Source organism: Carassius gibelio, chromosome B6 (genome assembly GCF_023724105.1).
Source record: "Carassius gibelio isolate Cgi1373 ecotype wild population from Czech Republic chromosome B6, carGib1.2-hapl.c, whole genome shotgun sequence".
Taxonomy (NCBI): domain Eukaryota; kingdom Metazoa; phylum Chordata; class Actinopteri; order Cypriniformes; family Cyprinidae; genus Carassius; species Carassius gibelio.
In genome coordinates, this window is record NC_068401.1 from 20,180,690 (window position 1) to 20,242,241 (window position 61,552).

Consider the following 61,552-nt stretch of genomic DNA (forward strand, 5'->3'; position numbering starts at 1 on the left):
ATTTGTGTATGTAACTTGAACCTATCTATGGAATGTGTGGCGGATGCTTTGTGCTGGATACTATATATATTTTATTAACCACCAGATGGTACTGTTTTCAACGCACTCGAAAGTTTGAATCTTTTTCGGAAACAGTCAGAGGAAAGCCTCAAAGCTTCACGAAGCTTCATTTGTCCATCACTGAATATATGCCTGTTTCTAATGAACCCAGATTTATTGCAATAAATTACTGAATGCAAAACTAATTTAAACCTTTGGGCAAATGCAAGACCAATACTTTTTTTTTTTTTTACTATAATGTAATATCTTATATTTATTTAATTTTGGACATCTATCAAAATACCTGTATATTTACACTTGATCAAAACTATTCATGACATTAGCCGTCGTGATGCCCCTCATGCAAGACCAATACGCTGTCAGCTGAAATGGCAAACTTGACGTCACCTTTCAGGAAGTATTGATCACATGATCACTTCAGTTTCCTGTTTACTACTGGCCCTGGCTAAAGTTCCTTGGCTATATCTAACACGGATAGATTTCATTGCAACATTACAAACTGCTCTATTGTATTCCTCTACTCATAGCCGACCGTTTTGGCGTTGTAAACAACACTGAATGTTTTGTCTCCAGATCGAAATCAGGTCGACTATAAAACTCAATGATAAAAGGTGTGTGAAAGACTCAAGGATAAAAAGTCGTGCGGATTTCCTGTGATTGATGACCGGGTGTTGAGATTTGTGGGATGCGGTGTTTTGACGTGAGTGTTGGGAAAGAAAAGACACACTTAAACTGGGCTTTCATTATAAATGAATTACAGAACTCTTTCTTTTTGCTGATTGGGGAAATAATAGCGGCGAGAAGTCCTGAAGGCTTCCTCGTGACATCTACTACCGTCGGTAAAGGGGTATTTTGATCACCAGGACTGTGGAGGGTAACCATCCCGCCAGGACCCTGAACTCGGGACGCGCCACCCGCTCCGGCCCCGGTGCCTTAAAGCGGGCGGTGAGGAAGAAGCTTGCCCTGAAGGGATGGCCTGGAGGATCCTCTCGACCCCAGGGAGCTGCGCTATTTAGTGAAGGGCGGGTTCGGATCGAGCAGAAGGCGGGTGACGGCTCGATGATGGCTAGCCGGAGCGAGGATATAACCGATCTGATCTATGTGTTCTCTAAGAGTCAGTACAGAGCGAAGGAGGTCACCCCGTCGGTAAGACTGAAAACATCAAACATCAGTCAGTCTCTTCCCATAATTCAAATCAGATTTTAAGTAATTTATGTGATGAAATGCCATGTCATATAAGTAAAAATTAATAACATTTAATGTAATTACTTCATATTGTTACTTTAGGTTTTCTTCAAAAGCATTTTTCTTAACAGCAACTGGAAGCAAGCTCATATGACCTTAAGGAACTTCCAAAGGGAAATTGATTTAATGAGTCATGAGTCTTTTCTTTCCAAAGTCACGGATTAAGCAGAGAGAGAGAGAAATGAATACATGTTATTTCCTTTTTTTTTATTATACTTTTACATTTTTTTTTATTAACCTTTTATGTTACCTTTTTGTGCCCCTCTTCAAAACTATACGTTGTCTGTATAGACCACAGTAATTGTGAATGGTCCACAGTTGTGATTTGCTGTATTAACTAAAAGACCCTGCACTGGGATTGCAGAATGTACTTGCAGAAAGTAATATAAGAGAATCTATATATAATATAAATGCAGTATGTATATATAATATAAATGCAAACAGCCATGTAGAAGTTATTGTGTAAATCAAATGTTTTAAAACAGGCTGATTTTCATGTTCGAACTTGCATTGTCTGCATGAGCTCCATGGCTCAGTGTTGTGGTTAACATTAGGTGTCATCTCAGACCTACATGTGTTTTGAGATGATGAAAACCCAGGGAAATAATGCAGGTTCTGTCAAAATGGCATTACCATTCTCATATTTCAAAGGCAGTTGTTGTTTAACTGGTTGCACAGTTAAACTGATTTGTACACTCAAACACTCATGCAGAGATAAGAATACGGCCAAAATCATTGTCAATGCATCGTAGTGGTGTTAACAGATGAATGATTGTAAATGGGTCTTGAAATAAGTGATGATATAAGAAAATGCAAATGTACAGTACATACAGAAGTGTTCAGTATCATTTAATTTACCAAAAAATGGCAAATTATTTTTGCTGCTGATCTGATGATGATTAAAGTTCCCTACATCCCAAAAAAATAATTACTTTAGTTAGGAGTAATTTCTCTTTCTTAACGTTGCTTTAATTAGAGGAATGAACTTGTTCTTGTTCTTCTGATAACCTTGTGATAATCTTTGCTTTGTGAAAGGGTCTTTAAAAAGCTTTTAAAATGTTATGTATGTATTATGTATGCATTTTGTATGTATATTTAGGTAGAGAGAATAGAGAAGCGCTATTTGGAGCTGTTTGACCGGGACTACAAGTACAGTATCATCCACAACACCAATGGTGACGTGTGTGGTCACTACCCACGGAAGATTGTGTTTCTGGAATATGAATCTTCAGACAACAATAAAGCAAGGTAAGAACATTGCTGTCTCTTTTAGTCTACCGAAGACACACAGTAGTAGGGAAAAAGTCAATGGGAAAAAGCATTTTCTATTTATGTTTTGCCTCATTTCTCTGAAAAGAGATTATTGGAAGATAACATGATTTTTATAGTAAAAGAAAAATATAATCAGTGTGGCTTAATTCCTATATTGCTGTACTAATGACATATGCCTTAACAAAAGTCGTATACTTGATTTTTTGATGTAGTAATTTACAATTCATGCTCTAGTATATGTGTAAGGGTTGCAAATAGTTAAAACACACCACATATCCAAGCAGGAGTAACTAATGGAAAATATGGCAGACTGATTAAATTATATCAGTGAGCTTAAGTTTTCATTTAAATGGTATGTGCGCCACCCTGTGCCATTACTTATGCATGCCAAGTTTCAATATGCTCACCCAAAATTTTAAATATAAAAATAAAAATGTTAATTACTATGGTTCGTTAAATAAAATAATGGTTTGATATATCAAAATCTTTATTTCTAATATATTTTATGTATGCATTTTTGACAATATTTATTAATATAAGATTTTTCATTTTTTTTTTTTTTTTTAATCACTGTTAACAGTTATGTAAGAAAACAATAATAATCAGATAAAGATGTTGACATGTACAGCCTGTCAACACTACTTATGTTTTTAAATTATTAAAAATTTTAGATTTTAATGATTTAAATAATGCAAATACGGTTTTGAAGAACCAAAACTGCTATTTAATTCTGACAGTTCTTTACACTATCACCCAGATACCGTTATGAAATTTTTGAAACAGCAAATGTGATGAATTTGGGGCTTTCTTGGGAAACTAAAGTTAGGTTAGCAATAAACCAGGAACTTGTATCTGAGATTATACAGTTCCATTATAGTAGGGTTCATCAAATGTAAAAAATAAAAACACAAACATGGAACTTGTAGTTTCTCAAACACAAGTAGCCTACATCACTCACTACATTGTAATTACCTTTTAATTAGTGACAGAAATGGTAATCTATTTTGTTTAATGTAACTGCATTTGCAGTTAAAGGGGTCATTGGAGGCAAAATTAACTTTTACATGTTGTTTAAAAAAAAACTGAAAAAAAAATTGGGTGAACTAACCCTTTAAGACACTAAAGAATCATATGACCTTGTGGAAAATGGGCATATGATGACCCCTTTAAGAACATTGTAAAAAGACTACATGGTTTTGTAACTACAGGCTAATATCTGTGAATGAAATCTGAAGACATACCTTTTTGTTATGTTGACATTGTACCTGTGTTTCTTATGACTGCTTCTGTTAAATGGCCATGTGGGCAAAGTACTTGGCTTATTGTATATTGATATATTGCTCTGTCACCAGTGTATTGTGTATATAAAAAAGAAAATTATTCTCTCTTCATCTTTGTTCAGCTTTGAGAGTACAGTACAGATCAGTAGGTTGCAGGATCTGGTAAACCGCAGTAAGATGGCTCGTTGTAGAGGGAGATTTGTCTGTCCAGTCATCCTCTACAATGGAAAGGTAACTATCTTACCATAATCAAATAGGGAAATTCTCAGTGCAGAATTGGCCTAGTATGGCATAGTATATGATTTATGTTGCTGTTTTATTTATTTACATTTTTACTTTTTGAGTATAAGTTTAAGACATTTACATTTATGCATTTAGCAGAAGCTTTTATCCAAAGCGACTTAAAATGCATTCAGGCTATTGAACCCACAACCATTTGCGTTTATAACGCAATGCTCTACCACTGAGCCACTGGAACATTTATTTATTTATTGTAATAGACTGCTATGTTATAGTTGTAGGACATGGCCGTGTTAGACATTTGGATATACTGACAATAGACAAATCATAGTGTCAATAACAGATTTTATTTTTTCTTGTGAAATCTGGCTGTCGGGATCTTTAGTACTGAAGTGTTTAGTTCTGGACTATCAGCCTTTAACTTTGAAGGTTGGTATAATTTACTAGGAGCTACTAAGAAGATTCCAGACTCATCTGTAGTTAACTTTACCAGGGGCCTGTGTTTCTGGTTTTGTTCTAGTGACCTTGATATTTTTTTTTCTCTCTCTCTATCTTTTATTGTAGCATGTGTGTCGATCATCCACACTAGCAGGTTGGGGCGAACTTTATGGACGTACTGGATACAACTACATTTTTTCAGGTACACACTCACAGTTGGCTACTACAAGCTATATCATTATCAAAATTATGTGTCAAAAGTTGACAAGTATTAATTAAAAGTTTTGTGCAACTGGCAAAGACATTTCCCCAACAGTGGAAAAAAATAGAGCAGACAGAATGTGTTCTGTTTTAGTGACTCCTTATAAGTTTGAATTTCCAGAAGGGCAAAAAGCAAAGAAACACATGATAACTTTATAAAGCAGTGGTTTTCAACCTGTGGTCCACCTGTGGTATTGCAGGTAGGCTGCCAATAACTATTAAAATAAATAACAGTGTTGTTAATATATGTAAAAATGTCTAAGTCATAACATAACATCATTTCATATATATAATTAAATAACAAAAAATAAATATTAAACTGTAACAAAGGAATAAACCACCAGTTTAGATTTTTGATGCATATGCTACAGAACAACAAATTCAAACATGCATAAATGGCTGTCAACATGTTCCCTCCTGACGCTTGCTCCACTGTCTGTCTATCCGCTGCCAAGCTCTGCCTGGATCTGGTTTTCCTGTTTTGCAGAGTGGTGCCACCCCAAAATATTTTCTGTTCATTGCCAGTTCATTCTAGGGCTGTGTGATTAATCGGAATCTTCATAAAATTTCTAAATCGCTTTATAGCACGATTTTCCACGCAGTATGTTATCCGATCCAATCAGAATGCAACGCGCCTAGCGCGAGAACAGAACAGAATGGGCATATGCCTAACTCCAGATTCACACACTGTCTGTGATGTGCCTTTTTTCCGAGCCCATATTAATGGATTAGAGCGTTCACACTGCACGCGGTAAAAGGCTAGAAATAAAAACGTGCGGAAATAATTAATATCTAGCACATGAGCATAGAGAGAATTGTGAATGCACAGGACGCAGTTTAAGTGAAAGGAGAGGTGTTTTAAGTACGCACACTCTGGGCGAGATCAGCGTGTATCTGAGCAAGCACGTCTGGTTTTGTGACAGAGCAAAATAAATCTGCATGCGAACAGAGAGATTTGCGCTCATGCATTATTTGAATGTGCTTTTGCTTTACATTAATGTGCTCTCACTGCTGCTTCTGCACCGCGTACACATATACGCACTGCAAACGGAGTAACCTACGTGTGAACTTGTATAATGTATAACAAATCTATTTCAACCCCTGAGGCATCGCTACAATTAATGAGCTCTATGAACAATACATGGCAAAAAAGAAAAAAAAGTCCCTGGACACTGGATTTATTTATATATATATATTTATATATATAACCCCATATTATTTTTTTTTTCTTTTTTTTTTTTTTGCCATAAGTCTATACATTTTGTTACACCTTTACTATAGTGATTATTTTGACTTATGTCTGTTCTAGAGACGTCACAACTTTTTGATAAAACTCTAATTGGTTTTCTTTTGGAAATATGTTTCAAAATCGTCCTGAATCCATTTATGACTATAAAGCATATCCGTGTGTGTCAAAATCGTGATTAAAATTTAAATCTCAAAATGTATAAAATAAATCACTATAGGTTTTTTTTTTGTCCATATCGCACAGCCCTAGTTCATTCAATAAATACAGTTAACATTCTAACGTCTGAGTGCTAAGTTATTAACCCAACAATACCGGGGTCAGTTAATTTTTTTTAGCAGTGGGCCGCGCAAACATATGTGTTTGGTTGTGTGGGCTGTGAGTTGAAAAAGGTTGGGAACCACTGGTATAAAGTATTCAATACTGTTCATACTCTTCATGTCACCAATGAGATTTGTACATGACACTTAACTCAAGTGACTTTGTATTGTGAATATGGAAGCTGTCTTGAACATTGCTAAGGTTGATCAAATAAAAACTGCTTATGATTCTTAGGAGATTAGATATGGTTTTATTTACAGAATGTTGGTGTGTTTGTTTGTTTTGCTTATTGGAAATGTTCCCTAACATGCACCCATATGCCAAAATATAAATGTGGACAATTGCCTATAATGGAGTATAACATTTCCCCCTAAACTCCTGTCATAGAACCCATTTGATTACTCATAGACCTCCTGTCAACATTTACACCCATTTGTAAATAAGTTAACAAATATGTTCGTAATTCATATGTCAGTGGGCTATTTGTGATGGTCCTGGTGTCATTAAAACTCATTTGGGCAGTCAGTTAAAGCCATTGATCCACCACAGCCTTGGGTCCAAAAGACATCCATGGTCATTTACAATAAATCTGTTTTCTCAGATAAATACACCCAATACTAGTATTCTCACAAGACCATCCTCCTCCTTTATTATCTCGATTGCCCGGATGATTGGCTGTAGAAATCACATTTCAGGATTATGAGATGATAATATCAAACATTGTCACAGACCCCAAATATCTGTCCCTCACAGCAAAACCCAAATAAAAATCATGCAGTATTAACACAATTTCAGTCACTTAAACTGAACTGTAAAAATATTACAAAGATAAAGACTCTAGTGTATACACATTAGAAAAAGGGTATCCAGTTTTGCTTGTGAAGGGCCAGAATCTTGCAAAGTTTAGCTCCAACTTCCCATAACACACCTGTCTGATAGTTTTTATTAAGCCTAAAGACTTTAAATAGATGGTTCAAGTGTATTAAATTAGGGTTTGAGATAAACTCTGCTGGATGGTGGCCATCCAGGAGCCCGATTGGACACCCCTGCATTACGAAATAGATTGTATTGCCAATTGACCTATCGGTAAGCCCCCTTAGTTACCATTGCTCCCTCAGACAAACAAACGGAGTTGCTCACTGTCTCACAATGACAGCTGTCAATGTAAAAACCTTGTCCCACAATGTTTTTGCATAACTTTGGACACAGAAGGGCCACCATTCAAGTGGGAATTAAATATTCCATGGAGGGATATATAAAAGATTTAAAAATAAATATGTTGGTTAACTCGAAGCAAGGGTTTAAAGATCACAATGCATGTGGGAGAAGTCTCATATTACGTTAGTCATGATTGCGGATGACTACATGCAGGATCAACACATTAAGCTTTTGTCTTCATAGGGATTGAATGCTTGGGGACATTTTGCTCTGTTTTGTTTGGGTTTAGGAAATGTAATAAAATAAATTATATTGCCCATCCTATTAGGATACCTGGAATCAGTGTTGCAAGTACCACAGGAACATTGTTTTTCCATTTTCGTAGCATAGACACCTTCAAACCGATGAAATGCTTGGATCTTCCAATATTTCTCTACAACGCTGAAACCTAAAGGTGTCAGAGTTCCGCTCCTCATGCAACTGATACTCGACTGCCGTTGGCTCATCTACCTTCGAAGGGATGGGCTTACCAATAAATCACTTGGTACAACTACAGCCATTGATTAATACCTTGAAGAGATTATTGTAACATTTCTAACATAATCTGATCTTCCAAAGCTGCAGTCATACACTCAAGAGAGTCATTCAAGAGAGCTTAAATTGTGGGGCAATGTAGACGTAGCTGTGGACATTACTTTTTTGGATTGTTTTAGATTTAATCTCAAACTATTGCAGGGGGTTCAGATGACACCTTTGGTGATGCTGAAGAGGTTCTGGAGGATGACTGTGCAGTTCGGTAAGATAAGTTGTCGAGGAATACAGTCTTACAAGGAGCCAAATGTTTCAATTAAATAGACAGTTATAGACATAGATCAGTAGTTTAACAATGGTTCTGACTTGTTCCTGTGAATTGTGTGTGTGTTTTGTAAGAAAATACTTGTCTTCTAATCATCTTATTCTGGTCTTTCTTTGTCACTCTACAGGAATAATGATTCACAGTTGTTTGATAAGGTTAGGGGCTCTGATATAAAGCTGTTGAAGTATTTGTCTGTACGCTACATCTGTGACCTCATGGTAGAGAATAAGAAGGTGAAGTTTGGCCTCAAGTGAGTGAACTTTGTTACATTCATGTTAGAATGTTTATATATATATATATATATATATATATATATATATATATATATATATATATATATATATATAGTATTTATCTCATAAATAATGTAGGTCTTTCACACCCAAATCCAAAGCCATTATCAGGATCCAGTTTCAAGACTGTTTTTTTTTTTTTTTTTACATTTTAAATTTATACTACGTTTTGTGCCAAAATTATGAAAAATAAACATATAAATTAAGCACCCCCCCATACCGCATAAGGATAAGTATTAGAGAAGAGACATTATAGATAATACACAAAACAAAAAGCTTGTAAATTGAAAAATGTTCTACAGGAATGCACATTCATGCCTCTGTCATTTATTTTCTTGTAAATGTATGCAAAACTTCTTATAAAATATAATTTCTACCATAGATTTCATGTGCACCTTTGTCCTTTTGGCTCCATTTTTTGATGTACATACATGTGCGCTCACTCCTTGAAGTCTTTAAATTTAACAACAATGGCTGGTTCACAGATTTTGGTCAACTTGTTAGTTTATCATACTGCAGTTTATTATGTGCCCTTTGCCATTTATGAAATCCGTCTTCATAATCAGCCAACTACATTGCAGGAGTTAATTTTGGACCATGGCCACAGTATTCATTATGACTTGGCTGTGTTAGATTTTATTCATATGTCTGAGAAAATGATTTCACTTCCTTACTCAATGATCTCTTACTCTCGTAATAATTTTGTGTTTGTCTCCAGTGTGACTTCCTCAGAAAAGGTGGACAAGGCCCAACGCTATGCTGACTTCACCCTACTCTCTGTGCCTTATCCAGGTCTAGATCTTTATGCTGATATCATTTTAAAAAACAATTTCTCTTCTGTTCTACTTATTCAGGGGCAATAAATCATTATAATGTAGCTGTAATATTAGTTGTTTCATGCACTTTTTTTCAGGATGTGAATTCTTCAGGGAATATAAAGACAGAGATTACACAGCAGAAGGGCTTGTCTTCAACTGGAATCAGGTCTATACATAAAACACTGAAAAAAAATTGTTTTATTAGAAGTTCTACAGAAACTGTTTCTGTAAGTACAGTTGTTTTTTCGCTGACCATCACTTTTGGTTGTGTGTTTAGGACTTTGTGGATGCTCCTCTGACAATCCCTGCTTGCTTTACAAAAAACCTTAACATCAACTGGAGTGAATATCAGGTACTCAGTCTCCCATACATTTTCTTTTAGATAGACAGGAATTGATTGGGTTTAAGGAAATGGGACAAGCTGGGTCTGAACTCTGATTGCCTTCGCATTTAAAAAATGTTGAAGCAGAATACTCTACATTCAAAATGTCTCCATCTTTTTTAGATAAGTTGATATTAAATTTGTAACATTTTTCTCAAACATTTAAGTAATTAATTTCAAGGCACAAACCTTACTGATGTATTCTTGGAATGAGAGTAGTATATTGACCAATAGCTTTTCAGCGTGTTTAATTGAAAAAATAAAATGAAAACTAATCATCACTGTTCATTTGTAGAGACTGTAGCTTGATGGTTCAGACAAAGGGTAATAAAGAATGCTGGATGCACTGATCCACAGACTTAAATTATGTGTAGCCTATTTACATTTATGATTTAGAATTTGGTAATTGTTGTCTTCATCTTTTTTTTAGTCATGGGACCTGGTGCAACAGACTCAGAACTATCTGAAACTGCTTCTACACATCATCAACTCTGATGGTAAATTACTGCACTTTCACACACGTCTGCACCAAACTGAAGAAATTGTTTCACAAGTCTGTTTAGTTTTGGATAACTTTTTGGAGTGTTGTGGTCTGCAGATGAGAACGGTTTACTGGTGCACTGTATATCAGGCTGGGACAGGACACCTCTCTTTGTATCTTTGCTCAGACTTTCTTTGTGGGCGGCAAGTATTAATTCCTCTGTCTCTCATTACATATGTCCTCATTTTATATCTTTATTTACTCCACATTGCTAAATATTCAAATCTTTCCTTTCTGTACCTTTCTTTGTGTTTAATTAATTTCTAATTTTTAAAGGACGGTGCTATTCATGCCAGTCTGGAACCGTCTGAGATCCTTTACCTGACTATCGCATATGACTGGTTTCTTTTTGGGTTAGTCTCATTCCTGTTTCATTTATACATTAATGTCTAGGAATGTGCCAATATTAAAAATTTGGCACATAGCAATAAGATGATAAACATTTTTATGATATTGCAGATATTAAAAATTATTTTCTCTAAAAAAAATAAACATAAAAATCACACATGGTAAAACTTCAGTTACAATACTAAGTTACTGAACTTAGCTCATTTTATTCATGTACACATTGGATCTACCATTATGAATGCACACAATAAACTGCAATGAGTTCTGATGTACCTAAAGCATTCATGAACATTCTCATTCATCTCTTGGCACGTACTTGACTGGCACATGAAGCCCAAAAAGTATGTGACCTGCAGTGTACCATGGGTCTTTGTAAACAACATTTTACAATAATTTTTTGATTATTTGATTAATTAATTACATTGATTAATTTCTAAGATTTTTTAAGCAGATTTTAAGTTATAAGCGATAAGCACAACACATATCTGTTGTTAACATTACTTGAGTCTTTTAAATTTTGTTCTACAACATAAATATACATGTATTTGCTAAAGGTAGTCTGAAGGGTGAAAAAAGAAAGTATGTCTGCAGAAAGTGATGTTTGATCTGCCATCATTAGATATGCAACAACAACAACAAAAAAGAATATTCTAATTCTCAATTTTTAAGTTTGTCCTTTTCTATAGTCACATGCTGCCTGATCGGCTCTCTAAGGGGGAGGAGGTGAGACTTCACATATTTAATACCTATGCAAAGCATATGTTAGCTTTGAATGAAGTACAGTACTGTGATATAGATTGTTTAATTATTGTTTAGTGTGCACCTCCCAGACAGATTGTTCATGTGTCAGTGCATGTGTCTGTCATATAAAATCTATTTGATTTTTGATATTTTCTCTTCTAGATTTTCTTTTTCTGCTTCAATTTTCTGAAGCATATTGTTTGTGACACATTTTCAGTCATAAAAAAACAAAGGTAAGTTATCTGACTTCAGATTTTAAAGACAAGAATAATCTCTGTGTCTCATGAGTATGTGAAGAATAATTTGATAGCTTTTAAGCCTCTTTCTGTTCTGTTCTTTTTTCTGCTTTATTCTGTGTGGTGTTCTTTTTTCTGTTTTATTCTGTGTGGTTAAATTGCTGGTAGACATTGGCCTGTCCTGTTATGGTGCAGCCATATGTGGTTGTGATTTTTTTTTTTTTTTATATATGGAGCAATAACCAATGATTTATATAAAATACTTTTGCCAACTTTTTCTTGTTGTTTTTCTTCTTTTACATTCTTTTAAGTCTGTAGATCAGTAATTGAAAATGTAGCAATAAAGCATTTTGTCCTGTAACTTTTTGTCACAGACTCAAGAGCTTTATATTTTTGGAATTACTGGCTTTTGTTAAATATACGTCTCAATTATAAGCCTTCTCACCCCAAACAACTTTGCTCTGACAGAAATGTTTCCTGAGGCAATCAGTTCATTTTTACAAACTAGTCCTTGGATTTTTGCCAAAGTTGAAAAGAAAGAAAAAAATGCACAAGAAGATTATTTAGGGTCCATAGGTCAATAATTATCAAATACATTTTGAACTTTGAATTCGTTGTGACTTCTACTGGAAGTTATAAGCATGGCCTAATAACCCCAATCACCTAAAACATGTCAACCAAATGTCCAGTTTTTACAAAATGTCAAAAGTGTGATATTTGCACCAGCTTGATGTTGACGAAGGGCTTCTTGTTCCTCTCTATCTGTCTGTACCTCCAAATCAAATGGCTGTGATTTTTTTTTTTTTTTTTTTCATTTTAGATTAGATAAATTAAAATAAAATTCCTCACAGATCAGTTAGATAATTATGTGAAATTTTGTATGCATTATCTAGAGTCAAACACAACATAGTTTTGATTCATCAATTTGTTTAACATAATTTTATTTTTTAAATTTCATTATATTCCACAAATAAGGCAGGCTGTAAGTTCAACATCTTCATAGGTTCTGTCATGGTTTCACAGAGGAAAATCTGATTTGCTAAATTCTGTGATGTATTCTGTTTTGCAAAATTTCTGACCCAGATATTTGCAGTCTGTGACTGTATTGATCTCTGTCTGTTTTATATTTTTCTTTTGTGTTTTACTCTAACAGAAGAAAAAATTCTCAATTCAAAGATGCTGACTTCACAGTCGATGACCTCTGCCAGTTAAGTAAGTTTTTTTCAGAATTGACTTTCATCGAAATTAGCGATTCGAGTCAGTGATTATTCTGAGTACAGTAGTCAAGCAGCAGATTCACACATCTTTATGCTAATGATTATAAGATCTTACAAGTTATATAAAACCAATTGGATGTGATCCATCTGTTTGTTGTTGCCCTGCGGGAAGTTAGAGCTTTAAAATAGACTGCAGATTTTACTTTCCTTACTGTTTTATGGTTTCTTTCTGCAATTTTTTCTCTCTCTCTCTCTCTCTCTCTCTCTCTCTCTTTCTCTCAGAGCCCAGAGATCGGGGTAGTGTGACAAGTTTGAGCAGTGATTTCTCTCTCATCACAGAAGATACATCTGCTCCCTCCAGTCTACTTGCAGAAGCTACAGACCCTATTACCACTGGACCACAGGCTTCTAATGGGTAAGGCTTACAAAATAAAAATTAAACAAGCACCTTTAATTGCACCTTATTAAAATGAATGCACTTGCCTGCCTGTTACTGGCAACATCAGTCAGGTAGCCAGACGGAGATTGCGGTTACATGTGGATCTCAATCACACTGGCCAATCATAACGCCTATTTCACACATACTCCATCCGCAGTACGTATGCAGTCTGTGTGCATTATGTATGTGGTGCAGAAGCAGCAGGGACTCATGGACTTTCAAACAGGACGCGTTTGCAGTACGCTACTGATCCGCGGCTGTTAGTCCACAAACACAACATTTGTTCATTATTTTGGTTTCAAATCATGTAAAAAATAAATAAATAAATAATTAAATAACTTTTTCAGCACTGTGATACTCTTTTTATCACAGTACAGTAACAATCTTTCATAGACATTAGTTTAAATATATATAAACAACGTATTATTCGTGCATTTGACTTCTAGGTTTGTATAAGTTACTCAAGCAAACTGCAACATATTTAAACATAACATTTAGCCTCTCTCTCAACTCTCATGCCTTTTGCATTTAAATCTTTATTACAAGCAATCCCACGGCTCTTAATGAACTTTTTTAGCTTCATATATTATGCCATGTTGCCTTGTTTATCTAAAGGTGCTCTTTTTCTTGTTTGAAACAAAGTAGGCTTTAATTGTATAAATCTTTTGCGAAATTACTGCATTTCCATGTAAATCTATTTTAATTTTTACTGCAAACAATGCGCTGTCACTTTAATTCAGCACATGCAGCACAGCAAAAATAGACTCGGTACATAAGCGATCGATACACTGCTGCAGACGCACCACTTACGGAACGCACTGACGAAACACAACCATGTGCAGTGTGAATGCTGGAATCCGTTAACATGGGTGCATAAAAAAAATACGCAACGCACACACAATGCAGAGTATGTGTGAAACAGGTGTAAGATATATGCACACTGCTATAGAAAGTGGCCATGTCATTATTTTCAGTTTCTTGTTCACACTTTTTTGACTTCATAGCTGCTGTTTTAAATGATGTTAACATATTTAGTGTTTATCACAGGAGGAAAGGCATGCCATTTTCTTCACATTCTGGGCATTGGAACCGACCGATCACTTCAGAGGAGCGAACACCTAATGTAATGACTGAGGCCAGTCCTCTGGGGTCATTTAAGTCCTCCAGCTCTTCCTCATCCAACCACTCAGATCAAAATGTTGCACGGACAGGAAGCACCCCTTTAGCTGTACCAGGAAGGAGGTGAGTACTTTCAGAGTGTGCATAATAATGTATACTTGGGTTGACATTTGTTTACTAATACACACTTCACTAATAATTTTCAAATTTTCAATTTTCTCTATTCATATTTTTTCTTGCTCTATTCATCTTTTTAATTTTTTGGGTCTCGTTCTGAATCTCAGGCCAGTGTTGGAATATGCTCGGTCAGGCTCCTCGCTGTCCACAGATTATGGCAGTTGGCAGATTGTGTCAGGGTGTGGGAGCATCCATGATCTTCCCCCAGTGCCCTCAGAGTCTCCTCTTCCATTCAGCTTCCAGGATGAGGCTCCCAGCGGACGAATGTGAGTCTCATACACACTCCAACCCCACCTGTACTCATTCACTGTATTCTTCTTGTATTCTTGTAATTTGACTATAAAACTGAAATTGAATGAGTAATAGTTTACATGATGAGTCAAGGTTATCACAATAAGAATAGGCTGCATTCCCAGGAATACACAGCAGCCTCATCACTGCAACATGTGAAGAATTTTGTTAAATCCAAAAACTTAAGAGACCAAACATTCTTGTTCTTTTGGCACATCAGCACCATGCTATTATTAGGATTCACACATCAGTCATTTTGTACAAAACTGAATTCATTCTGGAGAAAGTACCAGACTTTCCAAAAATGGCCTCACCAATTAATTAGAGTTTTATTTTCTACTTTAACTTTTTTTTTAATAATATTATGAACTGATTTTTGAAATATTACTTTTTTAAACTTAATATGATATTGTTAGGTCTAAAGATATGTGAAGATTTCTTTTAAAATGTAAATATATATTGTGTTTGAGGAAGGCACAAAAAATTGGTGATTTAAGTGAAGGAAGAAAATGGATACACTGCAATTTTTTTTAGCAATGTTGCCAGGCAACTTTGGGAAATGTTGCCATCAACAGACAACCAGGTGAGACGCACGACCAGTCTAAAGTATACAGATTGAAATTTGTTACCCATTCTCAATGGAAAAGTGCCCAATCAACATTGTTAAAAAAGTTGCCCCGTGTATCATCAGTCTAAGATGATAAATGTATCTCTTTTCTTTCTAGGTGCTCATTTATACCTGAAAGGCAAGTCAGGTTGGAGGCAGTGAGGGAGCTGTTCCTTGCTGCTTACAGCTCTACAGTAGGACTCAAGTCATCAGCTCCAAGCCCTTCTGGTGCCATCTCAGGCCTGCTAGAGCAGTTTGCCCGTGGGGTCGGCCTTCGTGGCAATAATGCCATTATCTGAGCCTTCCTTTGTTGTGCACATAAATTTCACTCATCTTACACACCCTCAGGACTTTTCATGTCATCTTTTTTTTTTTCTCCTCCGCATCTTGATTGTGGCACCATATCTACCACATCAGAAGTACCTAATTTATTGGTGAAACTGTACAGTGTATTCTTTCATCCCCTCTTCCATCTGTTACCCTCCAGCAGCTCCTCTATTCTCACCCTTATTCTCTGCTCTCACTTATTCCAGTGCAATCCTCTAACTGCAGAAAGGAAAAGTGCCAAATCTAAATACAGGGCTACATTAAACTGACTGTTTTTTTCTTTTACATTTGTTCTCTACAGACCAAATAATACAGTACGTCCGTTGTTTTCTAATTTAGATTTTAATTTGAGCTATTTATCGTCTTACTTTTTAGTGTGTTGCACATTTGTACTGTAATAGGGTAAAATAGAGAGGAAAAGGCAGAAAAGGGAAAGTTATCTCATCTCAAAAATGAAAAATGCTTAAAATTACACTTCTTGGGACAAAAAGGTCATTGTAATTGAGAAAGAATGATTTATTTGCCCATTTTAATGGCTTGTTTTGTTTTAGTTGCTGACTGTCTTGTACACTTAAAAGACATTTCTCTTGAAATTCTTGAATGCTTTTTAGACCTTCAGGATTTAAACCAAGCCTAAAGACAGTCAGTTGTTTAGTGGTAGTTTTAGAAATGGCAACAGTTTGGGCAGTGGTAATGGAAGACAATGTCAATGTTCTTTTAATGAACACCTTTTTTTGGATCATTTAATGAGTGTGTTATGAATTTAATTCATTTTTGTTGTCTCTTAATTATTTTTTTAACTATATTATTCAAGTACGCAAAATTTAAAGATTAATTTAATCAGAGCAAATCTAAACAGAGCAGCAGTTCATCTCCTGCACTCACTTTTTCGTTCTTGTTATTAGACAAAACTTTTTTTCTTGTGAATGATTTGGGTATAATGCATCAAAATAACTGATTTGCCTTGGCAGTAGATATAGATAAATGGCTATAAGAATGCACTTGAATTCAAGGATTGAAAACACAGAATTTGTAGTATTTTGGACATGGTGGCCTCTTTACCTCAGGGCCTTTTATTGTGCCTTTTGTTCTTATGGAGATACAATTCTTTTTTCATGAACAGCTGTATTATCTTGCTTTTAGATTTAAAACCATGCCTTTATATCTATCTGTTTCTCTATTTGTTTGTTTATGACAGAAACAACATCCTTGTGTACTGTAGCAGCATCTGGTGTTGGGCAAAATTCAGACTTAAATTGTTGAAGATTATACAAACTCCTTGTCAAATGATTTTTCTAACGAATTACAGTCAAGAACAACAGATCTGTTTCAAGTACATTTAATAGTTTTTAACATCCCTGTGATTATTTTACAAAAGTGGTTGAAAGATATAATTAAACATTCTTACAATACAATTGCTTATAACTTGTTTATACATTAGTTGGCACTGTTACCAAGTTGGTAATTGCATGGTATGGTTACATGCAAAGTTTCATATTCCAAAGAATTGCTTTACAAGCAAAACATGTTGCCATAAATGTGTTCTGTGAGAAGTTAAAAAAAAAAAACAAAAAAAAAAAAACAAACTTATTTACAGTTAGAGAAATGTCTAAAGTGGATTATCAAAATAGTGTAACTAAATAAAATCCAAATACAACTGGTAACCACATATCTGATTTTTGGTATTTAACAGAAAACGCATTCAAAAACCCCAATGACAAAAGTCAAAAAAAGAAAAGTCTATTTCTGGGTGTCAGGGGCTAATTCCTGCAGCACTCGATAGTGATGAGTAGTGGTATCATATCCCTTTTGATGATTATTTTCGGTGTCTTTATGAGGTCATACACATATTTCTCCTTCACATGCTCCTGTAACATCTAGTCATTGAAGACTCCAAATTTAAAGTCTCAGAATTGCCCTTTCTAAACATTAATTTATCCATTATGATGGAAATAGCAATGAAAATAAAAGGTTTTGTTCAGAAATGACAAAACATTTGAAATCAAAAACTATTTAATTTTTAGTTCTTAATGTTCTTATTTACATTGTCCCTTCAGTGTTCATTTCTCGCTATGCTCCAAGCAGGGGTGAAAACTGTTAAAGTTCACAGACCCTTACAAAATGCATTTATTTGAACACACTGTTGCATCAGTTTTACACCTTACAATAGTTGCGGGTGTGATGAAAATGTACTTGTGTAAACAATACTTGTTTTATTATAAATTAATGTAATCTGTCGTATCCAAAAGGCTTAATGTCTGATAAACATTTATAAATTATAAATGTCTCGTGATTTTAATATGAAAATAACATGATCTAATTATATTGAACGTGTCTTCTTATGTGACCTATAATCATAACAGATGCATTATAACAGTTGCATCACATCTATTTTATAACCATGAATGATTCACACCAGGAACTACTTAAAATCAATACAATCACTAGTCTCAATATATTTTCGCTGTTTATTTTAGCCCATTTGAATGCAGTAGACTGATGTGCAATTACTGGTGGGTAAATTGTTGTCACTACTTCTCGTTGGTTATTAAATCCTTATGATCAAAGACATCACTGCACATTACCTCAATTTAAACTCACTGTTAATGAGTGTTAACTTGAGGGAACCTGACCAGTTTTCATGACCTTAAAGTGTCCATCTTTATTCTATCGCCTTAAGTAATTTCAGCACATAGGCAGCGTCTGGCTTAGTCCCCTTTGAGTCAATGCTCTTTTAACATTTCCCGATGTATGGAGACCACTTCTCATTTAACTCAAAAACTATTTCATTCTATTTATCTATTTAATTGCAAACTATAATGATTCCTTTGGTTTTCTCTACTATGGTTAGGATTAGTTGTAGGAATGAGTATTAGAGATCCCCAGTATAACAAACAACCAGAAGCAGGGGAGCTATAATCTGCTGGAGAATAAAATTTCAAAACACCATTACTCACCATGCAGGGTTTGAGCAGTCTCATAGACACAGGTTTTCCGAGGCCTGTGATTTTATTGCATAGTCGCAATAGCTATACCATTTGATGAAACCAAGACCATAGTGAACATCATCAAGTGTGCTCATTAAATCCAATAATGCAACTCAGTAATGAAAATTTTGGCTAATTAAGAGTTCCCATTATTTCCTGGGGAATGACATAAGAGGGAACCCAAGATAGAATTAAACATCTGAACATTGATTAAGAGAGGGAAAAAATTAAAGTAGTCCACAGATTCCATGTTCATTTTCAGCAGTGTCACAAAAAATTACAATCCCATGAAAATTATTGACTGAATAAACTGCACATATATGGGAGGAAAGCATACAGCACTTACATATTTGTGTGTGTGTGTGTGTATATATATATATATATATATACAGTGGGACTCGAGAGTTTGGGCACCCCTTGCAGAATCTGTGAAAATGCGAGTAATTTTCAAAAAACAAGAGAGATCATACTAAATGCATGTTATATTTTATTTAGTACTGTCCTGAGTAAGATATTGTACATAAAAGATATTAACATTTAGTCCACCAGACAAAAACAAAATGGCTGAAATTATTAAAATAACCCCACTCAAAAGTTTGGGAACCCATCAGTGCATCAGTGAATGTTTGAATCTTTTTAAATAGTTGTGTTTGAGTCCCTCAAATGTCCTCGGTGTGATAAGATGCATCTCAAAATCGTAAAGTCACTGCTGGAAAGGGTTCAAATATGCAAAGATGCTGGAAAACTGAATAATCTACAGGACCTTAAAGATTTTTCTGAAGAACAGTTCTCAGTTTAACTGTTCAGAACAAACAAGGGTCTCATGCACAATCATCACAATACAGAAAGACAGTCAAGGTTAATCAGGTGACCACACAGAGTATTAAGAACCAAGGGTTCCCAAACTTTTGAGTGGAGTTATTTTAGTAATTTCAGCAATGTTTTTGTCTTGTGTACTAAATGTTAATATCTTTTATGTACAATATCTTACTCAGGACAGTACTAAATAAAATATAACATGCATTTAAGAAAATCACTCATATTTCCATAGATTCTGCAAGGGTTGCCCAAACTTTCGAGCCCCACTGTGTGTGTGTGTGTGTGTGTATATATATATATATATATAAATAAAATAAATGGAATTCTGTTTATGTACAGGTGCTTCTCAATAAATTAGAATGTTGAGGAAAAGTTAATTTCAGTAATTCAACTCAAATTGTGAAACTCTTGTATTAAATAAATTCAATGCACACAGACTGAAGTAGTTTAAGTCTTTGGTTCTTTTAATTGTGATGATTTTGGCTTCACGTTTAACAAAAACCCACCAATTAACGAACTCAAAGTAGAATAAAAAAAATATATTAATAATAAAAACATTGTGAATGGTTGGCCTTCTGGAAAGTATGTTAATTTACTGTACATGTACTGAATACTGGGTAGGGGCTCCTTTTGCTTTAATTACTGACTCAATTCAGCGTGGCATGGAGGTGATCAGCCTGTTAAGCACACCAACACCATGGTCATTTAACCAACTTTTGGTGCTTTTGGTAGTGTGGTTAGGTGCCAAATCCTGCTGGAAAATGAAATCATCATCTTCAAAAAACTGGCCAGCAGAAGGAAGCATGAAGTGTTCCAAAATTTCTTGGTAAACGGGTGCAGTGACTTTGGTTTTCAAAAAACACAATGGACCAACACCGGCAGTTTGAAGGCTCGGGAAACCTTTGCAGGTGTTTTGATTAGCTGATTGGCATGTCCTCATATTCTAATTAGTTGAGTGAGTTTTTGTCAAAATCATCACAATTTAAAGAACCTAAGACTTAGACTACTTCTGTCTGTGTGCATTGTATTTATTTAGTACATGAGTTTCACAATTTGAGTTGAATTACTGAAATAAATGAACTTTTCCTCAACATTCTAATTTATTGCGAAGCACCTGTACTGCGAATGACTATATGGATTAATTGTAAGATGTTATCACTCCACCATCATGGTGTCATTAATGTAACTTCTAAGTTTGATGTTTGACAAGTTACTAAAAGATGTGACTAATTATTTAATCTCTGCAAACATGCATTGTACTAAGGTGGATAAACAGCAAGTTGCATTATATTGAAAATGTATTGCCATAACTATTTCAACTGATGTGAGAAATCCAACTGTAAGAACGAAAAAAAAAAAAACAGAAAACAGATGAACACATTGTTTAAATGTTTATTTTTCCATGTACAAAAATTCCATATACAGAAGTCCCTAAAATTATAATGAAGAAGGATGTCAAAATTATAAAAATGAAAAACCTGGCACCCTGAACTTCACAGGAAAATGAGGAGGTCAGGTTTCAAAGGACCCTTGGACTTCAGTAGTGCTGATTCAATGTAGTATAGGTCTGGACAATTCTGGATGTTATTCGTATCTTGGTGCTATTTAATATCACTAAGGGATTACTAAACAGGAAGCAGGTGGGATTCTACAACTACATTGGAAGAAAAATGTTTTGGTAGCCGGTGTATTATCAGTCGTAACGGCTCTACAGAGGTATTGTTTGTGACCCTGCTTTTAAATGAAGATTAAGCTTATACGACTTTTCCACGAAGGGAAACTGTTGATCATGAATTGACTGGTCCTTGTTAACTATGTAAATATTAGACTATGCCCTCGCAAACGGCAAACTGTCTGTATGAAGTTCAGCATCAGACTAAAACTGTGTATTTTTCTCACAAACACTTTGATATGCCACGTAAAGATAGTTTATGCTGACAGTGGCATGAATAAAATGGGTTTAGGGCATCGTTACAGGTAACCAAGCTGAATCAAAAGCAAAACATATTCAACAAATGAAAAAAAAAAAAGCTAAATCTCACAAATAGAATTCTAACAAAGTTTTAAAGATCTCATATTTACTTTGTACTGAAGAAAAAATACAGTTCTTGACTTGACTGTGTATAAAACCAACAGTGTGAACAGTGGATCTTTTAGGATGTTGTTTACATCATCTTATATATACACACCCACACTTTTCACATACTCCACTGTGAAGAGGAAAGGAGGAGCACAGCACTGACTTGTTAATATGTGCATTCTCAATGACAGTCCCTGTAAAAACTAAATTTAAATGGACTACTTATACACATTTTAATTCTGCTGGTTACTCAAGATAAGTAAAATGAGTAAATAGTTGTCAGAGGGAGAGCAAAAAAAAAAAAAAAAAATTCCAAATAAGAGCAACTGTGTACTGCTGAGATAACCGGAGACCGTAGAATGCAGACAGGTTAATACCTGTCAGATTAAACATTAAATGTCAGTCGACAAAGCTTAAAGTAAAAGAGATGGGAGATTTTAAATAAACATTTTTTTTTTTTACAGTACTTATACATTAATTTTAGCCTCATATAGCATTTATATTGAATTCCAATACTGAATGAGTAATTTTTTTTTTTTGTAAAAATGTTTGTTGACATTGGTTTTGAACAATACTGATTTGCTTAAAAATCTGACTGCATTTGGAAATAATTCATCAGAAGAGGACCTGTTACTGAACTGCTCCATTATAATTAATGGCATGGTGATGCGTCTCTTAACTTCAGCATGTGAGTTTACTGCATGCCTTACATCACAGCACACTTCTTCTCCTCTGATGGGGCATTTCCATCAACTTTTTCCATTTCCAGAATAATCCTCTTGAAAACCTCTACAGCTGTCTGTAAAATGAATGCTCTTTTAAAAGGGAGAACATTTACAAAAATGTTCATACAGTACAGAAAGCAAAAAGAAAGTGTACTGCAGAAATATGTCTATAACAAGTTTTGTAAACAAGTGTAAAAAAAAAAAAAAAAGAGCAAAAGTTCTTTATACAAGAACAAAAAAAGCTACCTGATTTTCCTTAGCAGATGATTCCATAAAAGCGGCACCCCAAGAATCAGCAAGCTTCTTGCCCTCTTCTGGTTTAATCACTCTAAATAAAAAAATAAAAAAAGAGAAAGAGTGAGCATGAGAGTGGAAATGCTGTGCTTACCAACTATCTCATTCCCTTTACAGCTGCCCTTACTCATATTGTTGCTGCATATACAGACAAAAGCAAAAAAGGCATTTCATCACATTGATGAATGTTAAAAATGTAAATCTCGTTCATCCTTTACCTAAATGGCCTATCAATGCCTTACTTTAACGCACTTGTTTTAAGAGGGTATCATTCAACTACATGCCCCAAGGAAGCATTATCATGATGAGACCAGGCTGGCAGACTCATAATATTAAGGCCAAATTATTAAGACTAGAAATAGCTACATACAATTTTTGTATACACCATTTTTAGTATATGCAAGTATGTCTACCACATAAAACTAACTAAATATCAAAATTCATTTTAAAACTCTTCGTCAGGAGAATAAGATAATTAGAAGAAGAAAAAAACTTTTTTAACTGGAATAGGTTTGAAGAACCCTTTAAATGTAATTCAAAATTACAAAAGCCAATATGGCCTGGGTAAAAATTGATATCCAGCCATTATGTCCGAAGGCAAAAAAACATAAAAAAGCTTTATCATAGCACCACCTTTCAGACTGATCTAAGGGTATGCCTGAATAGTATGGCATTTGGGACCATTCTACCAAATCTATGTATTGTTTCTAAATATTTTCCCTATAAAACTCAAATTAAACACAGAAAAATTATAATAAATCTAAAACTTCACCATCATCGTCATCAGCAAAAATTGGTTTTAAGTGCCTGGTCCCTAATACATGCAAAAGGGGAATATATACTATATGCTTACCTTTCCATGTGAAGGTCTTTTTTGTTCCCAACCAGAACAGTAGGTACCCTGGGTAAATATTTAATATTTATGACTACATGTTTTATGACCTTAACGATGTAATATTTTAGACCATATGTTCACAAGTTTAAACCACACTTACTGTATCTTTCCAACCATATCAAGAAGCTTGTCATGTAGAACCTGCACAACTTCAAAACTGAAAACAGAGTGGATTGTTTACATTTTATTGGCCTCTGAAAAATAACATCAGTATCTAAGCCCTTACACTCAAAGGAAAAAAATCACCCATTTCAGAATATTAGGTTAAAAATGTCATTTTTCTCAGCCAATATTGAGTGTGTCACTAGTGTTGTATATCTGCAATGGTTGTGACATACAAAAATAAAAGTAAAATATATTCAGTGTTTCCTACATAGTGTTTTGCTGGGCAAACTGACGCCTATCTAGAAGTAGCCATGTGTGCCCACAGACTTATGTAACAGAAAAGGTGATATAGGTGTTGTTTAAGCGACTTCATAACCAGTCCAAAAACAAATATGATGCGTCACATTGTTTGTTCTCAGATACCAGGAGTCATTCCTGTGCTTTTCTGCCGGTAAGCTGCCACTAGTCTCATCTGTACATGCTCAAGAGTAATTGAAATTGAACACGCAGATCCTCTCTGGAGGCAATTTAACCTACTAAGACCTTCAGAGGAATGGAATGTTATTACATTACTCAGCAAGACTGCCATAGAGGCGGAGTGGAATCGATTTTTTCAGCCCAGAACACTAGTCAGTAATCCACACCGGAACCATTATGATGAAAAAGGGGCTTGATAGAGCCAGTGCTGATTCTATTTAAATTTTTGCCATATGTATTACATCTATAGTAAGCTATAATATAGTATGTCTATATAGCAAGCCAAATCATGTGGCAGTCATAATGGTTGCAAGTGCAACCAAAACAGAAAATGTCAGTTCTCTTGCTATTGCAAAAGTTTTTATTTTTATTATAGTAAGATAAATTAGGAAACTAATGCAACATTCTGAAACATGTACAGAGCATTATTAGTACACATATATATATTAAGATTTAGAATGTTATCACACATTTGAAACAGAAATTAAGCTAAATATTTCAGTAACAAATGGCATCAAAGCTGTAAACCAGAGATTGTATTGTTGATCTATCTTGTCATTGTGCACATGGGCTGAATACCTCTAAAGTATATTGGTAAACTGTAGTGCAATAAATCGCTAGATCACAGTCAATATATCCACACTGAAGTAGCTTTGATTAAAGGTGCTATAATTGTTTCTCTCTTTATAAGACCTGTCTGTAATAACGGTTTTGAAATTCCTTGCTGATTTCTGTGACAGCATGTTTCTCTTTAATCAGTAAAATGAAAACCGACTTGAAATTCAAACAGTAAAGACGACAAACAGATGAAGTATTAGAAATCAGTCTTAGTACAAATGCGTCACAATTGTCCATACAAGCTTATGGTCAATGGGATATACTCAATAATTAGGATTGTGTGTGAGACGCAGGCAGAAAAACAAAACAAAAAATAAACAGAACTGAAAAAATTATTTCAAAACTTGTATAGCTGGAACACAGGTGCTGGTCATACAATTAGAATATCATCAAAAAGTGGATTTATTTCACTAATTCCATTCAAAGAGTTAAAATTGTATATTATATTCATTCATTACACACAGACTGATATATTTCAAATGTTTATTTCTTTTAATTTTGATGATTGTAACTGAAAGCTAAGGAAATTCCCAAATTCAGTATCTCGGAAAATTATAATATTGTGAAAAGGTTCAATTATTGAAGACACCTGGTGTCACACTCTAATCAGCTAATTAACTCAAAACACCTGCAAAGGCCTTTAAATGGTCTCTCAGTCTAGTTCTGTAGGCTACACGGTCATGTGGAAGACTGCTGACATGACAGTTGTCCAAAAGACGATCATTGACACCTTGCACAAGGAGGTCAAGACACAAAAGGTCATCACAAAAGAGGCTGGCTGTTCACAGAGCTCTGTGTCCAAGCAAATTAATAGAGAGGTGAAGGGAAGGAAAAGATGTGGTAGAAAAAAAAAAGTGTTTTTACAAAAAGGAGCCCCAACTAAGTACTGAGTGCTTGTACATGCTCATTCTTTTCATGTTCATACTTTTCAGTTGGCCAAGATTTCTAAAAATCCTTTTTGTATTGGTCTTAAGTAATATTCAAAATTTTCTTAGATAATGAAATTGGGATTTTCCTCAGTTGCCAGTTATAATCATCAAATTTAAAATAAATAAACATTTGAAATATATCAGTCTGTGTAATGAATGAATATAATATACAAGTTTCACTTTCTGAATGGAATTAGTGAAATAAACTTTTTTGATGATATTCTAATTATATGACCAACACCTGTAAATGAGTCCAAGAATAAAGAATGAAATAAAAAAAGTTATTACACAAGCATGGAAATGTGTTTATTTGCATTATTAGCCTTAAGAAAACCAAAACAGACCAAACATTCCAATTATATGACTAATGAAAACAACAACAACAAAACCCATAACAGTATGAGAAAGAAATAAAAAATTCTGACCTTTTCATTGAAGTGACAGAATATACCAGAACGTAACCATGAATATCCATAGAATGAGACTGGGGGAAAATGGAATACTCATCCTAAACAGAAAGGGGGAGGGGACAACTTGTATGAAAAATGATGGGGGCAAAAATGTTACAGAAAGTTTGGACGGGGGGGGGGGGGGTCGGGGTTCTGACCTGTCCAGCAGTGTCAACTAACTGGAGATTGAAATCCTGGCCATTCACAGACACCATTTTATTAAAAGCTTCAAGGCAAACAGAACAGATATATTCAATTGGGGATTTCAGAACATTCAAACGAAAATTTCCTCTATAGCTTCTGAAATATTAAACAGCACATCAGCAGGAATTAAAAACTGAATAAGGGAACAACAGATTTTCCCCCCAATTTTCCTATTTAGTTAATCTGACAGTTGTCACAATATAGCAGCCATTATAGTTGATGAAAATAAAAATATGTTGGCAACACTAACAACACAATTTGAATTACTTAAACAACATTATACATGGCAAATAAGTGGTTCATTAACATTCATATGATTATAACAGTACATGAATCAAATTTTAATGACACTAATTTCCATGTAAACATATAATGATAACAGTTTGATCTTTCTACATGATAATGGTATTAAAAACTTAGTAGCATATTCTAATGGCTAGTCACTACATGTAGGCCTATTAGTCCATTATGGCATTTTAGAATAATGCAGTCTATGAGTGATAGAAAAACAGTACATCAATCAAATATTCCAGTACTTACTGTTTTCAATAGTAGGGTCATAGGAATCTACAAATTGTCCTTCAACAAACTGTATCGTGAGGGAGGATTTTCCTGTTTTAAAATAAATTGAAACAATTAGCAAAACAGTGTTTAACAATAATTAATAACAAAAGGTGCCATGTATTATAAGGCTGTTAAATGGCATTAAGTACAATAATAAACAAATTATTGTACTATAACAGAAAATAAAATTAATAACTAAAGCAACAGAAAGGTGTTGAGAAAGCTGCTGATTGATCAAACCACATGTAAATGCAGGTTAAAAACATGGCACTAACACAGTGCATTTAAATGTGTAATGCATTGTGCGAACAATCCCCGGCACAAGACCACAAGATGTGCCTCTTCAGAAGGCACCAAATATAAAATGATTTCAAACTGCCGCCAGGTGTGCAAAATAAAGTTAAACAGATTTTTTGGTCGAAAAAGAATCATATATACGTTGGTTCTATCAATATAGATTTACACCGTGTTGCTGCAACTGAATATGTAATTTTGAAATTTCGATTAAAAAAAAAGAGAGCAAAAGAAAAAAAAGGTATATTTAGTATTTTTCAAGCTTTGCTTTAATTTTTTTTTAAATCAGCCGTCATATTAGGTTTATCATTGATAATGACGAAAAACCATTACTACACATCAACATCGCATTGAATTAAATCTATTTATGTGTTGTCTCAAATGTAAAATTCATTGGTGCATTAAAACAGGCCGGTAGATTAACAAACTTTGGCAGCTGCAAAAGAAAGCCTCGTATTTTCCATTAAAATAAAAATGTACATTTAGACTCGACTTAAAAAAAAAATCTTGATGGGGCAGTAAACTGTCCATTAACAGCGTCACGTTTAACGTAACGTTACCCTTGAAAATGACCGAGAATGAGCACTGTAAAGCCCTTTATGGACACAGCGGCTTTGACACGTTAATGTGGGTAGTAATTTAAGGTGGAACAGAAAGCGGCAATAACAAGCGAATTACAAGTTAAAGGGAACGGCAACTCGTTACAAATCACATTTTGAGACATATCGAGATGTTACTAGAATTGCCAGATCGATGATATTACAGTTTTGATTGGCAAATGATCGCGTGTGACCATCGTGTGTAGAGATCAGCACGTTGCTAATTTCTGCCAGCAGCATGCAGTTCTCAATTATGTTTTCAAATGCTGGTGCCCTGTTTGAAGTTTCTTTACAGTGTCGAAATCAATTATTCAATTAACTTAAAGTGTCTGGACACTAGAGAACAGCTAAAATGAAATTAAACATACAACAAGAACTCTGCTAACTTAGCGACTACACAACATCAAATACTTCCTACTGAAAAAGGTATATTAAACACTCACCAACAGAACGATACCCTAATACAGCAATCTTTCTGTATTTAGGTTGAGGCATTATTGGTGAATATCCTTTGAACGTCGAAAACAAAGAACTGGAGCTTAAGAAAGAAATACTTTATCAAACATTAGAGGTCTATCACGTGATAACAACAAACTTTTCCACGCCCTCCTGAAAGATCTTCATCGTTGTTTCTGTCGTATAAAGTAAACTTTTCGGTTTGTGTACGCCGTACAGCCAAAAACAATTTTTCTTTGGAAGTAAAACTTTAGTTATATAGTGACGTCTTAGACCTTCGACGAATTAACTAAAATGCTTATTCACTGCAGAAGCATGTCTTCCACCTCTGGGTTATAATGGCGATTGACAAACCAACTGTTGGTACATTTCGCCACCTTCTGGGGTGGAGGCCAGGGTTGCACTTCCAGGAACGCATTTGAAGGACCGCATTTCTAGGAACCTAGTTGTTTGTGACAGCGCCACCTATCGAGTCGGAGAGCCGAAGTACCAGGAACGCATTTCCACGACCTTAGATTTGGAGAACCGAAAAAAGTGCTACCAAGGCAGTATTTTTACCCAGTTTTAACTACTTAAGAGTTTTAGAGGTTTTTAAAGGTTTATTTCACCCAAATACTACTTTCTTTATTGCAATTATACCTGCTTCCTAGGAATGTTGAGTAATTATTGGGTTTGAGTTTTCAAGTACAGAGGGACGACATAAGGATGACTCTGTGGTATATTTAAGATTTTGTATATTTTATTAAATAATATATTACAACAGTTGAACTTGAACACACACAAAAACAAATTTGTTCATGATGTGAACCGCAGAGTGAGCTTGATGGACAACGTCTTCACTGACTCCTTAGAGAGAAAGAGAGAGAAGTGAATGAAATAAGGAACATTTAGTTGAACATGTTACTCTTAAATTTCATATTTAAAAGATCTTAGTGACCACAGAGCGCACACACATATACAATACAAAAATAATTATATAAATCTTCATACCAATTAATGTTCATAATACTGTTACTGCATATTGTTCAAAGATTTGGAAAATAATTAAGGTTCTTGAAAAATTCACGTCAATAAAGCCCATCTGAACTGAGAAAAAATAATAGAGATGCATGATATCTGAATAGAAATAAATTATTGACATGACAATTCCTGACCTTTAAATATTTAAAGCGCACATTGTGATGTATGCAGCAGCACTACCTGCCACCTGCATTCTCTCCCATCTTTTTTCAGTTGTTTGTCTGTCACCCTATTAAATTCTTCAACTTAAAACTCAACTGAAATAGTAAATGGAGAACATTATCACTGCTGGGTTAACAGAAATAGTGTTTTTGCTTAAAAAAGGATAAATTGGACATTTTGTAAAAATGTTAAAAAAAAGATCAGACCTTACAGGCAATCATATTTCATTGAAATATTATACAATATATTATTCACCACAATATCATGCCCAGTCTTTTCAGTCCAGCTAACAGGATACATTTTCTGAGCAAGATCTCTACACAATAATAATAATAATAATAAAATAAAAATAATAATAAAAAAAATACTATTTGAAACAGACAAGCAGTGAGACATTAGGCTGTACAGGCTATAGGAACATAACCAAAACATGACAGAATCTAACACGTGATATTTTAACAGTCAATTATTATGATGGCCTCTCTGTAATGTCTGACTATTAAAATCTCATACATCTCAATCAACATTATAAAACCATGTCAAAAAGAAGAGACGTACTGAATGTGAGTGTGATACACACAAAGTATGTATACAATTGTGTTTTATTTTTATTTCACGAAAAGTATACGGGAGACTGTAAAATATAGAACAGTGATTGCCCTAGTGTGTGTATAATGAATGTGAAGTGTTGAATTTGATTCATCTTATGATGTTTTGTTTTTCATAAACTATGTTATCTCTTTAATATGAGGAAAATGATCTAAAAATGTTCCAGTGATCTTTATATCGATCTATATACATTTATTAATTGTGTTTTGGTTATAAAATGTTTATTTGTTCAAGTTAATGTGTAAAATAGAGAGTTGAATGTCTCTGAGAAGCTCATTCTGTTGCCGCGTTTGGCGCGTGACCAGGCACTGAGGGAAGAATAGAGAAGCACACTTTGTTTTCTTCCATTATAGATACTCGCCTGTGAGGGGAAAAAAGTAGTAGATTGCATTAATAATTACAACATACAATATATATTTACAATGTATAATATTTTTAAGTAGACTGTGGGTTAAGAAAAATACTAATAAAAATCTAATTCTAAGTTATATTGTCTTTATAAATATTAGTATTGATGTGTATGAAGTGTATATAGAGTATTCAGGTGTCAACAAAAGGGTAAACGGAAGACAAGAAAAATGGTAATATGATTTTATTGTGATGACAGTTACATTGAAGTGCTGTCTAAAAGAGACACAACGCAATGTAAAGTAAAGCTTTAAAAAAAACAATTGTATGTATCTGAAATTGATTTTGCACTGAATAAATATACCAACAGAGGAGCTGTGAAGGAGCAGACATGACTGTCCCGGCCTTTTCATTTTATCCTGTTCTTACAGGTACAGTAATCTGTTTGTTTTCAGTATATCTACCCCCGTGAGTTTAAAATACATGGAGGCCAGATTGGAGATCACTCATCAGACATCACGTTCAACAATGTGTGGAGGCAAATAGAAAGCGGCTTAAAAGAGAACTTCAACAATGCCGATGTTGTTAGAGGTGTGCTGCGAATTATCAAGCGCGGCATTTTTAAAGATATGCTGATGAAAAAAGATGACATGACTGTAGCTGAGCTTAAAGGGTTTTTAAAATCGCACTTGGGGGACCGAAATAGCACAGAGCTGTTCCAAGAACTGATGTGCACCAAACAGAGTGAACACGAAACCCTTCAGCAGTTCCTATACAGAGTCATGGGGTTGAAACAAAAAATACTCTTTGGTGCAAAACAAGCTGACTCAGGAAGTATAGTGCTGCTACTGTACAGGATGTGTTCTTACACATTGTGTACCAAGTACTAAGCCACTGGTGTAAAGATATTCGTAGTGAGCTGAAACCCTTGTTAGCCAATAGCGATGTAACTGACGATGCTATCCTCAGGCTAGTTATGAAGATCACAAGTGATGGGAATGAGAGGCTGCAGCGACTGGGTCCACCAACCAGAGCAAAACCATCTATGGCTAGTAGTGCCCAAGTTAGCGGTGAAACAGACAGAGATGTGAAAGCTGCAAAAGGTTCTGCTGCACGAAAATTTCAGGACGATCCGATTAAGCATCTTACTGCCAGGATTGATGCTCTAACTAGCATGGTAGATGCCATACAACATTCCATGCCAACATGTACTGACGGGTGCTCTGCCAGCCAACCATCCTTTAGCCGGGTGAGCCATTTGCGATGCTGTCCACGATGCACAGACGAAGGCGACAGATCTGTGCACACTGTTTCATCTGTGGAGAGGATGGACACCGGGCAGTGGGTTGCCTACGATGACCTCAGGGACAGGGAAACGGGAGCCGGCCACTGGGCGACCAGTGACCGCACAGCAGTGTTAATTTCGTTGACTAAATATTTTCGTCATTATTTTCGTCACGAATATATTTTTGCCGACGAAAACGAAACGAAAACTAAAATAGAAGGCACTGATGGAGACTAAAACTATGACTAAATTGATTGACATTATCGTCAACGAATAAAGGACGAGACGAAAATAGACTGTGACGAAAATCAAATCAGCAGACGGGAGAGATGCGAGGAATGAGCAAAAGAACCGGCAAAACAGAACAGACTGCATGAGAGAAGAGAACCAATCAGAGCCTGACTTATTGAGACGTGAAGCGAAGGTTTTCAGTTTTTATGAGCTCCCGGGAAGTCGGCATTCGAAGAGGTGATAGGGACTTTAAGCAACAGCCTCTGGTGGAACGGCAACGCCATTCTGGCGTTGTATTGCGCCTGCGCGAATTTAACTGCTACTTTGTGACGTTCTAATTTAACGGTCTACTACGGGAGAACAGCTGATTTGCCAGAGTCGCTACAACGTGAGAGGTTAGGTAAATAAATGTTATGTTTTTAGACTTATTTACATCATACAATATTAAAAACTCCTCTTCTGACAAAAGATTGTCATTTAACGCCAAAAGCAATCCTTCTCTTGCTTTTTTAAATTATATATTTTTTTGGATCTCAATAAATGAATTAATGCTGCGTTGCGCTGTTCTGTTTTACCGTTGCTTAGTGACTTTTACGTTCTTGGCTACAGCGGTGTGATGGCAAACTTCCGGTCGCTGTAGCCGTTCCATTCACAGCTGTTGCTTAAAGTCCCTACTGTCTAAAAGAGCGACAAAATGTCCACAGCTCACTTCACGTTTGACGACGAACAAAACAAAACAAAGTGTAAAGCACGCAGAGCGCTCATTCGTGGCAAGAACACAACCAATTTGAAAAGACATTTACAGACGAGCCACCCGGACATTTTCTCAAATGTAATTTTACAACGATGTTCTTTTGTTTATTGAGCTAAGCAAAATTGGAATAGTGCAGTGCGTAGATGTTGTAGCATTAAATATTACGAACTGAAAAGTACTGTAAAATAATCCCCTTCTTCAAGTTAGATGAGAGCACCATACTAATACGTAATATCATGATAAATACATTTGATTAATACTAATGTTTAGTATATTTTATAATGTTCTACTTGTTGACAATATCACAAATGTTTCTATATTAGTCATGTGAAACATGAATGTTCACATCCTATCATTATACATACTAATCTAGCAATATTGTAGTATTTAAAACATACAATATTGCTAGACAAATGAATACCTTATAAAATCTTGTTACTTTTTTTATCCACCCAATTTACTTTAAATGTATGCACTCCTTGTTCAGCTCAGCTGTAAGCTTTAAGGTCCTGGACCTAACTTTATTTTTCTTTTATTGATGGTCAATTGGCAGCTAGTTATTGTTTACATTATCATGACAGTGTTTGTTGCTGCATAAAAGCTTTTGAATCGAAATAAAGACACAGTTGTGTTGAAATAAAGTTGAATTTGTGTTTTATATATTTTGGTTAAGTTTGTTTCCTATACCAGCTGTAAAAAATTGTCTAGTAAATCTGTTATTGATTTTAGTCTTATTTTAGTCGACTTAAATACCAAGCAATTTCAGTCGACTAAAATACCAAGCAATTTTAGTCGACTAAAATAAGACTAAAATTAAAACAAATCAGATGACTAAAACTTGACTAAAACTAAAAAGAATTATAGTCAAAAGACTAAGACTAAAACTAAATTAAAATTTTGTGTCAAAATTAACACTGCCGCACAGCAAATGCCCCAACCAGACATTACTCCCCTGAAGCCGGCCAGGCCTAGCGGTGGAGTGTTAGGACAAGAACGCCTGTATCAGAGACAAACAAACAAACCAATAAATGAGATGAAGTCCATGAGCCAAGGAACAAGCATCCTGGGTTCCTGCTAAAAACAAAAATGATAATATAATCAAACTGATCGGAAGCAAGGCACTGACCCAGTGCAACTTGAATGGCTTGACAGTAAGAGCATTACTTGTCACCTGTGCCCAAGTCAGCATGGTGGACCGTGTGTGGAAAGAGAAGTATTTGCCAAGTGTTGAAGTGAGGTCACTTCGAGAGCTTCTCGGATGTCAAGATGATCTGAAAGTCTATGATGTAAATGGAAACGTTATCCCATTTGACGGTTGAGTAGTCATCACAGTCAACATGCTAGGACATGAGGACCCAAGTTTATCTATTAATGTCGCATTCCAGGTGAGTAAAATGCCAATTGAGAGACCACTACTGGGTTTCAACTTAATTGAATAACTGATTCAGGGGCAGTCTGAGCAACTGATGCCAACACTTACCTCACTACAGGCTGGAGCCATTGACATCCCTCGTGAAAAGGCACAAACCTTAGTCAAGTGATCAGAGTGATCGTCCGGCAGCGGCCCTATCGTGTTCCGGAGGCTCATCGCCACGTCATTGAAGAGGAGGTACAGGAGATACGGTTACCCAATGCCGAGGGTGGACGAACTCCTGGATCGCCTAGGGTGGGCCCGGTATATCTCGACTCTTGACCTCACCAAAGGCCTTTTGGCAGGTCCCCCTAATGGAGCAGACCAAGCCGAAGATGGCGTTCTCAACCCCTAGTGGCCACTAGCAATACCGGGTCCAACCCTTCGGTCTGCATGGGCTCCCGCCACCTTCCAGCGGCTTATGGACATCCTCCTACAGCCCCACCAGGCCTACGTGGCCGCCTACCTAGATGATGTGGTCATACGCTTCCAGACAGCAGCGTTTGACCGCCAGCCCGCTAAAGACACGGACCTCACGGACCCACACAGCACTGCACACCAAAGGAGGAAGAGAAGGCTGAGCACTGAGCCCCGGAAACCCCTCACGTTGGCTATTTTTCCCTACACCACCTCAATAAAATCCACTCTTCGGGGAAATTACCTTGACCCTTGTGTCGTGTGCTTCTTCACCCCATCACTATATATGACAGGTGCTGGTCATATAATTAGAATATCACCAAAAAGTTGATTTATTTAACTAATTCCATTCAAATAGTGAAACTTGTATATTATATGCATTCATTACACAAAGACTGATATATTTCAGCTGTTTATTTCTTTTAATTTTTATGATTATAACTGACAACTAAGCACAATCCCAAATTCAGTATCTCAGAAAATTTGAATATTACTTAAGACCAATACAAAGAAAGGCTTTTTAGAAATCTTGGCCAACTAAAAAGTATGAACATGAGTATGAGCATGTACAGCACTCAATACTTAGTTGGGGCTCTTTTTGCCTGAATTACTGCAGCAATGAGGTGTGGCATGGAGTCGATCAGTCTGTGGCACTGCTCAGGTGTTATGAGAGCCCAGGTTGCTCTGATAGTGGCCTTCAGCTCTTCTGCATTCTTGGGTCTGGCATATCGCATCTTCCTCTTCACAATACCCCATAGATTTTCAGGCGAGTCTGCTGCCCAATTAAAAACAGGGATACCATGGTCCTTAAACCAGGTACTGGTAGCTTTGTGCAGGTGCCAAGTCCTGTTGGAAAATGAAATCTGCATCTCCATAAAGTTGGTCAGCAACAGGAAGCATGAAGTGCTCTAAAACTTCCTGGTATACGGCTGCGTTGACCTTGGACCTCAGAAAACACAGTGGACCAACACCAGCAGATGATATGGCACCCCAAACATCACTGACTGTGGAAACTTTACACTGGACCTCAAGCAACGTGGGTTGTGTGCCTCTCTTATTTAAATCAATATATTGTTTTCTGTGAGTGAGTAAACAAGATGATTTTCACATAATTTAGAAAGAAAAATTCCAGTTCTCAAAAGTCCCAGGAAACAATGTTCTTAGGCCTTATTCAAGTGATTAATTTTTTTTTTGTTTTTCACTAACCACGCATTAACATTGTTTTCTCAAAAACACAATAATGTACATACACGCTGCTCACATATTATTATAGCCCAGTTTGTGCTGATTACAGTGATATTAGACTTTAGCCAATTAGATGCTTATAAGTGACTGAAAAAAGCACAAATGTCATGACAAAACTTCTCCAGGCCCCAATAATACCCTTAGACCTCAGAGTGTTAAAGTTAATATTTTATTTCTGTTGTTTTTGTTTCGCAGTGGGGACCAGCGTGTCAGGTTCTCATTTTCTTTATAGAGCGGTTACAGCTTTTTTCTCTTAATTATCTCAAGTTAAGTGGTGTCACAGATCGGTGCAATCCTGGCAGATTTATGGGAATAATTTGTGGTAAGACCTGTTATTGAGATGCACGTTGTGGTGATCTCGTTAATCTCTCTGTGTATGGCGAACTATACATCCAAAACGCCGCTTTTAACGCCACTCCTACCGCCGCGGCGGCGGTGTAAAGTGCATTCGCAGCCTTTGACCGCTGAGTGCCCTTACGAAAATTAACCATGGTTTTACTACAAATAAAACCAAAAAACCATGGTTACTGTAGTTAAACCATGGTAACCACAAATTAACCATGGTTTTGCTATATTAACCATAGTTTAACCATGGTATTTGTAGTAAATCTGTGGTTTTACAAATGGCAGTCAATACGCCAAAAAACCATGGGTTACTACAGTTTTACTATAATAAAACCATGGTTATTTTTCGTAAGGGTGGCGCTTTAACCACAAGTTATCAAACAAGCGCATCAAAGCACATTTTACCGCAAATAGACGTCAGTTTTGCCTCGCTGATGTGTTACATTTGATGGCTTCAGTCAAGGAAAATGAAAGAAAAACACTATAGTTTAAATATTTAATATATTTAATATTTAATTTTCACAGATGAAAGTTTGGCATTTATGAAGTTATGTGCATTTCTTAGAACGAGAAAGAGAAAGAGTCTGTCCTTATATTTTCTAAGCTACATGGTATTAAACCATATTTTAGATTGGACACATTTAAAAGGTGTGCAGTATTATTTATATTATATTAATTATGCGTTATATTATTCAGAAATTGAGAAATTAAGATTAAGAAATTGTTGCATGTTTAAATGTGAAGCACTGTATAATTTCGTTCCCATTATTTAGGCATAATTTGCCTAAAACAAGAAACGAATAAAATTAAACCAGCACGATTAAATCTTTGAAACTCTAAAGAATTAATAAAACGTCCTCATGATTAAACTCAAGTTCTCTCATTATAATCAACAACATTCACATGATGTAAAAAAAAAAAAAAAAAAAAGCTTTAGTAATTTACAACTAAAGTTATTTTAGAGTAATGTTAGAGTCTGCACTGTGGATCATTTCAGAAAGATAACAGCTTTAACACCAGTATTTAAGACTTTTTAAAATAAGTTGAGCTCAAAACTCACTCTTAGTTAGCAGCAAGTGTTTGAAATAACTTGATCCGATGTGGATTATAATCACTAAACAAGGCAGAAATATTTATAAGCAATGAAAAAGACTATGCACACTAAACATTAACGTTACCATAGTAAACATGGTAAATATGACAGCTTGGATAAATCAGATGTAAGCTTTTTATTCTCTATCACAATTGTGTATTTATTAAGTAACATTTTATCTGTCGTCTCGTTTCGTGAGTTTAGCTCCACGTTGCATATCATCAAAATATAATAATGATTTTTGTTCGGGAGCTTTTATAAAAATAGAGAGTCTGCGCTGATGATCATTTCGGAAAGATAACAGCTATAACACCAGCATTAAACACTTTTTTAAATAAATCAAGCTCAAAACTCTCTTTCAGTCAGCAGCGAGTCATTGAAATAACTTGATCCAATGTGTATTATAATCACCATACAAGGCAGAAATATTTATAAGCGATGCAAAGTCTGTGCACACTAGGCATTAACATTACCATAGTAAACATGGTAAATATGACCTTTGAGGAAATCAGACGTCAGCTTCGTATTCTCGTGTATTTTAGTAATGTATATCATCTGTTACAAGCCTCATCTCTAGAGTTTAGCTCACGTCATAAAAAAAAATATAATAGCCTAATGTTTTTGTTCGGGAGCTTTTATAAAAATAGAGATATTATCATTCATTCTAAATGTGACGGCTACTGTGGCTAATAAACAGAAACAGACTTGACTGAATAAGCAGGCTATTTTCATAAGCGTTAAAAATAAATAAATAAAATAGAAATAAGTGTATTTATGTGTGATTAATTTTGAGTCCTGATAAATTAAATCAATAGCTTATGATCAATGTATCACTTATTCTACATCGATGATTTTGAATGTGAATATATAATAAAACGTGCAAACAAACGGGCTTTTATTCGTTTTGTGATCGCGCATGTTCCAATTTCTTTTTCTGATAACTTCTCTTTGTTGGTGAAATAATGAGGTTGCATGACGCTGTTCTGAGAAGCGTGTAAAGGACGTGTTTTAGTGTCGCGCAGCTGAGCTTCAGGATCCACTGTGGAAACCCTGCGCTATTCTGGCCTCGGTGCTACTGGCCCGAGGCTATGAACCCCGCCCGGCCCGCTTTAAGCCCTGGCTCGCACTGGCCCGAAATGCGGCTTTTGATACCAGAAACACGCTCCGCCTTCACTCCGTGAATAAAGTTCAGTATGTTTGAAATGTTATGTTCATAACATAGCATATAAAATAATAATACAAATTTAAAAAAATAACAGGCGAGTTTCAAAGTGGCTTAAGCTATGTGTAAACCTTTTCCCTATATCACATGCCTCTTTAATTGCTGCTTTCTGCTGTGAAAATTTTGTTTGTGAAGAAAATAACATCTTTGTCAGTTATTTTATCTAAACAGATCGATTAACTTCAAGATTTCAAAATCAGAGAGCATGCTGATAATGTAGCACTGTAAGATTACATTTGTTTGAACGCATTAAAAAACAAATTTGTCCATTCTGATGCACAATTTTACTTTACAGGCAATTTACCTAATGGCTGTTGATGACTATTTGAATTGAATTCTGCCAAAGTGCGCGCTTGTATGTATTTGTTAAATGCTTATGCCAGTGCTCATGTCTGAAAAATAATATATGAAGAAGAAAAAAAATCACGTAAAAACATTAGGATATAGCCCAGCACTTCTCAAAGTCCGGACTCCGGTCCGGATCCGGACCCGGAGAGAATTCAATCCGGACCCGCCTCCATTTCATATTTCAACAGCAGTAATTGTGTGTAAGGGATTAAAAGTCTGGATTTCCTACTTTATTAAACGCATGTCAAAATCATTTGTTTAGTGTTTTATGTCTTTTTGGAGATTTTCCGCAATTAAAGCGAAGGCGATATATTGAAAGTTTTCCATGATTCAGTTGCCATGGCATCCAGTGAGTGTAAACGTTTGACGTAATTGGGCGCGAGTTGCGCGACGCGACACTTCACCTCAGTAATATACGCATTTGAATGGGTGTGGAGGATGTCATTGTCCAGGAAAAGAAAAGTTGACCAAGAAAATAGAGTTTTCAAAGATGATTGGACAGAGAGGTATGCGTTTATTTTGCCCCAATCCAGCACGAAGCCATTCTGTTTGATTTGTAATGAAACAGTCGGAGTTGTGAAGAGTGGAAACGTCAAACGGCATTATGAAACAAAACAAGGTCATTTTGAAAGACAATATCCACCATGTTACTTTTGTGGTGTTTTGTTAAGAAAAATTCAGACCCTTAAATTAATTGTTTTGCCACTTTTGCACGTTATTCATGTAGCTATTTTGAATGCAGCCACCTTATTTTTTCATAAAACGAATGTTAATTTGTAATACATGTTTATTAAAAACAAGTTTTGTAATGACCAATAGTTCCGGACCTTTCTCATTGTTGAAAATTCTGATTTGGACCTTTGAATGTAGACTTTGAGAACCCCTGATATAGCCTATATTTCATTAGTTGCATATTTTTTTAAATTGATGTAAACAATAAAATTTTACAAACTGATAAAGGTTTTTTTTTCTTCTTTTTTTTTTTCAGCATGTTGTGCAGACCGCATTATTATCTTGACGGGCGTAGGTTGAGAACCACTGCTTTATATCAAACATTTTTAAATCGTCCACAGCTGAGCTTTGCGGGAGGCTGATCTGGGCCAGATCGCGTGAAGTGAATGTAATGAACAAAGTCGTTTTCAGATGCAATGAAAAAAAAAAAAAACATGGATAACCTAGATTAGTCCCAGGCTCTGTTCTGAAGTAAAATAATTATAATTAGTACTGTTAACCAAGAGTAACACATTTTAACGGATTAATCGCCTATTTTCATTTGCTGAATGTTTTCTTTATTTTTTATTTTTTTAAACACGCTAAAAAATAAAGATTGTCAGAGGAAAAAAAAAATATATGAGTCGTGTATAGGTTTAATTTTAACGGATCAATCACCTATTTCGTTTGCTGTATTTTATTTTATTTTTTAAAGTTTGTGAGAGAAAAAAATAGGCTATAGGCTCAATCGGGAGAAATCAAACGTTTCCATATTTGTGATGTTGCCAATCTGAAACTTAACTAGGCTATTATTCATGAGGTAAATAGGCTGTATGTGTCACGTACCGTGATGCAAGGAAGGACGAGAGAGAACCAAGTGCAGGTATGTAAGTTTAATAGGGGTAATCCAATCGGGGTAAACAGTCCAGGCAGGGGTCGAAACCAAAACATCAATCCACATAAACAAAACACGAACACAAGGCAAGACAAGGGCAAGAGTTGACGGACCTGTAAGATGCAAAGACATTAGACAAGGACTCCGTCACACAGACTAAGACAGACTGGGTATTTATACACAGAAGGATAATGAGGAAACAGGAGACAGGTGGGGAAACAATCAATTACACAACAAGGAGGAAGGTGACCAAATAAGGGAACAGGAAGTGATCTGGTGAAAGACACCGTGAGAAAGAGGACATCTAGTGGAACCCCAGGGAACACAACCCAGACACTGTGACAGTACCCCCCATCTACGGAGCGGCTCCCAGATGCTCCAAGACAAGACACAACACAGAGACCAGGAGGGAGGCGGACAGGTGGAGGCTCAGGGGGAGGGACGGAGGGTCAGAAAAGAAAAACATGGGGAATAAACACCAGAAATGTAACATAAACAGGGAGAACCAGGAGGGAGGAGGAACGGAGGAGGTTCAGGGGGAGGGATGGAGGGCAAGACAAACTAAGGGGAACAGACAGGAACATCACAGAACTCAAAAACACAAAACAGAAGTCCATAAAGGGCATGTTGAGGCGCCCCCCAGGGCGGAGCAGAGGACCACCACAGCCATGTGGTCAAGGCCAGAGACAGGAGTCCCCCAGAACGGAGCAGCAGACCACCCAGTGACTTGACTTGGCTCTAGAGGGTCATCGGTGACTGGTCCTGGCTCTGGAAGGTCCACGGTGACTGGTCCTGGCTCTGGAAGGTCCACAAACACCTGACTCGACTCTGGAGGGTCCACTGGCACCCGACTCGACTCTGGAGGGTCCGCTGGAACCGACTTGACTCCGGAGGGTCCGCCGGAACCTTACTCGACTCCTGAGAGTCTACGGGTAAATGACTCGACTCCGGAGAGTCCACCGGTACCTGACCCGACTCCGGAGAGTCCACCGGAACCTGACTCGACTCCGGAGAGTCCACCGGAACCTGACCCGACTCTGGACTGTCTGTGAAGACCTGAGACACCTTGGGTTCGGGCACTGTCTCTGGAACGGTCTTGGGCACCGCCTCGGTCAAGGCATCGGGAACGGCCACGGACACTGCATCGGGAATGGCCTCGGACACCGCCTCGGTAACGGCCTCCGGAACCGCCTCGGGCACCGCCTCGACATCGGGCACCACCTCGGCCTCCGGAACAGCCTCGGTCACCGCCTCAGCGTCGGGCACCACCTCGGTCTCCGGAACAGCATCGGGCACGGCCTCGGCCTCCGGTACAGCATCGGGCACCGCCTCGGTCTCCGGAACAGCATCGGGCACTGCCTCGGGCACAGCCTCGGGCACCGCCTCAGGGACGGCAGCGATCCGCTCGGGAATTTCCTCCTGGACGACAGCGTCCCGCTCGGGAACGTCCTCCTGGACGGCAGCGGCCCGCTCGGGAACGTGATTGTGTTGTGGCGCTAGGCTGGCGGCCATCTTGGGCTGTGGCGCTGGCGGCCATCTTGTGCTGTGGCGCTAGGCTGGTGGCCATCTTGTGCTGTGGCGCTAGGCTGGCGGCCATCTTGTGTTGTGGCGCTAGGCTGGCGGCCATCTTGGGCTGTGGCGCTGGGCTTGCGGCCATCTTGGGCTGTGGCGCTGGGCTTGCGGCCATCTTGGGCTGTGGCGCTGGGCTGATAGCCATCCTGGGCAGTGGTGCTGGGCTGACGACCACCCCGCCGGAAGAGACAGGAGTGGCTGGGGCATCCCACCAACACCGATACTGCAGGTAGTGCACGAATTCCCAGAATTCCAGTGTCTCTAATTGCGCCATCTCATCCAGAGACACTGGATCATCCAGCTCATCATTAAAATAGTCCTTAAGGGCCGCATCGTTATAGCCCATGCCCTCGGCCAGGGACCAGAACACCTGAGCCAGGGCACCCACTTCATTGCCCTCTTGGCGGAGGGCGGTCAACCTCAGATACTTGACTCGCCTCTCCGCCGTCTTGGCTGGGGAACGGAAAAACAACATTCCGCTGGTTCTCGTGTGGACGGAGTCCTTCTGTCACGTACCGTGATGCAAGGAACGACGAGAGAGAACCAAGTGCAGGTATGTAAGTTTAATAGGGGTAATCCAATCGGGGTAAACAGTCCAGGCAGGGGTCGAAACCAAAACATCAATCCACATAAACAAGACACGAACACAAGGCAAGGCAAGGCAAGACAAGGGCAAGAGTTGACGGACCTGTAAGACGCAAAGACATTAGACAAGGACTCCGTCACACAGACTAAGACAGACTGGGTATTTATACACAGAAGGACAATGAGGAAACAGGAGACAGGTGGGGAAACAATCAATTACACAACAAGGAGGAAGGTGACCAAATAAGGGAACAGGAAGTGATCTGGTGACAGACACCGTGAGAAAGGAGGACATCTAGTGGAACCCCAGGGAACACAACCCAGACACTGTGACAGTGTGCCTTTCAGTATTGATGAAAAAAAAAATCATAATTAACAATATGTCAAAGTGCTCACTTCTGTTTCCAGTATGTGCGTGAGGCACCAGCACGATCAACTGAAACAAATAATACTTATAATAAATATAAGGCCTATATATATATATATATATATATATATATATAGGCCTTATATTTATTTACTGTTTAATAAAAATAGCATGCATATGATCCTTTGTGTTAAGGTCTTCTTTTAATTTTTGTTTAGTAGACTGTAGTCTAAGACTATCCAACATTTTAAAAATTAACAAATTGTAAAAAAAAAAAAAAACAAGCTGCGGTAGGGAACTTTTGACGCTCTAGCGGTTAATAAACAGAACTGCTTGCATCTTGTGGAAGAACATCGTAGCCGGAACTACTTCTCTCTGTTTATGTCTATGAAGAATCACAAAGCTACTGGGTTATTCCGCCACGGCTCTCGGCCCCGCCCCACTCGTCACATACCCCCATCGCCCCTCGCAGGCCGGGGGTACACCAGAGCCTGCGCTCTACTCCTGTCGTGTCTTAGGGCTGATGATGAATTTCTTCAGTCAAATGAATAAGGCTCGGGAGACGGAGTTCCAGGTGTCAGAATATATACTTTATTGCTCAAAGCAACAAAGCCGAGATGCCGTGCACTGCATCTGAATCTTCTGTCTGTCCGTGCACTCCTTTTATACCCTTATCTCTATACCTTATTTGGTAGTTCCAGTTTTTAATTGGCATTGCCTGCCAAGTTTGCCACCCCTTATCACTATATATCTCTTTATGGTGGAATTCGGCCAAGTCAACAATTAAACAATCTCTCCCTATTGGTTGGCTATGGTCACGTGAGACATCCCCCCACGTCTGTTTACTACTGATGTCAGCATTTGTAAATCACCCAAAGCTCACAGGGTTATTTTAGTTCACAGGTGCATTTCAGAGGTCAGTTTAGGTCACAGATACAACTTAGTGGAATTACTTAGTGGAATTAGTGGACTGGCTAAACCGACCGTCTGCTAGCTGCCTCCCGTCACAGAGGTCAGTTAATTCTCAGCACATAGAGACTCTTTCACCTAGATATCACACTATAGACTGTGTCTGTTCCCCGAACTAGAAAATACAAAAAACGTCCAAACCAAGTTAAGGCTAACAATTTAATTGAGGTTCAACAAATAAAAAACAAATGCAATATGGATAAACAAATGATGAAGCTTGGCTTACTGAATATCAGATCCATTTCTATGAAAACACTTCTTGTAAATAATATGATAACTGATCATAATGTGGTCTGTTTGACAGAAACATGGCTAAAACCTGATGATTACATTATTTTAAATGAGTCCACCCCCCAAGATTACTGTTATAAACATGAGCCGCGTCTAAAAGGCAAAGGGGGAGGACTTGCTTCAATTTATAACAACGTTTTCAGGATTTCTCAGAGGGCAGGCTTCAAGTATAACTCGTTTGAAGTAATGGTGCTTCATATAACATTATCCAGAGAAACAAATGTTAATGATAAATCCCCTGTTATGTTTATACTGGCTACTGTATACAGGCCACCAGGGCACCATACAGACTTTATAAAAGAGTTTGGTGATTTTACATCCAAGTTAGTTCTGGCTACAGATAAAGTTTTAATAGTTGGTGATTTTAATATCCATGTCGATAATGAAAAAGATGCATTGGGATCAGCATTTATAGACATTCTGAACTCTATTGGTGTTAGACAACATGTTTCAGGACCTACTCATTGTCGAAATCATACTCTAGATTTAATACTGTCACATGGAATTGATGTTGATAGTGTTGAAATTATTCAGCCAAGTGATGATATCTCAGATCATTATTTAGTTCTGTGCAAACTTCATATAGCCAAAATTGTAAATTCTACTTCTTGTTACAAGTATCGAAGAACCATCACTTCTACCACAAAAGACTGCTTTTTAAGTTATCTTCCTGATGTATCCAAATTCCTTAGCATATCCAAAACCTCAGAACAACTTGATGATGTAACAGAAACTATGGACTCTCTCTTTTCTAGCACTTTAAATACAGTTGCTCCTTTACGCTTAAGGAAGGTTAAGGAAAACTATGGAGTGAGTTTTGGTTCTTTATTACATGCGAGAAAATAAAAGATCTGAGAGAAAAAAAAAAGTTTGAGAGAAAAAGTTATCACACTGATAGCAAAAAAACATTTCATGAGAGAAAAAAGAATATTTGAGAGAAAAAGTTTTCATGCCAATAGCAAAAAATAATAATATTTGAGACTAAAAAAAGTTTTGAGATAAAGTATTTTGTCATAGAACATAAAAAAATATACATTTGAAATTTTTAAAATTATTTCTGAGAAAAAAAATCTCTCTCAAAATACTTTGAAAAAAACTCTCAAATATATATGTTTTGCTATCAGTGTGAAAATATTTTCTCTAAAAAAAAAAAGTGTTTCTCTCGAAACGCTTTTCTTTGCTCTTGATGCAATTTCTTGCTCTCGTGTCAGGATTTTGCTTTCACTGTGAGAATTGTGTCATGGGCGGGGCCACGTTCCTATTGGCCAGTCGGGTGAGCATCGTCTTGTCTTGGGAGTCGAACTGAATCATTACACCATTGTTCGGTTCACCTGCATAGATGCCGCCTCTGCCTTATGGATAGTTAAGTTGAGCAGTGAGCACGGACACTCCAATGTTTGGGTAAGATGATGACACACAGCTGGCTGAGCAAGTTCAGTATCACTGAAGATTAAACATTAAAAAATAGCACTCATATTCATGAATGAACGTGCATTATATTATTTGCTTGCTAATCGCTAGTAAAGCTAACCAGCCATCATGCTAGGTAAACTTGCAAACTCACCTGGTTTATACTATGTTTAAATCAAATGCCAAATTAATGTTTTGATTTAGATAGTTTCACGCCTTATTTAGTGAGTAGTGAGCTAGTTTCTACCTTTGCACTTGCTAGCCTCAAAGCACCTGAAGAGTAACTGCTTGTTCTTACAACCTCCCGCACAACTTTCAACTAACGTTAGTATGCATGGAAGGTGGCAACCCTACAGCTAACGTTAGACAGTGATTGACATACCGTTTGAAAGATTTAAAAGAAAAAATAATTACCATGACAGTACAGGCACAAACATATTTGTGGGTTGCTAATGTAAGAGTTAGTCCTAGACCTGCAATTTACCTTGTCAGCTCTAGACCTCAGCTAGATGGTAAAAAAATATTTAAAATAAGCCCCGTGTAGCTGAGTTTGCGAGCTATACATGCAGTGTAGCTAAACATGTGCAACAACCATACAAAGACTATTTTAAACAAAACTAGGTGGGACACTTTCAAACGGTATATCAATCACTGCTCACTACTCACTAAATAAGGCGTGAAACTATCTAAATCAAAACATTAATTTGGCATTTGATTTAAACATAGTATAAACCAGGTGAGTTTGCAAGTTTACCTAGCATGATGGCTGGTTAGCTTTACTAGCAATTAGCAAGCAAATAATATAATACACATTCATTCATGAATATGAGTGCTATTTTTAATGTTTAATCTTCAGTGATACTGAACTTGCTCAGCCAGCTGTGTGTCATCATCTTACCCAAACATTGGAGTGTCCGTGCTGAACTTAACTATCCATAAGGCAGAGGCGGCCTCTATGCAGGTGAACCGAACAATGGTGTAATGATTCAGTTCGACTCCCAAGACAAGACGATGCTCACCCGACTGGCCAATAGGAACGTGGCCCCGCCCATGACACAATTCTCACAGTGAAAGCAAAATCCTGACACGAGAGCAAGAAATTGCATCAAGAGCAAAGAAAAGCGTTTCGAGAGAAACACTTTTTTTTTTGAGAAAATATTTTCACACTGATAGCAAAAAATATATATTTGAGAGTTTTTTTTAAAAGTATTTTGAGAGAGATTTTTTTCTCAGAAGTAATTTTTAAAATTTCAAATGTATATTTTTTTATGTTCTATGAGAAAATACTTTCTCTCAAAACTTTTTTTAGTCTCAAATATTATTATTTTTTGCTATTGGCATGAAAACTTTTTCTCTCAAATATTCTTTTTTCTCTCATGAAATGTTTTTTTGCTATCAGTGTGATAACTTTTTCTCTCAAACTTTTTTTTTTCTCTCAGATCTTTTATTTTCTCGCATGTAATAAAGACACATTTCTAACTCCATAGAAAACAGTTTGACACCATGGTATAATGAGCATACTCGCACCCTAAAGAGAGCAGCCCGAAAAATGGAGCGCAGCTGGAGGAAAACAAAACTAGAGTTATTTCGTATTGCTTGGCGGGAAAGTAGCATATCCTACAGAAAAGCATTAAAAACTGCTAGATCTGATTACTTTTCTTCTCTTTTAGAACAAAACGAACATAAGCCCAGGTATTTATTCAATACAGTGGCTAAATTAACGAAAAATAAAGCCTCAACAAGTGTTGACATTTCCCAACACCACAACAGTAATGACTTTATGAACTACTTTACTTCTAAAATCGATACTATTAGAGATAAAATTGCAACCATTCAGCCATCAGCTACAGTATCACATCAGACAGTGCACTATAGACCCCCTGATGAACAGTTCCACTCATTCTCTACTATAGGAGAGGAAGAATTGTATAAACTTGTTAAATCATCTAAACCAACAACATGTATGTTAGACCCTATACCATCTAAGCTCCTAAAAGAGGTGCTTCCAGAAGTCATAGGTCCTCTTCTGACTATTATTAATTCCTCATTGTAATTAGGATATGTCCCCAAAACCTTCAAACTGGCTGTTATTAAGCCTCTCATAAAAAAAACCACAACTTGACCCCAAAGAACTTGTTAATTATAGACCAATCTCGAATCTCCCTTATCTGTCCAAGATACTAGAAAAGGTGGTATCCTCACAATTATATTCCTTCTTAGATAAAAATGGTATATGTGAGGATTTCCAGTCAGGATTTAGACCGTATCATAGTACTGAGACTGCTCTCCTTAGAGTTACAAATGATCTGCTCTTATCATCTGATCGTGGGTGTATCTCTCTATTAGTTTTATTGGATCTTAGTGCTGCGTTTGACACAATTGATCACAGCATTCTTTTGCATAGACTTGAACACTTTGTTGGCATCAGTGGAAGTGCATTAGCATGGTTTAAATAGTACTTTTATGACCGCCATCAGTTCGTAGCAGTGAATGAAGATGTATCATATCGATCACAAGTGCAGTATGGAGTACCTCAAGGCTCAGTACTAGGGCCGCTACTCTTCACGCTTTATATGTTACCCTTGGGAGATATCATCAGGAAACATGGTGTTAGCTTTCACTGTTATGCTGATGATACTCAGCTCTATATTTCCTCGCGGCCCGGTGAAACACACCAATTTGAAAAACTAATGGAATGCATAGTCGATATAAAAAATTGGATGACGAGTAATTTCTTACTGCTAAACTCAGAAAAAACAGAGGTGTTAATTATAGGGCCTAAAAACTCTGCTTGTAATAACCTAGAACACTATCTAAGACTTCATGGTTGCTCTGTCAATTCTTCGTCATCAGTTAGGAACCTAGGTGTGCTACTTGATCGCAATCTTTCCTTAGAAAGCCACGTTTCTAGCATTTGTAAAACTGCATTTTTCCATCTCAAAAATATGTCTAAATTACGGCCTATGCTCTCTAATCGACCTCAAGGTTAGATTATTGTAATGCTTTATTGGGTGGTTGTTCTGCACGCTTAGTAAACAAACTACAGCTAGTCCAAAATGCAGCAGCAAGAGTTCTTACTAGAACCAGGAAGTATGACCATATTAGCCCGGTCCTGTCATCGCTGCACTGGCTCCCTATCAAACATCGTATAGATTTTAAAATATTGCTTATTACTTATAAAGCCCAGAATGGTTTAGCACCTCAGTATAAGCTCCTTTTACATTATACTGCTCTACGTCCCCTACGTTCTCAAATCTCAGGCAATTTGATAATACCTAGAATATCAAAATCAACTGCGGGCGGCAGATCCTTTTCCTATTTGGCGCCTAAACTCTGGAATAACCTACCTAACATTGTTCGGGAGGCAGACACACTCTTGCAGTTTAAATCTAGATTAAAGACCCATCTCTTTAACCTGGCATACACATAACATACTAATATGCTTTTAATATCCAAATCCGTTAAAGGATTTTTAGGCTGCATTAATTAGGTAAACCGGAACCGGAAACACTTCACATAACACCCTATGTACTTGCTACATCATTAGAAGAATGGCATCTACGCTAATATTTGTCTGTTTCTCTCTTGTTCCGAGGTCACCGTGGCCACCAGATCCAGTCTGTATCCAGATCAGAGGGTCCCTGCAGTCACCTGGATCCAGTACGTATCCAGACCAGATGGTGGATCAGCACCTAGAAAGGACCTCTACATCCCTGAAAGACAGCGGAGACCAGGACAACTGAGCCCCAGATATAGATCCCCTGTAAAGACCTTGTCTCAGAGGACCACCAGGACAAGACCACAGGAAACAGATGATTCTTCTGCACAATTTGACTTTGCTGCAGCCTGGAATTGAACTACTGGTTTCGTCTGGTCAGAGGAGAACTGGCCCCCCATCTGAGCCTGGTTTCTCCCAAGGTTTTTTTCTCCATTCTGTCACCGAAGTTAACACGGATTCACCACAGTGGCGAGGGATCTTCAGCAGCATGTCCCTCCTTCTCCCAGGTTTCGGCACCACTGTAACGCATTACAACTTCATGATCACTGGAAGAATGAGGTGGGAACCGGCAGACAATCAAACAGAAGCTATAATTGCAAAATAAACACAAAACAGCGCAACAGACCCTCGCGGACGACTGTCGCGCACAAATAAAAAGCAAACACAACTAAAATCAAGGCCTGGTCCTCTGTCGTCCTTCACTGTCGTCGCTCCTGTTTTATGTCCTTCGATCTCCTCCGTGGGACTCAAAACCAGTGGGTAGAGCAGGTGTCACTCATTTCTCAATCACTCTACCGACCTCGCCCCATTCTCAAAGCTCTCGGCCCCGCCCCATTCGTCACAATATATATATATATATATATATATATATATATATATATATATATATATATATATATATATATATATATATACACACACACACATTTACATACAAATATACATTTTTATATATATAATTTGTGCAAGAACAAAAGCACCAAAAAGACAAAATTTTCCATCAGTTGCTGCACATGGCTGTAGGCTTCAACTCTGAGAGTCTGAGAGAGAGAGAGAGAGAGAGAGAGAGAGTGATTGAGTGAGATAGAGAGAGAGAGTGAGAGAGAATTAAATAAGAAATATTTGTTTAACATGTTCAACTGAAATATATATCTCTGATTTAACACTTATGAAATGTTTTTGAGCTTTTTCACATTTGGCCCCCAAACTCTGGAATAGCTTTCCTGATAATGTTTGGGGTTCAGACACACTCTCTCTGTTTAAATCTAGATTAAATACGCATCTCTTTTGCCAAGCATTCGAATAATGCATCTCTTAAATGGTGACTGCAGACGGCTGAACTCAGTCCTGTACCAGGCCTTCTTATCAGAGGAGTGCATCAGGTCAATTTGTGGTTGTCTCTCAACCAACTGTCGAGTCTGAGTCGAGTCTCGAGTCTCGAATCTCAGTGTTTGAGTCCAAGTCACCAAAGAAGAGTCAGAGTCAAGTCCAAGTCGAGTCACCATTACCAGAGTTTGAGACCGAGTCGAGTCTCAAGTCCCGTATTGGAAAAAAAGTTTTTTGAGGAAACAATAGCAACCAACTGGGTTGGTAGACATTGAAGTCCATTATATGAAGAAAACATCCTGAAATGTTTTCCTTAAAAAACATAATTTAAGAAAAAATGCCATGGATATCCTGGATGGCATTGGGAGGAGTAAATGATTAGGAAATTTTCATTTTTGTGTGAACTAATCCTTCACTGTAAAAAAAATTGCCGTTAAATAACAGTAATTTTCTGGCAGCAGGGGCGCCAGTAAAGTACTGTTAATTTACAGCTCTTAACCATTAATTTACCACTCTTATTTTTTAACAGTATTTTACCATAAATTCTACCATGGAAATTAACTCCACTCCCACTGCTTCAAACAGTTCGAGTTTTTAAAACTAGCATTCCTACGATGTTAGCACTATGAACTTATTTCATTTGAGTCCACTGAGAAGGAATATTTCTTAATATAACGATGCAAACACTTAATGTGCAGTAATAAAGTAACTAAATACATGACTTTTACTCAAATCACTGCAGCTCATTGTCAGCTATACCACACATGTATATGCTGAAGTACTTAACGCAGAGATCATCACTGTATCAGCGACTCCACATTTACTGCCTTTATATAAAGCAGCAGAAAATCAGAATTTGTGGCTCATCATTGACTGAAGCAAAGGCTCTACTCTCCAGCACAATGGTGAACAACAAAACTACATTAAACTAAACGATCTCTCTTGTGCAAACACACATTAATACAGTCAAGTTCAGTATTTACTCTCATTATCAGTGTATGACTTTGCCTAGTTTTTTTTCTATGCATGTTCACAAATATTTTAGTTAAATTAACTTTTTTTTCATTTGGTAAATCTGACGTTTACATTTTACAGTATATTACTGTTTTTCCTTGACTTAACGGCAACAAACTGTAGAAAAACACTTTTTTTGCTGGCAACCATTAATTTACGGCAAGAAACAGTTGAAAAACAGTTTTTTACTGGCAGCAGGGGCGCCAGTAAATAACTGTTTTTCTACAGTTTGTTTCCTGTAAATTAATTACAGTTTATTACTGTTAAATTTTCTTTCATGCTGTTTTTTCTTCATCTTAAATCTTTAACACTTTAAACCCCACAAGAAAATCCTCAGTTTTAAATGAACACTTATAATGTGTGCACACTACAGAGTGTTAGAGTAACACTGAATCAGTGAAGTTAATGAGATAATTTGGTGATTAATTGATGATTGAGCATTAGTATAAACACCTGCAGAATCACTGAAGGAAAGAGAAACACAAGATCTACAAATGACTTCAGCCACAGCCTTAGATGAAATCAACTGAATAAAAGAATACATCAAATCTCTCAAGATCTGATTAAACAACTATTAAAACAGCTTCACCAGATTCACATTACTAACCAGACTGACTTTATTTCTGTCAGATGTCTACAGAAGAACTTATGGAGAGTTAAATAGGTTTAGTTGTTTTTTTCACTACCATGATGGAGATCAGTGTTTACTTTAGTTGGGCTCTTGAACATGACTTTTCAACAACTAAGGTTTTTTTTAACATGCTGTAACAATGCGTCTTTGGAACTTGTTATAGCAAAACAAAAGTACACAGAAGAAAAAAAAATCTGATATTGTTGTTTATATATTGACAAGAACAAACACTATTATTTCTGATCTAATCCCGTGTCTCTTCTCTTATTGAATATTGATATTACAGCATAAGAATGAACACTTCTGAGCCATAAGATATAAAAGACTGTTAAGAAAATTTCACTCATAATAAAAAAAAAAAACCTTTGCTGAAATTTAGACAGAAACATCAAGAATCAGCGTATGAATCACAACAATGGTGACAATCCACAAAATAAATGAACAGATCAGCTCTGAACATCACAACACATGCTACTAAAACTTAAAACAAATGCAAAATTATAAGCACATAAGAATTCAAGAAAATAAGTGAACAATTCAGGGGCATAATTTATTCATGCCCCAATGCATGCTGGGAGTCATGGATGAGTTTTATCCTGTGCTGGTACCCAGCATGCATTGCATCATAAACCTTTTGATTTTCACCATTGTTGAGATTAATATGCTGATTGTTGATGTCTCTCTTTCAGTGTTGTGAGGACTGCTGCCCAAAATATTTAAAGCTCAAAATTTCATTAAATCCTTATCCAGATAATCACATCACCGTTCAATCTTATAAAATTGAAGAAACAAACAAAAGAAAAGTGTTATTCACTCATATATTTCAACACCAAATTATGAATTGACTATTATAGCAACAAGTCAGTCTAGTAGATCATGCTTGACAGAAACCGTCATAGTCACTTGACCATGAAGATTAATATTGCTGTAACAGATGTATCATAAAGATACAAATATAACAATGAAACAAAAGTTGAAGTACAAAAGTCAAGGGTCAGGAGCCCAACTAAAGCAAACACTGATCTCCACAATGGTGACGTCAGACGAAACAGTAACATTATCATCTAAATCTCTGTAATTCTCAATAAGATTTTTTGATCTCTGATCTCTGATCTGATAGAAATAAAGTCAGTCTGGTTAGTAATGAGTGAAGTTGATAAAGCTGTTTGTTGATTGTTTAAATCTTCAGTTGATTTCATCTAAAGCTGTGGCTGAAGTCAGTTGTATTTCTTGTGTTTGTCTTGTTTCTTTTTTCTTCAGTGATTCTACTCGTTAACAGCAGCTGTTGATCATTGTCTGAATTCACTAATTAGTTTTCATTCTCTCTGTTAGGTGGACTATATTAGTAAACTCATGTGGAATAGTGAATGAGGGTGTAGGGTGTGATTTGAAACACAGCCGCTGAGTGTCGACTTTGAACGTTGTTAATTTACGATATATAGCAGCAGGCTACCTTCTCGAAATGATGAATATTACCCAGAATGCACTGTTTTAATGAAAAACAGTATGTTACTGTTGAAATTTGGCCGTTTTTTACAGCGATTTTTAACAGTGTTTAACACTGTATTACAGAAATACACTTGGCGAAAAAAAGAAACATGCATTTTACAGGACACTGTATTTTAAAGATACTTAAAACATAAAAATCAATACGATATGCAGAGAGAGAGAGAGAGAGTGAGTGAGTGTGTGTGTGAGAGAGAGTGTGAGTGTGTGTTTGTGTGTGTGTGTGTGAGAGAGAGAGAGAGAGAGAGAGAGCGTTTGTGTATGAGTGACCGGGTGATTTAGCGTGAGTGCGTTTGTATGTGTTCAAGTGAATGTGTGTGTGTGACGGCACGCGACTGGTCAGAAAGCAACGTGTAACGATAAGGGCCATTCAAATATCGCGTCTTTTGTGTGCTCAATTTAGTTATTTTGTATGTAGGTGCACGATATGGTCACTCATAATGGAAGCATCCAGGCGCGTCCGCATTTACATACAAATATACATTTTTATATATATAATTTGTGCAAGAACAAAAGCACCAAAAAGACAAAATTTTCCATCAGTTGCTGCACATGGCTGTAGGCTTCAACTCTGAGAGTCTGAGAGAGAGAGAGAGTGATTGAGTGAGTGAGAGAGAGAGAGAGTGAGAGAGAATTAAATAAGAAATATTTGTTTAACATGTTCAACTGAAATATATATCTCTGATTTAACACTTATGAAATGTTTTTGAGCTTTTTCACATTTGGCCCCCAAACTCTGGAATAGCTTTCCTGATAATGTTTGGGGTTCAGACACACTCTCTCTGTTTAAATCTAGATTAAATACGCATCTCTTTTGCCAAGCATTCGAATAATGCATCTCTTAAATGGTGACTGCAGACGGCTGAACTCAGTCCTGTACCAGGCCTTATTATCAGAGGAGTGCATCAGGTCAATTTGTGGTTGTCTCTCAACCAACTGTCGAGTCTGAGTCGAGTCTCGAGTCTCGAATCTCAGTGTTTGAGTCCAAGTCACCAAAGAAGAGTCAGAGTCAAGTCCAAGTCGAGTCACCATTACCAGAGTTTGAGACCGAGTCGAGTCTCAAGTCCCGTATTGGAAAAAATGTTAAGTTTTTTGAGGAAACAATAGCAACCAACTGGGTTGGTAGACATTGAAGTCCATTATATGAAGAAAACATCCTGAAATGTTTTCCTTAAAAAACATAATTTAAGAAAAAATGCCATGGATATCCTGGATGGCATTGGGAGGAGTAAATGATTAGGAAATTTTCATTTTTGTGTGAACTAATCCTTTAACACTGTATTACAGAAATACACTTGGCGAAAAAAAGAAACATGCATTTTACAGGACACTGTATTTTAAAGATACTTAAAACATAAAAATCAATACGATATTGTAACAACAATGAGTTTTACATAGTAATTAACTCAAATGATATATAGGGAATTTGAATAATTAATCAAGAATTTGATTAATATATATCTCAGATGACAGTTACATTTAATTTTATTGATTATGAAAAATAGCTCAATTGCCAATACCAATACTAATCACAGGGCACTGTAATTTACTCATTAATATGTCAATATTACATTCTTCATATCAATTATTGTGATCTCTTACTGTAAATTACTGCAGATCAAACCGTGGTATGTCCAGCACACCACTGTAGACCTATCAATTTTCAATAAAGTTATCACGCCTTATAATTCAAGGAAAAGTATTCTCTGGCCATGAAAATATTATCCTATCCTTATGATACATTTAGTTTCTAAATTTAGAGCTTGTAGCTAAAGACCAGAACATTTCAGTGACTCGTAATGTGAGTGGGGTGGAGTCCAGGCCAATCATTTTATATATGGGTTTTTAATAATTCAACTAGTAATACATCAAACTACAAATCACACAGAGTAAATATGCGTACGAAAATACAGACAATAAACATTTACAAGACATAACGGAATCCAAATAAAAGAGAGAGAGAGAGAGAGAGAGAGAGAGAGAGAGAAGTGGAGAAAGCGAGAGAGATCACAGAATGAGCTCAGGTATGAAAATCAGTCAGTAAACCTTAGTGGAACCAACAACGAATCAAATAATAGCAACACTTTAAAGCAGCATTTAAATCTCCATAGAAAACGATACTTGCATGGCCCAGTGGGTGAGCGTGGTACCGGCGACGCACGTGTGATGTCACGTGGTCCTTTGAAAACTGCGCGCGTGGGCCGGAGGCCGTGTGACGCGCGTGCAAGCTGCGCTGGATCTTGGCGTGAGCGTGGAGTCACGTGTTCCTTTGTTGCAAAGAGGTGTTCGTTCATCTTCGCGCGGTATTTGAAAGGTTCAACAAACAATGTTCCAGAATTCGTCTTCATTGTGTGGAGAGGCGAATAGTTGAATAAACTTAGTAAAGAAAAGAAAAGAAAACAACGAAAATGAAAGTTTCCAAATGAGCCATGAAAATGGCTTTCCTCTCCTCAGTCCGTGTGCTGAGGGGGGAGGAGAACTGAGCGCGGCCCGAGGCCGCGCGGAGCGACGTGTCCGAGAACGGAGAACGGGAAAAAGAGCAAGAAGAGCAAGAAGAGAGGCGGACCTTGTTCGGTCGACTCTTATAGCTTGAGATGTTCACGCCTCTTTTCGCGTGAACCACCCAATGAACATCCGCGATCTGAAGCGGCGGGAAAGTTCCTTTGTCTCTGGGAACAACCCACCCTAATGATTTAGGACTTGTCCGATTTCATCAGGGATATTCTAGCACGTTCGTAATTCCAGAATAATACATTTTTCATTACTTTACTTTAGATAAGTGGGTCTGTCAAAGCATGACGATTAGAACAAGACTAGACATAATATATATATATGACCAAAGATCTAATTTTTAGATCGAATTACACATTTAAAGATTTGTTTAACACATGATAACACTGCAGATATTCCCAATTTATATGGGAAACCTCTAATGTACCGCAAAAACAATACTATACACATTAAGACTACATTTGAGTACATTCTATCATTCTTTTGTAAGGATTAGGTTTCCTGTCCTGTGGTCCTGTGTGGTCGTAAAATTTTACGAGCTACCAAGGAGTGTGGGGGTTGCAGAACATTTCTTTTTGAGAAAGTATAAGATTGAAATCAAGCATTTCCACTTATAAGTCAGCACTTTAACCATTTACCCAGGATTAACCATTTTATGCAATACACAAACATATAAAATACATATTTAATAAAGGACTTACAAAAGTAAGGAACAAAAAGAAAGGTTTCTTTTTGTGTGTGTGTGTGTGTGTGTGTTAAGGAATTTGGTTTCAGGTATCCTTTGAGGCTCGCATGGGTATCGTAAAGTAATTTAAGTCCAGCCAGGCTGGCATTTAGTACCAACAGTCTGAATTTATAAAACAGAATTTAACCCATGAATCGCTGACCTGCATATCTGTTACATCTCCCCCTTTACGTCAGATGAAGTCCCTGTGTGGACATCATCGGACGGCAATCATCCGGATGGGCAGATGACAGGTGAATCGTGATGGTCATGCAGCAGGTGGGTCATGATGACAGGTGGTTCCTGAAGCTGAGGATTCAGCTTGGTGAGGTTCGGTATTGTCTTTGACTTTGCGTCCCTTTTCCGGGGATTCCATCGGAGACCTCCAGCCACATTTGTCGTGAGTTTGGCTGTAGAGGTTTGCATCTCGTTGAGTATCCTGTATAGGATGAAGGTCACGCCAAGAGTCAGGGTGGGACCAATGACGGTGAAGATGCACCGTGCAGTGTCGGCAGCAGTCCAGGCTAGGACCGCAGATGACTGGTTCAGAATGGGCTGTCGAGACAGTGCTTGGAGGGCTGTATCGACAGGAGTAATGTCAATGTGTTGGGTGGTACCTTTCAGTACTTGGTCCAGCAGGTTGGCACGGGTGGCGGTGTCATGCTGGTCGTAGGTCAGCATAGCTGAGCGCACAGGAGTGTTGACGAGCCATCTGTTACCCACAATCTCTGCTTGCGTTTCTGTGACTTGTGTACGAGGCTTGGCTTCGGCAGGGCAGCGCGTATCGCTGACCCAGGGTTGCAGCTCGCAGATTCCTTCAGAGTTGTGTCTGAGGAAGGGTTTGCTAAGGCAGAGATAATGAATGTCTTTGGTTAAAGTACACATGTGCATGTTTGGGGCCAGGTACAGCTGTGTGTTGCTGTCGTGGTAGGCCACCACATTTGGAATGTGTGTTTTGGTGTGGGTGTTGCTCTTCCACATCCTGACACTGACAATGTCTTTAGGTCTGTAGACTTGGTTTGACTCGCTGATGAGTTGGTTCAGGAGCACGTTCACTTCTCTCTGTTTGGGGTTTACGTGCCGTAGGAAGGCGCTATTCAGAGAGTTGGCCAGGTGTATTTGTAGCAGGTCAGCTGGCATGGTGATGGCGTAAGACAGCACAGTTAACACAAGGCTTAAGGGTGTCACGTATGGTGGGGTTTTACTCGTGGTTAGGCTGTCATTGGAGGAGCTAACCTCCCACAGCATGGCTGTTGTTAATGCTGTAAACAGCTGAGTCTGGGTAAAGTTCTTCTGGAAGACAGTAAACAGTGGTTTCAAGGAGTTTACAGTCTGGTTCGCTGCATTGACACTGGACATAACAATGTTAAACATTCTGGCGGCAGCAGCAGCGGCTCTAAGCAAAGCTCCCGGGAACTGTTTGGAGCGGTGGTGGTGTCCACCTAACTCCATTTGTGTAACCGTCACTTTCTCATGTTGGCTGAACAGGTGTTTGACATCGGCCTCAGTGTGAGTGAGGGAGTCCTCTCTCCATCGGAACCTTGTACAGCTGTATTCGGTTACAGTGCTGGGGTAGTGTGCCCTGTCATCGGTAGTCAGGAGTCTCAGCGGTTTTCTCGGTGGCAGCTGTCCTCTCTTTGGCTGACAGCGCGGCACGGCAAACCACAGCAGCATCCTGGTACAGATAATAGGGAGAGAGAGAGAGAAAGGGGAGAAAGAAACAAACAAGGCCTGTCTTTGGTTGGACAGGACAGTCTCTTTGCTTCGTGGGCGGTGACTGGGTTTAGCTCGCCCTCGCCCATGTTTTGCCACATCTTGCTGCTGGCATTACGCTTGCTTCAGTGTTTTGTCAGTGGCTCTGGTGCTGCGTGGTGCAGCACATGCTGCGTCATGGAAATATATTGGCCTTATCCCCCTTTGGCTCCGTGGCATTACACGCCCTGGCATTGTGATGTCAGACGGTGCACAACCGACAATATTGTTCTGTGCACGCAGCATGGTTTGTGTATCATGCAGTGGTCTGGGGCTTTGGTTGTCAGTGACTGTAGACTGGTTGCCAGGGTGGATGGAGGGGTCTGAGAGGTGGTAAAGCAAAGTCATTATCAAGGTTTCAGAAGCCCGCATGTCCGCTATGTTGGTCTGTGTAGACAACGGAGCCTGCGTAAGCGATTCTGAGGAAGGCAGTTTAGCTAGTAAAGTACTTGTGCTGTGTGTAATCACTTCGACCTTGAATGTGGGTGGGTGGGTTGGGAGTGACCACAGAATGTTGTTTAGTGTGCCAGTTTTGGCAAGGGTGTCAGTGTGATCTTTAAAGTCCTCGTCTAGACTTGGTAACTTTGAGTGTCCTTTTACCTTCTTCCAGTACACGATCACATTGTGTGTTTTTGTGATGTTATCACATTGCTGGAACAGGTGTTGGTGTTTGACATGCTTGTTGTTTGCAAGTGTGAGTCCGAGTTCCACACATTCAGGTGAGGATTGGAAGAAACCCAGCGTGTGGTGTAAGGTTTGACCACCTTGCAGGTTGAGCCGAACAGCGACCCCTTTGGTGTAAGCTGGTACCACCGTACCCTGTTTGTTGATTAAGGTACAGAGGCTTGAACTTGGGCCTGTTGTTAGGGCGTTGTACTCATGGCTGGCTGCTGGGGTTCCCGTGACCTCTGTGACCTGACCGTCTGGCTCTGTGGGAGTTCCCGTGACCTCTGCGACCTGACAGTCTGGCTCTAGCAACCTGTGTGGCTGGAGAGAAAGAGGTTCTCGCACTTGAGCAAAGTCTTTTAGCTGTTTGAAGTTCAGAAAAGGGTCAAAGTGTTCTAGCAGGTCTATGTCGATGAACAATGTATGAGTGTTCATTGGTGGGACATACATGGGATGTATTAGACTCATCGGAACGAATGTCAGGTGAATGGAAACAACCTGTTCAAACTGGATGTCATCCTGTCTGTACACCTGTACATTCAGTTCATAAGTTTGAGGTGTAAGAGTTCGATCTTGTCTCTTAGCTTCAAATTGGAGTCTTTTGAAAAGGTAAGATGAGATCACCGTCAGGTTTAATCCTGTGTCGATCAGGTCTTCCCTGTTGACTCCTTTTCGGCCCACCCCCTTTTTGACAAGGCTGCCCAGGAATGTTGGCATCAGGGCAGGTGGGACGATCGGTGGTTGGTGGTCTTGTGTAGCTCGCTGCGAAGGCAGGTAGTCGAAACAGCATTTTCTGGTACCTTGTGTTTGTGGTACCTGGCGTGAGGACCTGTGCTGTCTCGTTCAGGGTGTGCAGGTGTTGACTGTGGAGCTTGGGTGTTGCTGTCACCTTGTGCTGTGACAGTTAGCTCTGTGGTCTGTAGATGACGGGCAGTGTTCTGGGTGCTTGGCTCATCTTCCTTGTGAGTTTTCATGTGAAGAAGCACTTTCAGCACCCTCAGGATCTCTGCTGTCTCAGACGTGGCTGCACTGTGTTGCCCTCCGCTGGCTTGGAACGGTATTGACTCTCTGTAAAAATGTCTGTGACTGTGGTGTTGTAGGGCGCCATCTAGGGTTAACTCCAAGCAGTGCTCAGAGACAGAGACTTTGGGTTTTTTCACAGTCTTTTCACAGATAGTCTTTTGCTTGGTGCAAGCTTTGTGGGCTAAGTTCCGTAACTCTTGTGTAGTTCTGTTACGGGGACACGCTGGGACTCTGAGATGAAAACTCCAACTGGCATGTAGGTTTGGGAGGAACAGAGTTTTTAAGTTGAAATCCTGTTCCATACCTGGTTCGTTGCATGCTCCGAAGTAGGTGTTTCGTAGCTGACTACAGAAAGTCTGTGGGTTTTCAAATCGGCCCTGTTTGAGGTCCATAGCAATAAGGAGCCCATGGTCTGAGTTTGGATCAGAGAATTCAAGAATCAAAGTCTGTAGCAGTTGCTGGTAGTACGCTTTGACAGTCTCTGGTTGACGATCCAGAAAGCAATGCACATCACGGCTGGCCGTGATTTTTAACAGGTACAATGTGTTCACATCTGTCACGTTGGCGACAGTTTGCAAATGAAAGTCAATGGCTTGTAAAGAAGCATGAACATCATGTCCTCCTGCAGGATCTGGATTGAATGTAGAGATGCTTCTGGTTAGCTTGTGAAGTTCTCTGTGAGCAGTGCAGGGTTTGGTGACATGCGTTCTCTGGAAGGGTTCTCTTCCCTCCGTTGTTGACAGATGTTCTTGTAAGCTGGCTGGTGATTTCCTTAGAAGGGAGACTACACCCCCTTTTCCAGCTCTGGGTTCTTGGCTGAAAGGGTTGGAGTGGCGGCCCGGGAGAAATTTTGTGGTGTGCGTTTCTCCGATCCAGCCACTCTGTAACCTGTGAGATTGTCTCAGTTCGGTGTGAACAGTGTCAAGTTCATCTTGGAGCTTGTCTCTCTGCAGAGTAAGCTTGTTGAATTTAGCTTGGGCCGCTTGCAAGTGTGTTTTGCAGGCCCAGGTTTTATAGTCTTTTTCTTTCAGTTCAGTCTCTGCTCTTTTTAGGAGAGCGTCGCCTTGCTGGAGTTTTTTGTTGAGTTCTTTTCTGGCTTCTCTCTCCAGCTGTTCTCTTTGATCTGTGTCGAGGCGAAGATCTTGCAGGGCATTGTGAAGTCTTTCAACTCCTTTCTGTAGCTCTGGATCTGTGTCGTCCTC

The 61,552-nt window shown here is 37.7% G+C and overlaps 2 protein-coding genes across 4 annotated transcripts; one reads left to right on the plus strand and one right to left on the minus strand.

Annotated features, from left to right (window-relative positions):
- The first annotated feature begins 476 nt into the window (after nucleotides 1–476).
- LOC127959632 (myotubularin-related protein 14) lies at nucleotides 477–17,328 on the plus strand. Of its 3 annotated transcripts, none has more exons than XM_052558916.1 (20): nucleotides 477–760; nucleotides 855–1,206; nucleotides 2,405–2,553; nucleotides 3,980–4,088; nucleotides 4,662–4,737; nucleotides 8,257–8,317; nucleotides 8,505–8,627; nucleotides 9,389–9,462; nucleotides 9,584–9,654; nucleotides 9,766–9,840; nucleotides 10,301–10,367; nucleotides 10,469–10,554; nucleotides 10,688–10,764; nucleotides 11,446–11,482; nucleotides 11,663–11,733; nucleotides 12,890–12,948; nucleotides 13,236–13,368; nucleotides 14,440–14,634; nucleotides 14,796–14,954; nucleotides 15,705–17,328. In XM_052558916.1, the coding sequence occupies exons 2-20, from the start codon at nucleotides 1,120–1,122 to the stop codon at nucleotides 15,883–15,885; spliced, it is 1,890 nt and encodes a 629-aa protein (XP_052414876.1). In that variant the 5' UTR covers nucleotides 477–760; nucleotides 855–1,119; the 3' UTR covers nucleotides 15,886–17,328. The 3 variants fall into 3 exon arrangements, with proteins under 3 accessions (XP_052414876.1, XP_052414877.1, XP_052414875.1); XM_052558917.1 differs by having other exon boundaries at nucleotides 924–1,206; XM_052558915.1 differs by having other exon boundaries at nucleotides 477–1,206.
- Nucleotides 17,329–21,097: 3,769 nt separating this feature from the next.
- Nucleotides 21,098–28,771, minus strand: rhebl1 (Ras homolog, mTORC1 binding like 1). The gene is made up of 8 exons (XM_052559536.1): nucleotides 28,396–28,771; nucleotides 27,036–27,107; nucleotides 26,450–26,517; nucleotides 26,268–26,350; nucleotides 23,814–23,870; nucleotides 23,672–23,719; nucleotides 22,771–22,852; nucleotides 21,098–22,598 (listed from the first exon to the last, which is right to left on the minus strand). The coding sequence occupies exons 1-8, from the start codon at nucleotides 28,445–28,447 to the stop codon at nucleotides 22,506–22,508; spliced, it is 555 nt and encodes a 184-aa protein (XP_052415496.1). The 5' UTR covers nucleotides 28,448–28,771; the 3' UTR covers nucleotides 21,098–22,505.
- Between the last annotated feature and the right edge of the window lie 32,781 nt (nucleotides 28,772–61,552).

Excerpts from the sequence above, each read along its gene's own strand:
- rhebl1 (XM_052559536.1), bottom strand. The coding sequence starts at position 28,447 with ATGCCTCAACCTAAATACAGAAAGATTGCTGTATTAGGGTATCGTTCT. Across the intron at positions 26,351-26,449 it reads TAGTTGACACTGCTGGACAG|GATGAGTATTCCATTTTCCC; the intron begins GTCAGAACCCCG and ends CTTTCTGTTTAG. Across the intron at positions 23,871-26,267 it reads TCTGTCACTTCAATGAAAAG|TTTTGAAGTTGTGCAGGTTC; the intron begins GTCAGAATTTTT and ends CTCTGTTTTCAG.
- LOC127959632 (XM_052558915.1), top strand. The coding sequence starts at position 1,120 with ATGATGGCTAGCCGGAGCGAGGATATAACCGATCTGATCTATGTGTTC. Across the intron at positions 4,089-4,661 it reads TCATCCTCTACAATGGAAAG|CATGTGTGTCGATCATCCAC; the intron begins GTAACTATCTTA and ends CTTTTATTGTAG. Across the intron at positions 11,483-11,662 it reads GGCTCTCTAAGGGGGAGGAG|ATTTTCTTTTTCTGCTTCAA; the intron begins GTGAGACTTCAC and ends TTTCTCTTCTAG.